The sequence below is a fragment of the Anabas testudineus genome, chromosome 8 (assembly GCF_900324465.2).
Source record: "Anabas testudineus chromosome 8, fAnaTes1.2, whole genome shotgun sequence".
NCBI classification, from domain to species: Eukaryota; Metazoa; Chordata; class Actinopteri; order Anabantiformes; family Anabantidae; genus Anabas; species Anabas testudineus.
The window spans coordinates 2,207,953-2,280,041 of NC_046617.1; the positions used below are offsets into that span (position 1 = coordinate 2,207,953).

Genomic DNA, 72,089 nt, shown 5'->3' on the forward strand with positions numbered 1-72,089 from the left:
GTGTAGCACGAACACAGAAGGAGCATTTTACTCAGCCCACCTTTGAGGAAAACATTAAGAGAAAAAGATTACTGCATTTCATCAGGACAGTTTTGAAACTGTGCAATACAAAGTTATGTTTTAGAGTATGTCATTTGGAGTTCAAACTGAATGTATTAAAATCTGTCGTCCATACACTGCAAACTGAAAAATGTCTTTGGTAGTGTGTCTATTTATCCACATCTAGCCGAAAAATCTGCAACTGCGTGGACTGTCTGCACTGCAACTGCACTGACTGTGCATATGACAAATGAAGAAAATTAGCCCCTTGTTTCATCTATGGAAGTCTGTGTTAATTTCCACATCCTTTGTTTTGTCACATTTTAATGTTGTTGAGTTGAATGCAACAACAAAGCTCTTCTTCTTATTCCTGTAACACGTGTGTTAATGTGTCCATGCACACAAACCCAATTGTAGCATGAATAGAAGTCATAGAGATAGAAATATATATATATATTTTTAAAGCACGTGAGTTAAGAGTGAACCATAAATTCAGAAATGGGTGTTATAATGACCCAGAATATACTAGTAGATTTTGCTCAAGTTATAGTATTTCAAACTTGAACAAAATTATGTTTCTACACAACTAAAATGCAAACACAAATATGTTTTTGTGGGGAACATAATTGCAACTGGATATCATTTCTATAAACACAATTAGGATGTACAATATATTCACTATTATTATGAATAGAAATTCACAAATACAATAATATTAAACATATCAATTACATTTACACAACTTTTTTTTTTTCACCGAAAGATTCAATCTACAAAATCCTGTTTTCTTTTCTGCAAAAATGTTCAAGGTTGCAGCACAATATTCAGTTTTTTGATTACAGTCTTTTAAGGTTGGGTTCAGGCACTCACAGCACTGGCTTAAAGTTAGAAAAAATTACAATCACTTCACTTGCAGCATCTTTATTGAACAAAACCACAACATTTCTCTAACCCTAACCAAAATGCTTTTGTTGATGTAATACCACATCAGATTTAAACTTAGGTATGAGGGTTAGAGGTTTTGGATTTTCACCTGAACCACTTCTTTGCATCTAGCCTTCTGTTAATAACTGTCACAGATCATTCATTAAAACTACATTGCACTAAATGATCATAATATGATTATATTTGTAGTTCATTTGCATTGGAAGATAATTTTTATAAAACAGAGTTGCAAACTACACCTACTCTCGACTTCACATTGACATTAATGCTGCGATGCTACAGGTAGAATGAACTTTTATTCTATCGGGACACACAGTAAGGCTATGAAATCTGCATGCAGGGTACTGTGTAATGTTTATTGTAATTGTATTGATTATGATTTTACAGAGCAGTTTAGCACAAACTCTTCATAGAGTTATTTAATCTGTTTCACCTTTTGCCCAAAAACTCTACAGCTACTCTCTCTGTGCTGTGCTCTTTGTAGACTGTTTTTTATCCAGTTCACATTTTTGGCATGAAATCAAAACATCATTTTTTTTTAAATGACTGTTTTATACATGCCAAGAGTCATTTGAAAGACAAATGTAGATCCCTGTTAACTGAATTATAGTTTTAACTGTCACGCGAGTACAAAACCTCACTCATAAACTCAAGATTTTTAGGAAGGCAGCGTTGCCTTCCTCTGGTTATAATCAAACGATTAGAGTGCATGTGAGTGAATCCAGCAGCAGGAGGTCAGACTGCTGCCGTAAATCATATCTAACAAGTAAAATCCCTTCAGCAGTAGGTTTCTTCTTGGCTTAATGAATATCCAACTGTGTGACCCCGATGCAAAAAGAAAGTTTGGAAAGCTTTCAAGCTTTTTATCTCAAGCAGCGAGGTGATGACATATGATGAACTTTGTGAGGAAGCAAAGATGACTTGAGGTCAGCTGGCATGTGGGTTAAACTGAAGAATTTAATTTAGCGCTGATGTCAGGGGATGGTTTCATACACCAGGATGCCTGTGAAAAAAGAAAAAAACATAACGTCATATCTGATCACTTTCGGAAAATCGTCCATGTGCATTTGAAAGACAAAGGTGATCATCGAAAAAGAGTGAGGCAGACAGGAAGGAGGACAAAGAAGACAGACTTTCTTTGGGGCATCTTTTGTTGACCACCATTAGGTAATAAGGGGCAATAAGGCTGCCATAAAACCACATTGCAGTAATATACACTGCTGGTACAACCGCCTCCACTTCCTCCAACCACCAATAAACTAGTTGGTCAATTACCCCTGTGGTAACAAGTGAAGGTGGGAAAGAGAGACAGACAGAAGAAGAAAGAGGCGTGCAGACAAACAAGAGAGGCAGACAGGACAGATATGAAGCAGGAGACAGTGTGGCGCTGCACAAATGTTGCTGTCTCAACATGGCGCCTGCAAACCTGCAGCCCGGGAACTGGGACTCCCTCCTTCTTTTATTACTGCTCTCCCCATCTTTCTTCTCTTCCTCCATTTCCTCTCCTTGTTTGTTTCCCTCTGTCTTGTCCTGCCCCTGTCCCACTCTCCTCTTTGTATTAGCTGTTTTCTCTCCACTGCTGTCCTGTACTCCAGCGTCTTTTCTTTTCCTTCTCCCTTTCCCCTAACAAACGGGGAGCAGCTGGCTATTGGCGGCAGCAGAGGAAGCTGAGCCATGTGTTCCTGATCAAAGCTCCACATTGAAGCCTCATGGGTCGCCTCTCTCATGCGACATAATGACTCAGAGTGTCGCGTTTAGCCTGTGATCAAACGGGGTGATGGTCAGGAGGATCACGGCTCTATTGCTGACTCACTATCTTGTCACAACTTGTTGAAATTTCCAAATGCAGCATGGTTTTAAAACCTTACCCTATTGTTTGCACATGTAGTACCTCTAACAACTCATCTCAGCTTGGTGAGCTAATTATATATGTACTGTAAGATGACACTCTCCAGCATCTGTTTGAACCAGTACTCTACATCAGTCAGGAAACAGTGTGTCTATAAAGAGAAACACAGAGACTACAGGAGCCATTTGTTGTTGCTCTATCAGTGCATGTGATACTGATAATCCTGCTAGAGCCGGATGTCATGGTGAATTTGCACTACACAGATTTGTGTGATGCTTTCTAAATTGCTGTGCCCCGATCTATACTATGTGTGTAACAAATGTGTTTGTGTATTATTTCCGCCTCTCTATCTCTTTTAAGCAAACAGGAAGTGGAACTCACCAAAATTCTGAAATAGAAATCAGAAACCTCTTCCAGGAATTGTTACATCAGAAGAACCACTAACGTGTTTCCCACTGACTGAAGTAATCTAGAACACAAACACAAAGAAACACAAGTACAATTTAGAAGAATTTGCATAGTACTGCTGCCAATGCCAATGTTACCACCAGTATAACTACTAGTATCAGTACCACTGTGACTATTAATACCACTGTTGGTGTCGCTATCACAGCAGCAGCTGCAGCAGCAGCAGCAGCAGCAGCAGCAGTAGGCTACTCACGTGGGTCTGTGCACTGCAATGTCATTTCTGTTTGTTGAGTTTTCATTGATGCATTCAGCACAGAGAGTCAACACCACTGTGTTCAATGTGTTATCGATATATTTTCATTTGAAATAAGGATGCAATATAAAATTGCAATTGTAATGTTTTGTCTGGTTGTATACAGTTCAACCATCTCTGACATGCACTCTGGTTTATTTTAAGGAAAATTACAGCTGTCGATTTTGAAAGAGAGGAGACGACAACCACAAAGGCAAGCCAAAGACATAATTAGAATATGTCATAATTATGGTATTTTAGTGCATTTTAAAACAAGAAACACCTAGCATTGTTGTGAATATGACATTAGCATAGTACTACATTCTTCTTCTTCTTCTTCTTCAAAAAAAAAAAAAGAAGTTAGAAAAACATATGCAGTAATTCTAACAGATGGTGGAACTTAAAACACTTTGTTAAAACAAGGAGCAGTAGTTTGAACACTAAAGACACTGAGCTAATATCATCTGCTTTTATTTTTGTAAGTTTCAGCGACCTGAGGAGATGGAAACATTCAGTAATCAACCATGCAGACTTAAGATGAGAAAAATAATATTAGTTTGGTGTTTGGTTGAAGATTGAATCATAACTAGTTACATCCAACTATTTACATGTAATTAAATTATAAACTAACTGTAAGTCATTACAGTTACTGAGGAAATATAATTAAATTACACTTACTAATCATAATGTCTAGCATTTTAAAGGGGTTACATCTGGATAAGTTTTTTTTTATATTGTTATTTGTTATTTTTAGTGAAATAATGTATTTAGAGATAGAATGACTTTTATTTCAAATGTTGAAATCTAAATACTTACTGAATACATTTAAATATGGTAACTAGTAATCTGTAGCCTGTTGAAAAGTAACCTTCTTTTAACTGATCATTTCCTCATGTAACTGAATGATAGAACCAGGAACCACCGTTTGTGTGCGTTTTTAATATGTGCTTCAAGTGTTTCATCATTTAAAGTGGATTGTGAATTGCTTTGTGAGCTGGCTAGAATATACATGACTGAAATGCTATTTTAAATACAGTTGTAGTTTTTAAGGGGAGTATTTACAATTTTCTTAAAGAGCAAATGTGATTTCTGCCTTCAGACCTGTAATGTGAGTAGCTTTGCCCCATTTAAAACTCCAAACCACGGATAACATTTGTTGAGATTATTAAAATGTGCAGTGTCACTTCCTATTTCGAAAACCTCGACTACAACTCTGGTTCCTAAAACCTTTCAGACGTCAATGAAAAATTAATGAAGTGATGATTACAAATAGGCTTCCTACTTAACATCCTCTTTGTCATTACGCACAGAAAAAACGGCGCACACTCACCATCAGATGAAGGCAGGCAGACTGAGTCCAACATGTTTGGAAATGAAAGGAGACTGTAATGAAATGTAAACAGCTTCAGGTTTGATTATAAAAAGGAAACAGGAACGTGTTCCTCCCTCGACCATATCCAGGCTTTACTTTCTTCTGAAGCCGTCTCCTCGTCCTTTAACATCACGGAGGTCTTTAAAACACGTAGCTTCAGTCTGAATTCACCCGGATTGTATCACCCTATAGGTCGGGTGCTTCCTTTTCCATCTTCAGTTTCAAGAGTAACGTGAAAAATCATCCAGAGCCCCGGAATCAACACAGTTCATCTGTAGGGCTGTGAGCAGACAGTGACGTCCCGTCACTCTGCCCTCTAATACAGATTTATGTGGTAAATGAGTCTTTGACCAAGTGACTGATCTCATGCCAGCCAACCAGCGATGCACGTCGACAACTGTGTGGAAACCGTGCGTGTGCATCTCAACTGTGAAAGGTTTGTCTGACTACGTCCACACATTGCACGTTCAGCCTCCTCTTCGTCATCCTATGTGTCTTTTCCAACTGTACATGATCTGAAGTCCCACCAGGCCAGCAGTCGGACACAAGCTGCGGCGACGCTGCGCCGTCTCGTAGCTCCGGGTCTCGCTCCTTCATCCTCACCGTCCGGTTCTGGATCCAGATGTTTACCTGCGGGTAGTGGTGCTGTCGGCTGAGGTACGCGTCGAAGAGCCCTGGGGTCTGCTGCTTGTTCTTAAGGACAGCGCTTCTTTCTGTCGTCTATCGGACAGGGCCGCGCTCCTCTGTCGGGCCTCGTCTGGAGAGGATCGAAGGGAGACAGACAGCGGCCACAGTTTAATACTTTAAATGTCTGTTACGACAGTAGATGGAAGCGAAAGCTTTAAATAAAGAAAGAAAAACCATAAAACAATTAAGACAAATTATAATAATCCTGCAGTTCAAAACGGCCGGAAGCTGGTGACAGATTACACTGTTTTTTATGTTATTGTTTTGGTTATTGGTTTGGTATTATGGTTATTTGATTTTACCACAACATTTAAAATATTTAACAACTTGGCTTAGTTGCGTTAGAATGTATGAAACTGTCCCGTCCCCATACACTCACAGTAAAAAAAAGAAATGTGTAACAATAATAACAACAACAACAACAACAACAACAACAACAACAATAATAATAATAATAATAATAATAATAATAATAATAATAATAATAATTAGTAACATGTATTTCATTCATTGAAACTGTTTGTTCTGTTTTAATTCTGAAATCAGAATCATTATTGTTTCTCACATGCAGTCTGAAGTCCCTGCACAGCACCGACAGCATTGTTCTTGAGCATTATTTTACCGGGGAAGCCTTTCTGTGTACGAATCTACGAGTCACACTCTTTTTAAACTGACAAATTAATGCAAGAGGAAGAATTTGTATTAATTTTTCTGCGTGTAAAAATATATATAAACAATTTCAAAATAATTTCCTTTGTGTTTTAGGACGTGTGTCGTCTGTTTGAAACAGCAAAAGAACAGTGTGAAGAGGAAGCAGAGTGCGTAAACATGAACCGCTACAGACAGGGCATACATTTTAGTTTTATGCCAATTAAAGGCACCGTTTGTTAAAATGTTTTAAGATTTGGATAATTATGGATAATAGGTGTAATAAGATTACAATTGTATCTCACGGCTCACGCCGGATGTTTATGACGTCATCCATTCAGATTGTTGTGCAGATCTTACATACAGTACTGACTTGTGGCTGGGTTGTTCTTCTACTACACATCTTTTATCTGCACATCGTCCTGTCGCTTTGTCTTTCTAATAAAGCTCCCAGGCTGCAGCTTGTATTATAACTCCGTCTACGTTTTATTTTTGCATATTTTTAATTAATCCAGTCGCTTTAGACCGTTTTAACAAAGCATGTCGTGTAGTGGGTTGAATCAAAGAGAACATTTAACTCTGTAGGCAACAATATGACCAGAATGACCAGATGCACTTGTATTAAACTCTCGTAATATACTGGGTTTCCAGTTTATTTAGCCCGGACAAAAAAAAAAAACATTTCTGATCACAGTCATGGTCAAGAAGAGGGAAATGCTACAGTTAACGAAATAATGGAAAATATATTATTATTTTATATTATTCTAAGTTTCATTAAAATTTTTAAAGAATTTAATTAAACTAACTGGCACTTTAAACAGATAATTAACATGATTCCTAATAAGAATACTTTCTGACAGTCACATAATTAAAAAGTTAAACATCCAAAAGGAAAATCTGATTATTGATTTCATGTTTTTTGTAGTGTGTGTGTGTATGTGCGATGTGGGAGTGTGTGAGACCGGACACAGAGTGTGTTCATTTATTTGTCTGCACTCTACAGGCCCCAGCTCTTCCTGTCCTGCCGGGATTCAGGACACGGAAAGAGGGCAATTCAGCCCTGATAGGGTAATAAATTCATTTGCTGGAGAGGTGTGTGTGTGTGTGTGTGTGTGTGTGTGTGTGTGTGTGTGTGTGTGTGTGTGTGTGTGTGTGTGTGTGTGTGAGAGAGAGAGAGAGAGAGAGAGAGAGACTTTCTTTGTCTTTTAGAGCCTGCCATAAAACCAAATCCAGTCAGGACTGAAAGAGCAACACGTTCAGTGTGAGGTAGACAGGAAAGCATCACCTCGTCTCGCCTTTAGACGCGGCAGCTCCCCCACCCACTCACCCATGGCCACATTACTGCCCTCTGTTCATGCCTTCTCCTGCTGCTTCTTTCCTGTCCGCGCCTGCCCCCTGTTTTCTTTCTTTTCACAGTCAGCCTCCATCTGTTGTTTTGAAGCCTCCCTTTTCCTTCTCCTCTTTATGTTTTACATCTTCCTTCATTCTTCTCCCTCCTCTTCTTAGAACCTTATATTTCTTTCATGTTTCTTAGTCATACCTTGTGGCGGTCCTCGCTCTGCTCTCCCCGGAACAGACCGTGCTCCCCCGAGCTGCCTCAGTTGCCCTACCTCGGTTTCGGACTGGAACCGAATGACGTCGTGCGTCTTTATTCTTTGCCATGATCCCTTCCTGCCGTCCACCAGGGAGGATCAACACCGCACTCCTCTTCCGCGTCCTGCCGTCATCCTGAGTCTTGTCATCCGCCAGGAAGATCAGAGTCAGCGAGCTGTCCACCGGGAGAAGGTGCGCAGACGTAGAGAGAAAACTTGTGGTGCGCTTTGTGTTTGGTAACGACGCCTTGGTGGAGGGTCTGCAGGTAATCTCACCTGGCAGCAGCTGCCACTGAAATAACATGTGGCACGAATGGAGCTCGTGCTTCACTCGCACGCGCACGCTGTGAGCTGTTATTCGCCGCGTTATGGAGCAGCAGCAGGTTGCAGGGGCGCCAGTGTTTTGGCCACATTGGAGTTTCCAGGTTGTAAGGCGGATGCGGAAGGGCGGGGTATTAAAGAGGTGATGGAGACGCACCGTGTTGCGCTCTGACACTGCTGGGGAAACATTAGGTTTCCTTTAGAAAAGGAGGGGGGCATAAACTGGGTTGACATGGGGAAAGACCAAGTTTGACTGAAAGCTCTCACTGGTAGGCGGCCAATGGCGATGAGAGGTTCACGGACAGGCCACGCCCCCGACCTCTGACGACGTATTTCTTTCTTTCTCATTAATACAGGCTCCATTAAAGAGCTCTCTATCCATATTTCATTGCTGCTTTAAATGTGAACCGGGTTAGAGGCCGAGACAGAAGCGGCCTGATTCACAAGCTGCATCCAATTACAGAGCAGCAGGAATTTCCCTCCGATTAGAAGACTACCATCTTTCTCAGATAGCGGATTTAGTTTGAATGTTCCCTTTGGCATGCACAGAGAAAAGTTGAACATGTAATGTTCTTTACGGGGCTGGTGTTATGTTTCAATCAGAAGAAGGAAAAAAATATCTGTTAAGTGAGACAAGATGGAAAAAGGTTGTGACGCGTCAACAGACGCACAGAAGCATGGAAACAAGCAAAAAAGCAAAATGTTACTAGTGAACAAATGTTCGGACTAGTTCCTGTTAACAGAGCTGGAGAATATAACTTTAATCTGACGAGTGAAATGTCTCACCAATAAAAAATAACAACAATAAAAAAGAAAATAAAACATAAAGGCTGTTTCAGATGCTGCTGGATCGATGTATCAACTTGTAATAAGGTTCCAGAAAAGGAAAAGAACACATGAAGTCTTCCGTGAGGACACACATGGCGCCACAAACCACAGCAGACCGAAATGTGACGGGCCGGGTGCAGTGCACGTTTTATACCTGTAGGTGTCGCTATAGTCCCGGATACAACTTCTCAGCTACATTAAAAGCATCTTTAGAGCTATAGAGTCTTTTCTTTGGAAAGTAGTCAGATAGAGCAATTTATTTAAACATACACTCATTTGTAATAAAATAAAATATGGACTATATTTGACTATGGTACGATACAGAAGCAGACAGGAGGCGTTGCCTAAAGGTAGGAGGTAGGAGGTAGGACAGGTAGCTGGCATGTGGACCCCAGTCTCCTGCATGGAGCACTACATCATCCAGCTGTTCCATAACAGAGAGGGTATGATATGTTAGATCAATTTGATTGGAAACAAGCGCATATTTTCATCTTAATTTAGTTTAAGATCTGAGATTATCACAGCGAGGTTGGAACATTGTTGTGGCATAGCTTACAATGAAACAAGTGTGAGTTAGAATTCATTCAATCATTAATCACTTAAACTCACAATGGCATGATCAGCTTCTGATGGTGATCAACAATAATTCTCAGTATATACACAATGCATGAGGATGAGTGCAAAACCCGTTACTTAGCAAAAACGTTTTAAAAAATAGCTTAGTAGGCCTAATATGTTTTATTAACCCTTGCCTGCCCATGCATGAATTATGACCGCCTTAGTCATAGAGTTACAGATTAAAATGTACATGTGTTTAACTTTTTAAGAAAAAAACAAACAACAAACTTTTCATTTAGCAAACTAATAGAAAATAATACTGCGTGAAAGCTAAGAAATAAAAATAATAATAATGCTAATCTAATGTTTTCTCACATTTTAACATATTCTAATACGTTTCAAAAATGTTGAATCTAGCCGCTGATCGATGAACAGCAGAGTTACTGGGAAGAAATATTGTCCCTGGCTACTAACCCTAACCCTAACCCATGCATATAACATAAACAAAACAGCTTTTGAATAGCTGTCCACTGTAGTGACCACTATGCATGAAAGGGCCACAAATAGCAATAATCCCTATTATAATATGTCCCTGGAACAGAAAATGAAATATATGTGAGATGTGAGAGCACAATCAGCCTGTAGGCTACTGTGCACAACGCAGTGTCAGCATTTAACTAGAGCCACAGTGAAGTTGTTCTCTGGATCCGATTTCTATCTCTCAGTATAATTAAAACCGTAATTGATTATCACGTTAACACCAGTTCTGCATCAAACCGTGTGTTATTTGCTGTTTTTGGACGTGCAAAACTCAGCTGCATCTGCTGAGTCCCAGATGGACTCTGAGTAAAAGAAAAAGTCTGCAGGGTTTGTGGGTGAGTGCGCATATGGTGTCCAGATAGACCTTAAGGCTAATCTCGTGCCACTTTACGCGCTGATCGCTGAGATAATGAATGAAATCTGTCTGGAAACGGACACTTTTTACTGCTTCTCTGAAAAGTTAGTTCGTCAGTCAGAAGGCTAAACCAGAGCTCCCCCGCAGCCTGCGCTCAGCAGAGACTCGCCATGTTTGGACGCTGCTGGTTGGATGACAAAGGACGCATGGCGTGGTGTGTGTGAGCTGTACCCCGCGCTACTCACCGCCGTGCCTGTGACATAACGCCTACATCTCCCCTTGCCGCTGCCTGGTGTTGAGTTTGGAGTTTGAGGGGTTTTGGGCCCTGCAGTAAAACAGGAGAATGTGTGTGCGTGCGCGCGCGCGCACGTGTATGTATTGCAGAGATAGGACCCCTCTGCTTTCAAAAAAATTCCAACGATTCCCATCGCGCGCACCCCATCCTACACCCCATCCTACACCCCCGGTCAAGCTATAACCGGTTACCATGACGACTGGGCCCCAGATTGCTATAAAGTGTCTTTTTACAGCACTGAAGAGGCCCGAAACTCCTACTCTGGTCAGGAGGAATGGCGAGGAAGAAACGGAAGTAGATTGCGCTCTTTCTCTGTAATGTCTTCAAAGGTTGTTTCCAATATAACGAGTCACTGGGGCATTGAGGCTTTTTTCATTAATTCGAGCCAGCGAGCGCATTATGAGAATTAAACCATATTTATGGAGCTGAATTTGCATTTGTGCACACGGGCTGCGGTAACCTTGTGCGTCTGAAGGTCGAGGTCGGTTTGGATTAAATGCAATTTCTCTCTAAGCAGATCAATAGTGCGACCTGCCCCTGCTGCAGGGTCTGCACAGCCACAGCCATTAACCGTTGAACATTCAACGCTCTCTTTGTATCACACCTGGGGGAGAGTTTAATAAAACGAGTGAAGGACAAGAACTATTAATAATTTCTTTTTAGACTGAGCACTGACACTCCAAGAAGAGTTGGTCAAATCCCTCTACTGAAGACCCTATAAGGGTGAAAGGTAGTTTATTGAACTGAAACTTTAATAATAAAGTAAAAAAATAATAATCAGGAAATCAATAAACTTATCAGCAAGTAAAGTAACACCAGTGACGAGTTAGTGTAAAATAGAAGTGGACAGAATATATTAAAGAAAGTAAAATAACATTTACACTGTTTATTGTTGCACCACATGTTGGTGTGACGCTGCATGTTGAAATCCAGATGTCCTCTTTGTCTTCTGGACATATGGCCTGTCTGAAATAGCACAGTCACAATGGTAGGGAAGATTCTATTTTATGCCAAATATCTCTCCTCTTCAATTATTTCAACATTTTCCGAAATGTGTGTATGTATGTGTGGGGGGGTTGGAGGGGGGAGATCATCTGGATCAGTCAACACATGTGTGAAGGCATCCCCCACACAGTGAGTTCATTTGTGAGGTTTGTTGTTGATTTTCTCCAGCCTGGAGCCACATGCTGCTCTGATTCATGTTTAAGTGCAGCTGTGCAGAAGACATGAACGTGTTACTGATCTGAATCTCATTTTCTTGATAGTAGTCATCCAGTGCACAGTTCAGTTGTCCTGTGGTACACTGTAGCCTGCAGGAACATAAGGTTATACTGACTGGTAGTATGTGGTGAGGCTGACTGAATTAACCTAGCAGACCATTCTTAAATGATAAGGATTTAAGGAACCTGGTCCTTGGTGCATCATAAAAAGTCGTCATCCTTATATCCTCTGAGATAAATTGAAATTCAGTCATTCACATGGATTTTCTGATTCTCTCAGGTTGGCCACTCTAACACTATAGTCTTGCATTAAAGATTTTGTAATGCAGTCTGATCAAGGTTAAATGTGTAATTTGCTTCTGCAGTTTCCATACATGACCAGAAGATGACACTGTGGTGCAAGTAAAGAAAGAAAGCAGTATAACTTCACTATCAGTGCAATATAACTAATGCTATAGTACTACTGTGTGAGACTGCAGTATTAATCAACATTTCATATTATTATGTATAACTGTATAAGATCATGTTTCATGAGCATTTAATTAAAATCAGTAGGTAAATTAAAAATATGTCAGCGTGTTAGATTTCATTCCCTTTCTGTTCTATGATCTGGAAATTACACCATCAGCAGCTGTGTGTAAAGTCACCTATTACTGAAAAACCTGATTGACTGGTTTCATGCAGAGTCTTTTAGGCTGAAATGCATCCAGTAATTTCAATTTTAAGGTGAAAGGCTCTTTGTGTGATCTCTTCGCCATCCACCTCTAACCCAGTGTTTTATTCATTTCTGTCTCCCAGGATGCACCAGGCTCCAGGCTGCAGCTCTTTTTACAGTTGCGTATTTCACCGGCTCTTTTATTGCAACCGACAGACAATTAAAGTCTGCAGAACACACGCTCGCTGCCCGTCAGCAGGCAGCAGCTCCATAAAAAGCGGCTTTCTGTGAAAAATGAGCAGCCGTGCCATGACGGGGAAGAAGAGTAGAAGCAGATAGAAAACCCACAGTGATCAGAGTTTTATTCTGTGGCCCATAAAACCAGGGACCCTGCAGTGCCCCACCCCAAACAGGCTTCATTTGACCTTGGGATTGAGCCAAAGTGCAGCTCCTTTCTTTGCTGTGTTCTCCTGCATCACACCTGAGTTGAGACTACATGACTGACAGTGCTGGGCTTGAGCCAAACTATGTCCTGCACTTAAACAATGTCACCAGGGAAGAACATTTCCAAATAAAGCCTGAGAAGATGGCTTCCAGTCTGAGGTGAACAATGACACAATGACATTCACCCCTTTTTATCAAGTGTTAACATGCTGATCTGGAAACATGACCATCAGCAGAATCCTGCTTAGTGGGATATGCAGTAGTTGTTTCCAATTATTTCAGTCTGGCGGTGGAATAACACTGTCATCCCTAGCGTGGTTAAACTAAATAGTGCTGGACTGGAACTCATTTGTTCCTTGGTATGCTACAGTTTAGCACACCAGCATTACAGCACAGCATTGCTGTTGATAAATGTACACTATAAAATACAATTTGTTTTATCTTAACAATAGGAATCAAAGGGCTGCAAGTCTGCAGTTCATTGTACAAACACAACTAAATGTTATCTTTATGAAATATTGCAACACTGCAGATGTTAGGTAGCTGTTAGAACTTGCAGATATATGTTAATGGTCTGTTGTGCAGACCCCAGTCTTAGTTACACATATTTAATTTGTTTAATTAACATTTTTGGTAGGTGCAGTACATTTGCTCCTTGACCTGTCAGTTTTAAGAGCAACACTGCAGCTAACACAATGAACTGGCTCCTGCTAGAGCCACATTACACGTGCCAGTACACAGCTATCGGGTTAAGCTTCTTCTAGTAGTGGACACATTTTAGGTGTACAGACAGGAGGTCTAGAGGATGAAGATTAGACGGTTTGGGACGAGTTCTTACTGAATTTAGAAAGTATTTTCAGGTTTGAGTTTAGACGTAATTTGACTTGAAGTCTAATATTTCCCTTGAAAAAGATGACAGGAACTCACATTTCTTATTTAGTCTCATTTTAAAAACTTCTGAGGTGAAAACACCACATTCTTAGATCAAGTTGGGTTCAGACAGCAATGTGTGACCTGATTCATGGTCAAGTAGGTACTGAATTAATTCAATTCAACACCAACCAGCTTTATGGTTCACATTGTTTTCATTATTGTGAATTCAACCAACTGTGACCAGTATTAGAGATAAACAGTGCTTGAATGCTTCCTTTAAACTACAACAAAGAACAATTTTGAAGAGCTCACAAATAATGCATGTTGGGTGTTCGACTTACACAGTAGGTTTTTTTTTTTTTTTTTAAGAGATATATGTATATATATACACATATACATTCCTAGATAGAAATTCAAAATTTCTACATAAGTATTAGAGTGTTCATTAGAAAAAACGCTGCCTCTTAACATAATTAAACCAACCATTATGTTACCACCACAACTGGACCCTCGAAAGTTTATGAGCATAATTGTGTCATGTAATGTAAAATATAAAATCATTAGGATTAGGATAACCTGTGAGTAAGTCCTAACAGGCATCAGACTGCCGACTGTTAGGATATTTCACTCTCAAGCAAAGTGGTGGACTTTCATTGCTTCACTTTAATTCACCGACTGAAGGTAAGAGCCCTGCAGTTGTTTCCTTGAGATGCAGTTCATTATAACGGACACTAGATGGAGAGAGAGAACCACACACTGAACACTCAAGTCCTCTTTTCCCCTTGTGTCACCACTAGCCCCTTTCAGTTCATTGTAGAAATATTTTTTGGTTGATATTAATACTACTGTAGCTAAAAAATGATGTTATTAACAGAACTAATCACATGTGGATGACAAAGTCCTCTGACAAGGTAAAATATAATCAACTGTAGGAGACAGAAATAGTGCTGTTGACTGACTGGTGCCAAATGTATTCCTACATTTATTTTAGTTTCTAAAAGCCACATTTACCTGTTATTCCTGTAAGGTTTATTCCATCAGTACTTCTTACCCATTGTGTGTAGTTACTGTAGCAATGCTGTTAGTCATTGTGGTGGGATACTGACAGGTAGTTCATATTTAGTTTGTTGATGCACAAACTTGGTTGCACATACTACAGAAGCAGCTGCATATTTTTCAGTAAAGTTAAATGTTTTGTTGGCATTTAAATAAAAACTAAATAAATAGTGCATTCAGTGTCTGTGCTACTGCAATTCTATCAAATCAAATTAATGTGTTTACATAAAATATAATAACTAAGTAACATAACGTAAATCAAATGAAATGTAAAATGAGAAGAGTCACAAAAATTAAAGCACAGACAATGTAGGAGCGACATCAAACCATAATAAAAAGACGATATCAGACTCATAATATGCATTAAAAGCTAAAGAGGATAAACAGGTTTTAAGGGTTGATTTAAAACTGCTGCTCTGACATCAAGAGGTAAACTATTCCACCATAGCTAACACAGGGAAAGTACGATCACTCCAACATTAGCATTTGGCCTTACTGTTTGGGGTCACTTAGAAATGTCTTCGTTTGACAGAAAAACAAACCTTATAATTTCAAATTGATCAGAAATACAGTGTACACATTGTCAATGTTGTAAATGACTAGTGCAGCTGGAAACTGCTGTTTTTTATTTGGACATAGTGGAACAGAGGCCCATCATTAGCAAACATCAGTGGGTCCCGACGGCACTACTAGTCTACTAGTATACAAATTTAAACTACCCATAGAAAGCTTTTCTCCAATTATGTCAGTGCAGCTAAAATGTTTGACCAGTAATGTACACATTATAAAAATATATTAATAATAATAATATTAACAATAGAAATGGAAGCAGAGTAAGAAACATTAGTGTAAGTAACAAGAAAAAAGGATGGAAAGGAAATATAATATAACGTAGTGCAAAGTGGCACCATAGTACAACACAGTACAAATTCACAGAGGTGATATTAGTATTTGTAATGTGGACACTGTACATCACAAATAACATTGTAGTTTGAGGAACACAAGGTGAGCGAGGAAGCTGTTATGCAGCCTGGTGGCACAGAGAACAGTTCTCTATCTGAGCAGGTTGTGCCGTGGTGTCCTTCAGCTTTATCATAAATGGCACTGATGCTGGTTTGATGAGCATTCGTGACGTTACAAGAGCATCAGAGCCTTTAAATCCTGTGCTGTGCACACGCTATGACCAGTTGTGACCAGTTGTGACCAGTCAGCTCTGTAAAGTTTTGAAAGTTTATGGCCACGCAGAGGAAGTCGCTTTGTCTGTTGGTAGAATGAACACCAGTAACAACATCCTGCTATCTCTGTGTACTACGTGATTTAAGTGCTGTTTAGTTGTACAGATGAAAAATAAGGAAGAAAAGAAATATATAACATAAACATATAGTAGTTATTTTAGGTTTCTGTTTATTAACCATAATGTGAAAATTCACAAAGAAAAATCCTAACACAAAAACAAAATGAACCTTGAATCACATTGGTCTTTGGCTGTTTTAAAATGTTTCTTTATCATGTATAATAGCAGCATGTATAATAATAGTAATAGCAGACGTGTTAAAGCTGAAAGTTAAAAACTGAACTCATCCACTTTTATTAAATAACAGTGAAAGTGAATCTGGTCACGTTCAACTGTACAGTCATGTTCACCAGTACAACCAGCCTCAGTGTGACACAACTGACTAGTGTATTCTCAACAAAACCAACAGGACATGATGTGTTTACAGGAAGCAGTGCCAGTGTCAGTTAATTTTACAAAAATGTTAGTTAACAACAAGTTAACAAGTTGGAAGTATAATCTTTATTTGCTGCTTGTCAATTCAAAACAAATGAAAAAAAGAAACTGTTATAAATAAATTGAAAACCACAAAACTGTTTCTGATTTCAGTAGATGATCATAATTGTCTCCTTCTAATTTCTCTGAATGAGCAGCACTGTGTTTTCAAATGCTCCAGATGGATATAGAAAGAGACGCGCAGCCGTGCAAGGCTGTCGATAAACCACCCAGGTGGAAATTTTCTCTTCTTTTACACAGTTTTATGGGAGCAACAACATGGCGATCAGAGCAGGAAGTGACTGAGAGGTCAGCTGATCCTGCACCCATCTGCTTCCTATCACCATGCCGACGCTGCCCAGACTGTTGGACGTGACATAGCGTGAGTGTGACAGAGAGCTTCTCCAAATGTTACCTGCTGAACACGTCTTTATTACATATTTACAGTACATCATATAATTCCTATGACAGTCTTTTCTATTGTAAGGCCTCCTATACTATATGCAATGAGTCAACTATATAGCAGATTAGCTAGTATTGACTGAGCTAATCTGGGCTGGGTAACTATGTACAAATAATCCAAGTATATGTACACAAACTTTATACACTTGCTGTGCACGAGACCGTGGAAAGACTACAAGCTAGAGAGGTGATAAATGTGTATTAAAACTGTGCCATTGTTCAACATTAACCACCATCAAACCAAGTGCTTTCACTTTATTTGTTTTATTGTACTGTATATTGTTCTATTTTTAGGAATAGATGACCTATTCCTAAAATAAAATCTTTTCACTCACTTTAAAAAAAAGAACAACATTGCTGCCCAGCACAATGTTTCTATAAATGCTGTGTAAATCTTGATTGCCCAGATGGAAATAAATAATTAAAAACACAACAGAAGGTTAGTAGAAAAACACAAGTCAGGATGCGGTGGGCCATTTTGCACAAGTTCTTTTTAAAACTTGGGTACACTGCCGTTTAATCCATGTGATTCTAATGTTTAGCAAGTTCCTTTGGCATGTTGACATGCACCTTTGAGATGATCAGCTGTTACTGCAAAAATGCATGTATTTTTGATATATTTATTATTATCCGTGCATGTCTGGATAATGTTTGTTTCCACGCTTACAGCACACATGCTTTCTAATTTGCTATTTGGCTTTTAGTGCCCTCACCGCTGCTTTGTGTCTTTGCTTGTATGTTGCACTGTTTCTGTGCAAATGAACAAAATAAAGAAAGTATACTAATTTAGACTTGCTAAGTGATAATAAAGACCAGCTCACTGGTTTCATGACAGTAAATAATCATATCCAACATATCTCAATGAGCCAGATGGAGGTGAAAGCAGCAGCCTCAGAGTGCAACACCTCACACAAGAACATGCCTTCACCTCTCTGCTAAACAATCAAGCTACACGCTCACATTTATAAGGTCAACATCATTGTATGTGGCTGTAAAATTTCTCAGATTACTAGTGTGTTGGTTGCCAGTACATTTGCTTGTTTAACAGTGACACACTGTCTTAAACTTACCTGGCTTTGTTTGTGGACACAGAGCTCCGTTTCTCTCGCCTGCTGCATGTCGCTCCTCATAGCCTGGACCGAGTGTGTGTGTGTTTGTGTGTAGGTGTGTGTGTGTCCTAGAATGTTGTACATTCAACACTTATTAAAAGGGTTTTTTTCATATCAGCCCAGGAATAAAGAAAACCTTTCCTATTAAAACCCTAAAGGATATGTAGCGTCTTCCAAAAGAATCAAAATGGCAAATGATTTGTTTTTGCTGTACACTCGAGGCATTTGGGTTTGAGATGACAATGAGATAAGCGTTCAGCATTCAGCTTTTATTTGATGTTGGTGACACCTAGTTCCATAGATAAACAACAGAGAACATGACACCTTTTGGATCAGATAACCCACATTTTAAGTGAGCAGAAATACTGAATCATTGACTGAGGGTGTTTCTTGTTACTCAGGTGTGTCATGTGAGATTCATTGTTCATACAGTAAATAGTTCTAAGTGACTACTCTTGGTTTTAGACTTGGCTTTTACTTGTGGGGACTATTTGTTGTTAGTAAAAGAATAAATTACCACAAAAGCCAGAGAGCCCTCCATAGTAGAAAAGCAAGTCATTTCAAAACAAAGAAAAGAGGGAAAGTTAATAAAACACTGCACAAACAGTGGGTACAGCTGAGCTGTGACAACTCTGACATGTTGAAAACCAGTCAGAATGGAGAATTTATTATAATTCTCTATCCACGATAACAGAGAAGAAGAAGAACAGAGGAACATCAAATCAAGCAGGATTCAGTATTTGGTCTCTGAGAAAACGAACTGAGATCTAAAGAGAACTGACTGATCAGCAGGTCGATGCTTCTGATATTCCCTTTCTGAGGCGCAACATAAATTACAATGACTACTAAAGCTTTGAGTAAGAAGTTACTCAAACAAATCAAATATAATAATAGAATAAAAGAATAATAATAATGAAAAGTGCAGGTTTGCAGTTCAGATCGAGTAATATGGTTGTATATATTATATATATATATATATATATATATATATATATATATTCACCATATAGTGTTGTTTGTGAGGGTATAATACAAAGTATTGAAAATGAAATATATACATAAATATGAGTATAATAGCTATTTATGCCCCCTTTTCAATATATACAATATAATGTAAAAATATGTATAATCATTTCCAACATTAAATGTCTTCTTCTTCTGAAAATGGACAGAGGAACTTCGACATTTGTCCCCACGATGAGAAATAGTCATATTGTTCCCTACTGATTGGTTCTAGCAGTGTGTAGCTGGCAACACTGTGTCCCAGCTTCCTGGTCTGTGGTGATGTAACCCACAGTAGTAGAATTATGTCTGATTTCAATCTGCATCAATAAATGGTAAAGAAATAAATAGTTAAAAAAGAAACAGTACAGTCCAGGTACCGCTGTATTTATTACACTACATGATGTCACATCCCCTCCCCCAGCTTTGTTGTAGGGCTGGTCGGCGATGATGTGTGTTTACCGTCATTTCCTTTTCTTCCTCAGCTGTTAAAACACACACACAGACAGAGAGAGAGAGTCATGGTCACATACAGAGAAACTGCTTACAATTGTCTCTTTCTGTGTGTTCTGAGCAGCATATTCTGATTTTTGGTTAAGTGACACCTGAGTTATTAACTAAATCAGTTGAAGAAAATTTTCAACGGGAGAAAGAAAGAAAAGGGAGACGTTAGGATATGTAGTGCCTGCAGATTAAACTCTAACCATGTGTTTAGATATTTGAAATTACATAAATAGTTTAAAAAAATCCTGGAGTTTGAAAAATGTTTGATTGTGGCATTACAACACAATCTGAAACTGAATCTGCAACATTTTAAGAGCTTAGTGTAGCAGCAATGGGAGGCAACATTTAATTCTCTCTTAAAGTAAAGAGTAGAGTTTTGGTGTATAAGTACGAAATGACTCAAGAATCAGCTTCGGTCCACTGTTTAATTCACATGTATTGGGTTTCACTTATATTTGCACGTTTTCAACTTGAAGAAAATCCTTCCATTTGTTTCTAAGATTGTTTTTTACTTTACATCATCACTAAAACTGCATTCATTCATTTGAAGGTGTAAAAACAGGATTGTTGAGTCCAGTGTCCATTTCTCCACCCGTTTACCCCCCACAACCCTCTTCCCCCAGGCCATTCCAGGCCATTCCAGACCAGACAGGGGGGCCGACTACTAACTGTTTACAAGCTGTCTGTCTGTCTCAAGTTCAACTGCAAAGTCCAACCTGGGAAACAAAAAGCGAGTCCGCAATGCAGACAAAGAAGGAGGAGTGAAGCGGGAAGGTGGTAAAAAACGGGAGGGTATGTGTGTGTTGCATGTGTGTGTGTATGTGTGTGTGTGTGTGGTGGAGGTGGTTGGGTGTGTGTGTGGGAGGGGGGGGGGGGGGTGTCTGTTGGACATGAACTTGAGACAGAAAAACGAGCCTCCGTCCTGCATTCCTGGTTTGAAGCATAAAGTGTACTCTGGGGAGCTGTATGTGTGTGTGTGTGTGTGTGTGTGTGTGTGTGTGTGTGTGTGTGTGTGTGTGTGTGTGTGTGTGTGTGTGTGTGTGTGTAGGGGTGGGTCCTCTCCTGCTGTTCCATACACCAAATAGAATAGAATGGTGTAAAGCATAAAATGTCAAATATGACTTGTACTAGAGCACATTCAGGGTTCGGTTCTCTTCTGTCGAGATGAACAGAACACAGTGAGAACCCCCTATTGGTTCCACACACAGCGAGGACGCAGGCGTTCTGCTCTAATACAGTTTGCAGCAGCAGCAGGAGTCATGCAGAGCCAAAAGAATAAAACTTTCCTCTGTTTATTATCACCTGGAAATGATCTGTTGGGCCTTTGAAAAAAAGGAAAAATGAATATATGAACATTTTAAAATTTGACACAGCAAATGTTTTTTTGTATGTTTATTTAATATTTAATTATAAATTAATAATAGCATTTTTCTCTATTATGTAAATATGTAATACCCTGAATCATCAATGAATTTATGATTTAGTACATAAGTACAGTAATTAGTAGGGGAGCAACCTTTGTCACATGACAAACTAGTCCTGAGTATTTTAGGCAGTGGTGTAATGTCACTAAGTGCATTTAAATACTTTTGTTAGAGAGATAATAAGATAAATGAATGTACTGTTTTACTGATTTTAAGCATGTTCGTTTAACAAATAGAAATATTAATCTGATTAAAATATAATGGGAAGAATCAAATGCAAAGTCAGTACATAGTTGCTTAGTGAAATGCCATGCTTTTATTTTGTTAATATTTTATACATGAGCTTTTATTTCTGAAGACAGGTCCTGTTCACAGATTACTCTGTGCGGGATGGGTTTTATTGCTGTTTATTTTGCTTTAACATACAAACAATAGTAATAAAGACTTTCTACTGGATTCTCAGGTCACAGTTTTCATGTTTGTCTACTTTGAATTGTTATTACGCGTACACACACACATTTTTGTATGGCAGTGAGTGTGAGGACACTTATTGACATAATTAATTCCTTAGCCCCTTACTGTCCTTTAGGCCATGTTGATCTACTCTGTTTCAATTTCTAATTAATCCCATGTACTGTCCTACCCTAACCCTAACCTAAACCTTATTCTAACCCTAAAACCTAGTCTTAACCAGGAGATTGCTCTTTAAACACCCTTCTCATTGTGAGGAACTGCTAAAATGTCCTCAGTCCTATGGTTAAAAATTCATGCTGGTCCTCACAATGATAGCCATACAAACATGCTGGTTCACACAGTGACATAATTACAGCTTGTGCTCTTGTGAAGCTCCACATCAGCTCACTCCAACCTCCATGTCAGACGCTTAGCACCATGCGGCCTCTGTGGTAGTCAAGGACAGGGTCCATGCCAAACATGCTGGACATAGCTATATCTATATCTATATCTATATCTATATCTATATCTATATCTATATCCATATCAATCTAATTAATTACTTTAATTAATTACTCGTCCGTGCCACAGAGCGTCATCTTCATCTCCACTGGTCACTGAAACCCCTGTTTTCAGAGATAATGCTTGTGCAGAGTCATGACTGCTTACCCTTCTGCTTTTTTAATGTGAGGTTGTGTAAACAGTGCACTGTGTGTGCTCTTTATAAAACCCGTCATTGCCTGTACTCCCTCAGATATTATAGTGGACAGGCCAAAATGACATATCTCTGTAAGCTTCTCATCTTTGGAGGGTTTTAAAAAGAAGTTGTCATCACATCTGGTTCATGGCGTTTAGTTGGTTTTTGCTTATATAAACTTCCAGAGCTCTTGCTGCAGTGGTGTCTCAGTCGTTCGGACAGTTTCTTGGCACGTGGAGTCTTGCATTAGGCACAAGTCAGGTCCAAACTGCTGGCGATCACAACTTTATTTGTGCAGTTACTGGGAATCACGTTTGTTTGTTTGTTTGTTTGTTTGTTTGTTTGTTTGTTTGTTTGTTTGTTTGTTTGTTTGTTGACTTCTGTTGCATGTTTTTGTGATTTTTGTTGCACTGAGGGTACGCAACCCTGGCTACTGTTTCTGTTTATGTGTACTTTGAATCTTGACACTATGAGAACATTTACATAAAGGTACATCAGTGCAAGAATTTTAGTAAAAGAAGAAATAAATAAATAATGCATCAGTACATATGTGGGATGGGATCTCGCTCTGTCCGCTGCACTGATTCTCCACCTCAGGAGTGGAACACTGTGTATCTATTCCCTTTAGTTTTGACCATCATACGTGCACCTATTCTGTTTCTCTTTGTTTTATTTCACTCATTTAAAACAAGAAGCAAATCAGACTTTTATTACATCTGCATAAAATCAAACCTTCTCTGTGGTCAGACTGATAGAAACACAAAGATTTACACTGACTGAATTCTAGGAGCTGCCTTTAGGTGCATGTGGGAAAAAAAGAAAATAAAAAACAGTGGCAGAATTTTTTTTTTTTAAATCTTATATTCAGTCACATAAATAAATAAGTACATAAGTAAATATTTATGCACCCTGAACTGAGCTGTTTCATCAACACCAATGTAACTCTAATAGAGCCCCACTGAACCCTTGAATAAAGAAGTACTAAGATTTCTTTTTTTTTACCTTATTTACCTTACAATCAGTTTTACACCAAAGTTAAGGAATCTGTTATCAGTCATATCTACTGAAGTTACCAACAGTAACAGTCATTATACAGAATGACCTCTTACAAACATTATTACAACACTTTGATTCACTGCAATGCGTTGTTATTGAGATACATTTAATTTTGATATTACACATGTTTCAGCTGAGTAAAACATCAGTCTGTAAAGTAACTATTATACTGTAGGTAAAATAATGCAGTAGAATTATAAAATGAAATGAAAAAATGCTCAAACCTTAAGGTTAAAAGTCTTTTTTACATCTGATTTGTTTTTTTTTTTAATGATAATAACGGATATTTCCGGGTATATTTCAGAATAAAGCTGGTGAAATAGTTAGCAGGCGTAATGCTGGAGGAAAATCCGCTTCACTGTGAAACTAACTGATATGAAGCCAGAATAAAAAATAACATCCGTCAATATCAGACTCTTTGGATTCTCGTGTGATTTTCTGTCTTGCGTGAGACTAAAGTGAGACCACATGAGTTGGGTGGTGCGGCTGGGCTGGCAGGCCTCCACCTCCTCCTCTCTCTGGTATTTGGACTAAAGGGGAGAATGAACTTTATGAGCTTCAGGGCTTCCGTCAGTATTGTTGGTTTTAAAGGACAGAGACGGAGCAGTAAAAGGGAGTCAACAGGCCCGCGGAGCGCTCCGCCGTTTGTCAAGTTCAATGTTAATGTGTAACGGTCCGACACACACACACACACACACACACACACACACACATGAAATTCACTTTCACAATCATTAGAATCCAGATTCTTTTTAAATAAGGTTCTCAACACGGTGAATTAGCCTGACCTTACAGCAGCTCCTGTATTTTGAACCATCTATTCGTGACTGTTCCTGCTGCTTCAGATCAGTTCCACCCAGAGAATATTAAAGTTTATATAAATCACAGTTTATTATAGTATTTATTATTAATGTTTACTACAAATCTTAATATTCTGTATTCTCTGTCATATCAATTGAGAGCTGATTATTATTAAATCTACTGTAACTCTGTCTCACTCCATTTCTACTATGTGAATACACAACGAGCAAATCCTAGTTTTAATCCGTCGCACACGCGCGTTTTATCTTTTATTGCTGCATCTAAAAGACATTTTGCAGTTTGCAAAAAAGTTTGCACACCTTACGTGGGATATTTACAAAGTATATTTTAAACCATAATTTACTGTGGTAACATGTAGGCCTATTGAAAGTTTGTTCTGTTTTTGTTATTTATGTATTTCTAACATATATATTTTTGTGTACATGTGAAATGTAGAGTTTAAATGCTCACTAACAAAAAATCTAAATAAAAAAGAAAAATCGAAACAGCTCTCAGCCCTAAAGCGAACACCGTGAAGCACTTTTTATGTTTAGTTTGGACCGTTACGGTCAGGCGGGATTAAGTCTCAGCTTGTAGAGCAAAACTTTAAATTATATTTAGATTACGCTCCTTTAAAAATTCACCACTATTATTCAAGAAAGGTTTTTCCGCCACTGGTTCTTCTGTGCAGAGCAGGACGTGCAGAACGCACCATGTCTCGGGCTTCAGTGTGCGCAATTTCAGGGCCTCGTCGTCCATGTTGGAGGCTCCGTCAACGGTCAAAAAACTATTTCTACTGCTCCAAAAACCTCTCCCTGCACCGCGCGCACCTAATAGACCTCATCTTTAACATTTGAAACGTCAAGCCTTTTAGAAAGAATTAAATAAAACTGGTAAGGACACATTAGAAATCATTGATCTCGGTGCACAACATTTATGTTTCCGTCGAAGCTCAGGTTGCTTGTAGGCGGCATCACTGGTGGATACACTTCCACAGAACTCTAGCGTGAGCGCGCTTCGTCACTTAGCTGATGTTTCGTACATGTGGGAGCTTTTTCTGTTTTTCACTCAGCTCTGTCTGAATGTTTATCTGCTGCTGTTGAAACTGACCGCGGAGCTGGGCGGACACATGTTTTGTACAGCAGCCGTGATCCAGTCTTCTCGGTCAGACCTCATAACACAATTATGATGTGCAGTGAGGCTTGGGCATCATCCACACTATGCAGAGAATTACAATTACTGAGTAGCTCCATACAAGGATTCTGCTGTCTGACTACGATGGTAAACTGATGCCGCCTACAAGCAAACTAAGATTCGACAAAAACATTATGAGACATTACGCACTACTTTTTAGGCATCACAGTCTATTTTAGAAACAAGGTGAACCTGGCTGCAGCACGGTGATGATGACCCTCCAACCCTGTGCAAAGCTTAGGCAGCGTGTGCAAGCAGCTAGCTGCCACTCACAGGGGCAGGGGAGGGAAGCTGCTGATGACAGCAGCCGCAGTGTGTGTGTGTGTGTGTGTGTGTGTGTGTGTGTGTGTGTGTGTGTGTGTGTGTGTGTGTGGGAGAGTGGTGGTGGGTGGGGGTCTCAATCAGACCAGTCAAGACAAGGCTCTGCTGTCGTAAAATGACGGGAGAGAGAGAGAGAGAGAGAGAGGAGCTATAGATGGTGAAGTCTCAAGGTCAAGGGCTGTCACACACACACACACACACACACACACACAATGGAGGCTACAAAGATATTGAGAGCAATTAAACATATCTATTCATATCTGTTCTGTTCAAATCATTTGCACGAAAAAGATATTTGAATTCAGTCTTTAACTTCTAAAGAATTTCACAATTGTATTATTTTCTGTGTTGTTGTTTCTATAACATTTTTGCGTATTATTGTATTAGTGTAATAATAATAATAATATTAATAATAACAATAATAATATTGTCTGTTGCTCTTCATATCTGACTGAATAAGACATGCCATCATTTGTTTGGAGACATTATGTAAGCAGCTTCTCAAATGAAACCTTTCTCACTAAACCAGCGACGCAAAAACATCCTGACTTTCGTGCGTAAAATGGTGATTGAACTAAAGACTTCGAGCTGAATGTGTGGAGCGGTTTGTTCACACGGGTCCATACAGGCCCGTGAAAATGATAGTGGGAAATAGATAGCGCTGTTGTGGTGATGTTCCAGACGGAGGCCAGATTCAACTATGAATCCGCGGTCTCATAAACTCTTTGAAACTGCATGAGAAATGTACATTAATCTGCTGTTTGGCCATTTCGCAGCCCACGATATGAACATCACGCACATTTTACGCACAACACAGAATTCAAAGTTGTCATATTGTCTTAGTTCTAGTCTTCATATTGATTCATTTAAAGATATAAGATCTACAGACTACATCAGGATTAAAAGAATTTATTAAGTGTTGCAGTATACTTTGATTACTGGTTTACATGAGATATAAACAATGTTGACAGAGTAATAGAGTGTTTTCAGCTATTAGCTACTGGGCACGGACATCACTGACAAACAGTAAAACACAGACAGTAGACAGACACTTACATCAAAGCAGGCAGGAAGGTGCTGTATTAACAAGATGCCTCTGATAGAAAGCTGCTTTATCAAAGGGCTTTGGTTCTTTTCTGTAATCTTAGTTTGTCCTTTATGTCTTTTTTTTAGGTTTCTTTCGTGGTCTGACGCGCTGTCCCAGTCCTCCAGCGAGCAGTACCACGTCGAGTTTCTTATTTTCTCTACTTTTTGTCTCAGTTTGTTTTTAATGTGTTACACTCAAATGCACAGTCCCTTCACTCAATCGTCCGCACAGCACAGGGTCCGCATGCTATGGCGCGCTGCTCTTCACTTTGGCCACGAACTTCTTCTCCTTCACCCTCCTGTTCTGGAACCAGATGGTGATCTGCCGCTCCGACAGGTTGGTCACAGCTGAGATCTTCCTCCTCTTGTCCTTGGTGATGAATTTGTTGGCGGCGTACTCTTTCTCCAGTTCTTTGAGCTGGATCTTGGTGTACGGTATCCGCTTCTTTCTGCCTCGGCGGAAAGGCGAGCCGTCGTGCTGGTGCGCCACCACATCTGTTTGAAAGCGGACAAAGAGAAGAGGGCATACAGGCGGTCTGAGGACGAGGCTGCACACACCGGGACACATCCATCCATCCATTCATTCATTCATTCATTCATTCATTCATTCATACACGTTGATGTTGCATTCATGTGTGGTGTATGTGGCTTAGAGGACAAGCAGGGCAGCGGCTTTATGGTTGGAGCTGCCTGCCATCCATCCTGCAACACAGACAAGCAACATGGTGGACGTCTGCTGTCTGCACGCGGCGTGGCCATAAACCTGACCTGCACTTTGTGTTTCTCATATTGTCTACTCAGCTGTTAGAACAGACACAGTGAATCTCCCCTTTAGATTGTTTCATTTTAATAAGGTTAATATTAATTTCATTCAGATGCCCTCTGTGAATAATACATTCAGACCTCTTAATGAGGACTGACTGTTATTTAAAACCACAAATTAATAAGCCTTTCAGCTGGACCATTAATTTCATTATTATTATTCTGTTAGCGTTTATATCTTAATGCTAACATAGTAATAAGAGCATGTTTATTATAAAATGAATGTGTCAGAAACAAAGAACCGTTTAGGTCATGTTGGTTTTGCCTTATTGAGCATGTGCTAACTTCTCCAATGTGTCTTATACTGTGATAAACTGATGGTTTGCTTCTGAACAGCTTGTCTTGTTTTGCGTATCAGCTGCATACACCTCGCTCAGAGCAGATGGTACTGTTTGAGAGGTGATTAATATCAAGTCTCTGCTAAAAGCAGAAAGAACTTGTTAAATTAAGAGTGCAGCTTCCCTCCAAATAAATAGAGACTGTGTTTGATGTCGTTAATTCATTTAAAGGTTGAAATAACTGTTCTGAATCAGATATGAAGCCGTTAACTAGGCCTCGGTGTTGTCTAGCTCTAGTTTCTATACATGCCTCCAATGTGCACATTGACACAGGACACAGGAGAGTTAATTCATGCCTACCCGCCAGCGCGGACTTCCAGAGGTGCCCGGCTTGTCCCTGGTCCTTGGAGCAATACATCTGTCCGCCCCAGCCGTTGGTCAGAGCCCAGGGTTGGTAGGTGTCCATAGGGAGCAGGGTGTCATGGCGCGGCTCTCCAGCTCCCAGCGTCTGGACCACCGACACGTCCAGATAGCTGGCCATGGACTGGTATGGGCTCGGGTAGCCGTGATAAAAGGCAAACTCTTTGGCCCGGTGGTTTGGGTATTCATCAGTGCTCACTGTTGTGTCCATATACTGCGAGCTGAGCGCGGCTCCAGTCGCCTGAGTGCACGACTTGAGAGAACTCCGCCCCATCCTGCACGGGTAGTAGCCGTTACCAAAGTAGCTGTACGGTAACGCGGTGGCGGTGGAGGAGCTCTGGTGAGGCACAGCGGCTGCTGGGCATGGTCCAGCTGCGCACTGCTTCCCCGATGACGCGCCTGTCTCACTGGAGCCTGAAGCAGACACGTCCACTGTGGAGTACCCAGCCGAAGAATGCACCAGGCCGGACGGGTGGCCGCCCAGAGCAGCGGCGGCCGCTGAGTGCGCCATAATGTTGCGGCACTGACTCGCTGCAGTTGCTGCGGCGAAGTTTCCGCTGCCCACCAACCCCTCCATGTTCTTGTTCAAGTCGTCCAGGTTGTTATCATACACAAACATTACCGTTTCCGCTGGCCAGCGAGGGTTTAAGACCAGGGAGGCTGTCATAGGCGCTCCTTTCCCGGTCTGCTCTCCGTGTCCTCTCAGGTCCGGTCCTGTGCGCTAATCTGCTACATTGGCTGAAAAAAGCAAACTGGTGCGCATTTATTCTTCTGTGACCGCTGGCTGTCTTGCGCAAACACACTCACACACACACACTCACACACACACAGAGAGCTCAGGTAATTCAGATGTACCGTCACGCGCCCTGTAGTAGTCGTAACACGCGTGCGCTGCCTTGCTGCGCCGTTAAGTGTCGGCGCTCGCTCGGAGGCAAAGACTCCCGGTAACCGGCCGGACCTTCGGTTACATCCCAGCCGCAGCTTTGACGCAACAAGCTGCCAGGACCAGAAGAGGAGGGGGAGGACGCGAGTCCATTGGCTGAGACCTGATGAACACGTGACGGGACAAGAAGGGGGGGCAAACGAGAAGAAGAGACTTGTTGGGGATTGTCAATCAAAGACAAATATTTTTATGAGGCTCGAGCTGTGGCACGAGAAACGCAGATTGGTCTCAGCTTCCTGAATGTGCTGCTTCACTTTTGGCAGCTGCATCAAGTCAAACTTTCGACTTTGGTCTCTAACACCCAATGTCTCAGTGTCTCAGTGACACTCAACAAAGACATCATCTGAACATTTGAACAAGGACAAACGCTATAAACAAGGTCTAAAAGAGCCAGACTATCGATCAGGTTAAATTAACTTAATACACATGACCTGCGCTGAAAAAAAATATAAATTAAAAAAAATAAAAAATAAAAAAAAAAATATATATATATATATATATATATATATATGGTACAAATGTGTTAAACCAGTGATACTGGAGGACATCTCAGATTAAATACGTACCCTCGTATACGTGTCCCTCTCCTGTCGTCTAAGTGAGGGAAGAGTAAAGATAATTTATTTTATTTGGACTATTATAGATTTAAGGCGCATCTGTGCGTGATGACTTGTCCGCCTGAATGTAATTATGAATTTAGGTGAGATTATGTTTGCGGTCCATTCTTTAAGTATGTGACACACTGCGCAAACCTAAATGTCTGTATTTATACATGAAAATGATGGTGCTTGTCCTCAGTAATCCTTTCTGTAGGCCAGATGAAGGTAAACCTCTTTAACTGAGGTTTCTACAATGCGCATAAGACGCCATGTTTTTGCACATTACTTTAGTTGGAGACATGATTGAACTTTATCCTGGCAACATAATTAAACATGATGTAAATCATTTTATACAAATGTGATCTACGCGGAAACCATGAGATTTGGAGTCATCTCTGCGGTTGGACATGTTTGCCAAGACGGGAGTTAGTAAACTTCGAGTGCTGGGAGCTGGGTAAAGGGTGATAGAGCTGATTGTTAGGTATTAGGTATAATTATTGTATTTGTTTCACCTTTATTTTTCGGTTTCCTCATCATTGATTATTGTGTTTTCTTATTAATCTTAATACTACTAGCCCGTAGGCTGAGAAGGTCCATATTTCTTTACATGCATCTAGTATTAATTACGCACAGCGCACCGATTGTTGCCTGACATCTCAATAAAATAAAATAAATGTAAAATACAATTCAGAAGTCATATCTATTCAGGTCAGGCTCATGTGTGATTCTTCTCCAAGTGGTGGATGAAGGTGGCAGCGTGCAGGAGAGCGGGACATGAAGCGTGGAGATGAGGCTGGGGTTTTCTCCGCTGCCCGTTTATCTGGAACGGAGTCGGAAGCCGGAGATTTGACTCTTGGAGACAGATATATTAATAATACAGGACCAAATTTCAACACATAGATGAAACAAAACGACAAATTAAAGCTCGCTCATGAAACGCATTTTTCAGCAAAGTAATCTAAAAGCAGCAGAAGCAGAATCTTTAAGGTGTTACGACATTTTCTCTGAGATGAAAGTAGAACTGAGGCACTTATTCAAAGTTATTTCAAATATATGAAAACATTTGTTCTCAAGGACAAGAAGGAAAAGTCAGGTTCAAGTGAAATAAAGAAAAATAACGAAGTGACTTTTTGGATACAAATAAATGTCCTGGTAAAATAACACCTGAACATGAACGGCCACAGCTGAAGGGCAGATTCGCACCAACTGGTTGCTGGCGTAAAAGCTTTTGCACTGAACAGACGCTGAAGTGTCCAAACAGCGTCGGTCCCGCAGGAGACAAACACACAAACCACCCAGACAGTGCGTCTGTGTCCCATAGTGCGGACTGCCGGGGGAAAGGTGTGTGCGGGGGTCAGACTACCCCCCCTAAGGGTCAAGGTCAAGTTTAACACGGAAAGACGGTGTGTGTGTGTGTGTGTGTGTGCGAGGGGTGGGGGGTGGGGGGGGGGGTGGGTGGGGGGGGGGGGGGGGGTTGCAGAGAAAAAGATAGACAGATGTAATGAGCTCAAGTTCAAGGCTACCACACACCTTGAAGCTTCCTCAGTTTATTTGTGTGTCTTTGTGTGTGTGTGTGTGTGTGTGTGTGTGTGTGTGTGTGTGTGTGTGTGTGTGTGTGTGTGTGTGTCTGTGTGTGTGTGCAGGCGACACAGAAGACGCCACGGTGTCTCAGTGATGGGTCCTATATAACCAGTATAACTGGTATAAAGACAAACACCCAGGCTGCAGCTCACTTAAACAATCATTAACTAAAGTGAAATCCTCAGAAACCCGCGCGTTTAAAGGAATCCTGATCACAGAGTTTAACATCCTCTGAGAACATCTTCTACATCGCGCTTCTCCATTGAACAGCAACATTTGGGATTTTCAGCCTCAGTTAGTAACATATGAATCCGCCATGACTGTGTCTTTTTAACATGTTCCAGTATTTCAAACAGAGGAATAAACGGTATTTAATATTTGCAGAGAAATCCAAAACTTTCAAAAGGAAAACTATGATTTGGATTAAAGGGTTAATTCATCTGACAGCCGGGATTGAACTGAGTAATAAATTGTACTTACATTTCTGTATTTCTCATATTCTATGGACGGAGTTCGTCTTTATTTGATACACGTCTGGATTTCTGGAATAAATATTACCTTACTGCAGAAATGTACATGAACAAACGATATTAACACAATAACAATTTTATGCAAACGTTAAAGGGCATGTATAGCGCGTTGGTGGTTGACATGTCTGTCCCTAAATATGTGAGTAATTATAACTGAAAAGAATTGAAGAAGTGTTATGCGTAAAACCAAATCATTTAAATGCTCGGGTAACATCTTCCGTTAATAACTCACTAATTTAATAACTCCAGTGTTCAAGATCATATTTTAACACCTCATTTAAAGACAGTTTTTACTTCGCATATGTAGCATACAGTAACTGAACAACCATAGATTTTATTTTCAAAGGCCTATATAGGCCTTATAGTCATAACCTACACAACGTTTGCACACATAATTTTAAGTGTCTGATAGATTTTTATTTGAATGTATCAGTCATGTTTCAGTTCAGTTCAGTTGAAGATAACTGGAAAACGCGCACATTTTATTTATTCTATCGAAAAACTGGTCATACACGTAAAAGAGGAGCTGAAGGAAACACGACTCAGTGGCTTAGCCAACCAAATAATGTGTCGTTAGGGTTTCCGAGAACCCGGCGCTAAAAGTGCGATTTTTAAAACCCTTTATGTTGAGAAACTTGGATGGATTAGACCAACGCATGGGCTTAGTGACGTCCTACAAGTAGAAACACTTTCTGAAATTAGTTTTCTTGTTTTTATTCATATAATACAGCAGCACAATATACACTAAACAATTAGGACACTGTTAGAGAAGACAACCAACAGGAATATCTCAAGTATAACATAACATTATATTTGATATTTTATTATTTATTTTATTAAAAAAAAAAAAAAACAGTGTCCTGTGAGTAGAGGAGCAGTGGATCCCTTTCTGTGCAACAGTTTAGCTTTCTCAAGTGAGCTATGTGTTTTTATCCAGGTGTAATTAGGCTTTGACTCCTCTTGATTGGGTGTTGCCAACACTTTAAGAAATGTGTTCCACATTGGTCCATTTGGTTTGTTTCATATCCAACATCAGTTTCCTTAACGTAGAAATGGGCCTGGGTTCCTATGGGTTCAACTAACATCAGAGCAAATGTAGTCTATATAAACCAGCCATATAACAGAGGGGGGGGTTCACATGACAATTTAAGGAAATTACAAACCAAAAAGTGCTGAGTCAAAATCTGTTTCTCCACTTAACATGTGGTGGACATATGACTCAACATGATCCACACGGTTTCAGCACCGGATATAAAGACAGTTACAGTGGGGGCTCGGAAACATTGGTTCATGCAAACGGCACCAGGAGGACACTTTTTATTCCTCCATGTTGTCAGTGCTGCTTCCACTTCTACAGCCAATCACATACATATATAATAGAATGATGAAGTTTTTTAATTTAATTTATTTTTTATTAGGTTTTATTCATTTAACAATAAAAGTGCATCTTTATTTCTGTGGCAGACTTTTAAGCAAAACATTTTGTGACTTGTAAATATGAAAGACTATAACCCACAGGTTTTTAGGTCTATCTTTACCTGGACTGACTTAACTTTAACAAAAGGCAACTTTACTTCAAGCTTTGCCTGATGCTTCACCTGAGGCCTGGAGCTGTACGTGTGAAGGCAGTAGCTATTCTCACACAGTTTTAGGAAACTGACCAAATGTTGAGACATTCAGTTTCACGTTTCCTCTTCATTCTTTGTCTTAGAATGAGATCACTAACTTTGAAGCACCTTACAGTAGTCAATGTAAACAAATATGTACAATAAACACAAATGGCTAATATTACAGAAGGGCACTTTTGATTAAGAGTGGGGGCCTGAGCCCCCAGAGCCACCCCCTCTGCACATGCCTGTTCTTCACAATCCTGAGCCACATATTTTTTAGAAAAGCTGAAAATTGATCTTTCAGTCTAATGATATAGTTTACCCAATCACTCTGTATACTATTTCAATCTGCTTTTCTCAGTTGTAGGTAAGAACGACATCATCTGTGCTGTGTTCCAGCAGCACTGGCAGCCTCTCATTTAGCTCCATACTTCATTATTACTGTGGCCCATTAAACTGCCTGCAGCCAACCGTATCTGACTTCTGTGTGAAATCCAGGTCATGAAACTGAAGAAATTGAAGTTAGGTGCAGATGGTGGCTTATTTGTTTCCTACATCAGTCTCCTCTTTGTCCTCCATTGAAAACAAGGACAGTTGCGTGGGTTAGTTAATAGTTTCCTGCTGTCATGTGCATCTATTCTCTGATGTGCTACATCTTTTTGATCTAATAGGAACTAGAACTCTGCCATGATTTTCTATATTCAGAAGTATTCAGGAAGAAAAACGATTGTTGCAACACTGTGTGTCTCTCCTGTAAATCTGTGTCAATAATTAAATGATTTTACATTCAATCAATCAAAATCTATCCATACACATCAAAGTGTTAAAATGTAAGATAATGTTGTCACATCCGCTCCGTGAAGTACTGGACATACTGTTGCTGCATGCATGATAGGCTCAATCCAACATCACATCACCAACATTGACATGTGTTTGTCATTATGGAAAAGTTAGCATAAACTGTGTGATTTGGTGAGAAACAATAAATGTAAATACTTTCACTTTCTGAAAATCTGCCTTATACCTCAGTGAACGAATCTAGTGTCCAGTCAAGATATTAAGAGAATTTGCAGAAATATGCTTGTCATTTCTCACATGCATGGTTTCCTATGTAAATGTTTTTGTCAGACCATTCTGTAATTTAACATTTAACCCCATGTGACAGATGTGGTTCCAGAGGTAACAGGCACACTGGTTTTCCTGTGTTTGTCAAAATATGTATTTATCTTAGTAAAACTAGGTTCAACTATGAGACAGGTCCTCAGGATGTGTAATATACAAGATTTACCATGAAGCGATTACCAACAAATCTGTAATTAATTGCAAATCCACAGGTCAAATGGTGACCAAGTTAGGGAGATGGACCCTGGGCTACTGGGGTCTTGGAGCGTGTGTCTGCTCTGACCTTGTATCCTGGTTGTATGATACAGTATTATACAAGGTCACCACCACTTCCACCTTTACAACCATGCAACACTTATTTTAACTGAACAAAAACTAAATAAAGTTCACTTTTGTTTTAGATTGACATACTGTAAATATGATTTATATGGTCTGTGCTTTTTGACCATATATTACCTGTACACACAACTCTACTGTCAGTGCAGCAGATAAACAACTGATTTGTAGGAGGTTGTTGTTCCTGGCGATGATGACTGCTGATGACCATTTTTTACCACTGTACACTCAGCAAGCTGCCATTCGGTGTAAATCAAGTCTGCTTTCTCTGAAGTCACTCAATACACAACCCCCAGTAAAGGCAGGAACAGCACTGATTAGAAACACATTTGTTAAAGCAGCCTGTTAAAACTTCCACAAAATATTAAGTTTTCTAAAACAATATTAAGAAAATATTGGCAGCTTTCCTATAATTGTAATAAAATTTTATCATAGATAAACCAATGTTAATGTGTTAATAAACAAATTATTTTATATTGAAAAACAAATACATAATTAATTTTAAAAGATTGTGGTGAACAGTGTAAATATTCATAAATATAAATTAAATATAAATTTTAGGCATATCACACAACATTTCACTTAAATATTGTACAACAGGCACCAGTTGGCATAGCTTGATATGATTACACAGCAGTGTGTTCCACTGCATCCATTGTGCCTTGTGTCCTTGATCTTGACCTTGTTGAGCACTTAACAAGAGGAGAATGTCTGTGCATGTGTGTAAACAGGGAATGGGGTGCGGTGGGGTGGTAGGGATTGACTGTGGTGACACAACAAAAGTAAAAACAGATGTACTTCATTAATTACCACTGTCAAACACTGAAAACTCAATTTAACCAGGAGAAATCATTTCTGCCTTATCTTGAGGAAAACCTACATTTTTAATTTTTTATCACAGATGAAGTTTCCTTGTGTGCAAACCTACAAATCAGTTTCTGTGCTTTCTCTACAGTGATGCATAGTCTATTGTTTAAATAAGTGTAGCTAACTTAAAATAATAAAGTACAGCAGCAACAAAGGAAGCAATTACATTTCTAGACCAATGGGAGGCAGTAACTTGCAAAAGCCGAAAACTTGTAAGCTAGTACTAGTGGTATCTAAGCACCCCGGCACATTATGGACCCAGTTCCTCAATGACGCATTGCAGTTGAAAAGCAAAGAACACTGACCTCGGCATATCTGTTTTAACAATTAACCCCAAATACTGCTCAAGTAAACAGATCATCTAAATGTCTAGAAGTGGCCAATTGAATTAAATATGTTACATTGTTATGTTATAGAATCATTTTATATTTGACTTTCAGTAACTTAGTTGATTGAAATAGTAATTCTTTGTTGTGTATAATATATCAACAGTATATATAAAGTATATGTACAAGTCAAAATCAAAGGTACTACAAGTGTATTACACTAAATAGATTTTGGCTAGTACAGAATACATTTCTTAGTTCACCTTTTAAGGCAATCTGTTAGTATGCTTGTAAGTAAGTAGGGTTAACTAATTTTGTAAACTAGAATTGACAGTGTATTTTAATTCTAGTTGTTGGACTTTATTTCAAAATTTAGCATTAGCCTGAAAACACATTAATGCCAAAGTGTCAGAAAATTAACATAAATCATAGTAAATAAAATATTATATTCTAGATAAAAACCAATTGTGGTTATACAGGTTTTCTTGACTGCTATAAGACACACCTAATGAAACTATGCACAATTTCCTCACAAATTCAAACTTCCAGGTCAAAACCAAACTTTTCACTCAGAACCATGTAATTTTACATCTAAACCAAAACAATTAAATAAAGCTTACACCAGTAGTCTTATTCATGCAGTCAGATGGATGTTGGAAACTTGACATCATTACATTTGAAGCTGTTTATTAGAGCTGAGAAAGAATTCTTATTATTATTGTTATTACTATTTTACAGTTTTTATTATTTTACATGCATTGGTCAGATCTGAAGTCACACTGTCGAAACCCTTCACACTGTCAGTGAAACTAGTCTACTCTATGTAAACTGTAAACTTTATCTTTTTCATACTCCACTGACACAGTATATTTGCAGCATACTTTTCAAATACAAACAAATTGTTGTCAAAACTATTAAAAACACATTCAAAACATAACAATGGCAATTTCTTCCATTTTTGTAGAGGAAATTGGTTTTCTTTAAAATTTATCTTAACTAATAATAATTAATAAAGTTTATCTTATCTTCTTATCTTTCCAGTGAAATGAAATAATAATCAAATTGCGTTTTGCAGATATTGGAATATTGTGAATATTTATATAAAAATAAGAAGAATCTTATAATCTCTATTTTTTGTTTGCTTTTATTTCAGTAAAATTGCCCCATGCAAATATTAAGAAATAAGGGATCCTGAAGTAAACTTTTATATTTCTGATTCATTCATTGTTACAGATACTATAGTACAGTTTACAGAGTAAAAAGATCGGAACACAACAACTGGTCAAACAAAATTATTTTTAAAGTGTTTTGGTGGCTTGAATGAGTGTTTGATGATTAACTGTTTGCCCAAGATGCGTGTTGGTGATGCAGACTGTATGAAGGGTTTTGAAAAAGTTACTTTGGAGAAATACCATGTGAAGGATTCAGACATGACGACTGGTGGTAGATCTGTCACATTATATATATTATATATATAAAATATATTTTTGTAATGTAAATATAATGCCCTATCTGCAGAATAAAAACTTAAAAATCTTTAAGTTCACCGGCATAATATAGTTTGACAACAAGGCATCACACTTGATGACTGATTTGCCACCTTTTCTACAGAATAACCCAAATCCTTCATGTGGGGCCATTTTGTAGGCCTCCACTGACATCATTTAAAATGAGCAGCTGCTGCTGCCAGCCCATCAGGGTCCAGTATTGTAAGAACACAGACTTGTAATTCAAAGGATATAGCTTTTTCTCTGTTAACAGTCAGAATGTGAAGGCAGGTCTCCCTGTGTGGTGGTCTGTTCCCTCAGTGGCCAACAGGAGGGAGCCTTGTACCTCAGTGTAAAGCTCAGGTGATACATCACCTATGGCTCACACAGCCAAAGTAAACAGCTCTGATAAAGAAAGACAGACAGCAGACAGGTAATGTTATCAAAATCAGTGTCAGTAGGTGCAAAGCTAAGCAAGAGATAATAATTGCCTTTCTCACAACGTCTAAAAATCTCTGTCTGTCGTTTTCTGATCTTCAGTCAATAGTATTAACTAATGCAATGTGCTTAAAGTAATAACACAAAAAAATTCAGATCTTTTATGTCTTTATTGAAAACAACTATAAAAACCTCCTAGTGCGAGTGGAAAAAGTATGTGAGTATTGACTTCAAAAAAGCTAATTGGAGTCAGGTGTTAGCATAAGTTAAGAAATTTAGTTTGGAGATGTGGACTAGAGCTACTACCACTGACAAAAAACCCTCTTTGAGTTTGATCCCCACAAGAAGAATAAGCTTATGTGAGCCATGCCTCGCCAACAGGAGCTTTCAGAGGATCTATGATCAAGAATTGATGATTTACATAAAGCTGGAAAGGGTTATAAAGTGATGTCAAAGACTTTAGAAATTTACCAGTCTACAGTTAGACTACTACAAACAACCTACAAATGGAGACACTTTAGAACTGTGGCTACTCTACCAAGAAGTGGGCAGCCAGTCAAAATGACCCCAAAAGCACGTTAAACACTCATCAAGGAGGCAAAGAAACAACCCCAAGTGACAGTCAAACATTTGAAGACATCACTGGAACTGGCTAACATCTGTGTTCATGAGTCCACAGTGCATAAAACATTGAACAAGCATGGTGTCTATGGCAGGACACCACGAAGTAAGCTGCTGTCTATTAAAAAGAACATTGCTGCACGCCTGAAGTTTGCCTGAAGAAGTGCACAATGACACTCCACAGCGGTAAAATGTTTTGTGAAACTGTATTGAACTATTTGGAAAGGACACACCACACTACAAGTGGCATAAAAAGGGCACAGCATATCATCACGAAAACATCATCCCAACCAAGTGATACTACAGCTGAAACTCTGCAGAAGTTTGGTAATGCAACAGGACAATGACCCAAAACACACAACAGAATGGCTCAGAAAATCTAAATCCATCTTTTGGAGTGGCCAAGTCAGAGCCCAGACCTCAACCCAATAGAGATGCTATGGAACGACTTTAAGAGAGCCAAACACACACATGAGAAGTCCAAAGAATATGACAGAGCTAGAAAGTAGTTCTGCAGGAAAAATAGACTAAAATTCCTCCTGAACAATGTGCAGGTCTGATCCACAGCTACAGGAAGCGCCTGATTGAGGTTATTGCTGCCAAGGGGGTGTCAACCACTTAATAATTTCAAGGGTTTACACACTTTTTCCACAATCACTATGATAGTTGTTCTCAATAAATATTATCATCATTATCATTATTTTAGGCACATTATATTTGTTAATACTCTTGACTGAGATGAAGATCAGATCTTGTTTTATGACAAATTACTGCAGAAAACCACAGAATTCCAAAGAATTCTGAATTCACATGCTTTTTCTTGCCACCGTATGATAAAAAGGTAGCATTAGTGAAGATACATCTACAGATGGACAGCAATTCAACTGCAGAGTGGGTCTACTTATTGCAAAAAAACCCTTCTCCAAAACCCCCAGTAGTGTTGTGCAGTGTCAAGCTGCAAGTGTTTTTTTTTTTTGGAAAAAAAAACACGCAGCACTACAGTGTATATGGCCTAAATTAGGAACTGCTTAATAACACCAACATCATCCCAGCACTGAACTATGGCTATCCAGTATTCCTACAGGATAAACTAGGTGAATCCTAGAGCCGGTCCTGATCAATGTGGTGTCTAATATGTGTCTTGATCTCAATTCAAATATTTAATACCAGATTTTTTCACAAACACACACAGTGTTTCAGGTCATTTTTGGAGAGACCTCGGTCTACAGTGGCCAGGAAGTCGGTTCATGTAAATACAGGCTAATGACAGCCGTCCCATTGTTTCAAATGAGTAATCACAGGAATGGTTAGTCTACAGAAGCTTGTCTTCTTAACTCTATCACCACACAGCCCTATCTGCAGTAAAACTGAAATATACACAAGACAACTAAAATAACAGTTAGCTTGATGCTAAAATACAGGGGGATTTCCCATCGCTAACATGCTAATGGAAATTATGGCAATACAGTGGCAAGCTGACAGGTCTCACCTCTGTGCATGTGCAGATTGCCTCCTGTCATCAGGCAGTTTCTGCACCTCACAGTCTGATCAAAATGAATAATAAACAATAAGGTAATATGAAAGTCATTTCTGGTCTAATCCTTGACTATAAGGAATCTGAATTCTGCGCTCATGGGACAACACCACCATCAGCCTCATGGTTCCAGTCAATAAAACAGATCAGGTCAAAGTGGAAAATAACTGAGCTACCACAAAACTACAAACTACAGCAGAGCTGGTGACAATATAATTATTTCCAACATCTTGTAAAATGCTGCTACGTGATAGTCCCACATATTTGAAATATAATGAGCTGAGCTGTCCCTGCTGTTGCTCATGGCAGCAGCTGCTTTCACTGGTTCTTAACACAAAGCCCACAGATTTATTGAGAAAACACTACATCACATGTGGGCAGCACCATAATCTGCAGCAGAGTCAGCTGAAACAGAGGAAAACTGAACAGCTGTACATTTTAAAAACTTCATTTCAGCATAAAGATCATTCCTTTCAAGTCAGTTTGAACAGGTCACCAGTAACTTTGTATATATAATCAGTGTGACATGTGAGTTAACTGATCTAATTAGCATCAGTCACTTTATCTGTTCTTACTCGAGTGGATCAGTGAGTATGAATTAAAGGGAATCGTCTCAGTGACAATATTCTTAATGAATTACAATGATTACAACATTTGAAAACATGTGTTTCTCCCAGTTTTAGCCTGCATTTAAAAGTGCAAACAACAAACACAGAGCATTACCCAGCTTGGACAACTGCCCCTTACTTAGAAATGTCCTTATTTGTGTCATAATGGCATATTTTATCACAGCAAGCTGATCAGGAACTTTTTTTAATTTACACTCCTCTCCAGAAATATTGGAGAAGTGAGGCCAATTCCCCTTTTCTTGCTGCAGACTGAAAACATTTGGGTCTAACATCAAAAGATGAATATGAGACATAAGATCAACATTTCCTCTTTTATTTCCAGACTGTTGGTGTGACTGTTTCAAATAATAATAACACTAATGTTGCTGAATGTGTTATTTCAAGTTCACTTAACTAATTTTACCTTTTCTCTAAACTTGTAACACTATTAACTATTTATTCAACCTACAGTTTGTCCACTGGCTGTCTGGCCACCTCATAGCGACCACAGCACTACAGGAAGTTACTGCCAAGAAATATTGTGTGTCTCAGTTCAAATTCTAAACCTCCATACACTAGACTGTTTGGTTCAGCCTTTCCAGGTCACAGGCTTCATACAACACATTAAAGCCTGTAGTAGTGCCATTAGATACTGCAGTATATATACATATATATATATATATATATATATATATATATATATATATATATATATATATATATATATATATATATATATATATATATATACTCGTATATATTTGTAATTGACACTATTGGATATATTTGTGGACAGGCTGCCCCCTTGCGTTGCCAAGGGGTCAGGGTTTAGTGTTTTATCCAGGGACACTTCGACATATGGCCAGGAATCAGGGGGACACCAGGAATCAAACCACAAGGGATTCGTAGAAAACTGTCCTACCTATTGGGACACAGTCGCCCACAGCTTGATCCCAAGAAAAACCACAGCAAAATCATGTAATCTTATACCTACAACAGCAAAATCATGAACACAATCTGAAATGCTAAGTAAGTAGTCACTGCAAGTATGGATGCTGAAGAGCGTGGTGATAAATCAGATTCAACAACCATGTGTTTTACAGATACAAGTGTGTGATCAAAACTACCACTCCTCTGGGATAACAGGGTTTGGCAGGATGCGACAGCAACCAATGGAAAGCATTACATCTCTAAAAAGTCCTGGTGCTGAGACTGAAATCAAAGGCAACAAGAGGGCTCATTGGTATGCAGGGTCACAAATGAAGCTGTTTATCCTCCTGAGAGAAATATGTGCTCAATAGGTGTCTGCATGGGAAGTTATTCTTTCTTCTGCAATAAATGTGTTTCTAATAATGCCCACATCACTTAGCAGTCACAGTGGGAGCGATCTGCTTCTCTGAGACATATGTGCAACAAAGCACTTGCCACTGTTGTCAGTTAATTACAGACCATCCAAACTTTATCAATAATTGGCGAGCATATGACTGCTGAAAAAGGAGAATCTGCTCTGGATAAAATCTGGATGATCAAAGTCTATGAAAAACACAGTGTTGTCCTTAACTGTCCCAGGCAATGCAAATTTCCACCTACCATTTCAAACACAGTTTAAACCCATTAAAACATCCAGTTCAGTCCTGTACATTGCATATAGTACTGATGTTAGCCAAAATCTAACAGGGCATTGGTAAAACCTATTGCCTGTTAAAGAAGTATTTTACATTAAAAAATCTTTATTATGCAATTATTGCCAGGACTGTCCTCACAGTCAGGGAAACAACAGCAGTTTACAGTACATGTATGTGACAAGAACCTCTAGTGCCTGTGTGAATTATGATTCATATGACTGCATGAGACAAAAAAAGATTTGGGGTCACCCAGAAAAAATGTCTGACTCAGCCACACTACAATGAGAGCTAGGATAGGTACATGCTGGCAAACGTTCCTTGGCTGATTACTTAGTAACATGAAGTCAGTGTTTCTACCGATTACCTGCTGATTATCAAAAAGGAGGGAAAAACTAAATGTCCCACAGTCATAAACCTTCCTCACAGTATTATAAACCCATGTGCAGTATTTTCATAAATCTTTACCTGAATCAGACTTTCACAGGTACATTGATAACACATCCTAAGTAAGCTACTTTTTAGGCACAGCTAACCATGTCAGTTTCTTGTCCAACACTCATGTATTGTCTAAATAGCTTGAGACAAGGATTTTGCTAAATGTGTGTGTCCAACATGACCAGGCCCCTGTTGGGAAAAATAAAAAGGTTTAACAAACACCTTTGATGGAAAAGGCATAAATGCCGCACACTTAGGCAATTATTAGGTGCACTTAACGACAAGATAAAAGAAAATATCTGGATATGTATATGATTAGCAGGCATCAGAGACACTATTAGTTTATGAGCATCTCCCTTTCAGCCAGTCAAACTCCGGCATGCCTCAGTTGGGTATCTTGTAGGCATAGCCTCTGGAAAGGCACATTAGAATGACCTAATAAGACTTAAATATGTCTTTTAATCAGCAAACAAGCACGTTAGGATGTTCACAAAATCTGGCACACATGTTCCCCTTGTAATATGTGTGTATTTTGCCATCTAGAGCTGAACTTATCCACATGTCTACAGTACTTAGAACATTAGAAAAACTATTCTCATCAGCATCAGCTTCCTAACTCACTCAACTAAGATGGTAAACCTGAAAAATATCATATGTGCTCACCATCAGAAGGTTACCATTATTACACACATGCTGATGTACAACAGCTTCACTGAGTCCATCAACAAACAGTGTGGCACTACATGGCGCTATAACAGTGTATTAATGTTCATTCTACCTTTATCCCTAGGTTGTGTATACCTCTATTATTTTTTCAACATTTAATCTTTTGAATTAATAAAGTACCCATCTATCTATCCACCCATTTCCATTCATTCACTGTAGACTGTTAGTCTAATTTGTCCAGTATCAGCAGCCTCTCTGGTGACAGAACCAATCAAGAATTTAACAAGTTTAACAAGACCGGACAAGAACATACATAACTGTGTAACCTCAACAAAAGATGGAAATCACAATTTTTCTTGGGTTTTACAAAACCACACTGACCACTTGGCTAAAGTATTTCAAGCCTCAAGGACATCCTAAATGTTTTTAATCAGTCTTCTTGTCAGGATAAAAGCAGTGGAAGCCCAAAAACATGGCTGAAATTTTAAATCAGACTGCTAGCAGCTTTGGAACAGGCACTGGAAAGCAACTACCATATAGAATGCTACCCGTCACCTCAAAGAAGTACAAATGTCAGCAAGGCTTTAAGGCATCCCAGCCCAATGAAGAATTACTAATATAACCCAACACCACAAAAAACAAAATAGAAAAAAACAAAACATGGACCCTTTAGAATTTTAAATGAAGACATTAGCATATGTTGCAGGAACCCTGCTAGGTTGTTTCATTTGTAACAGATTCCGCGTGGGTGTACTTGGGGACGACACACATTTTCTGTAAGTTCTCAAAACATTATAACAACATGTGCAGCTGAGATACATATGTTTAACACATGTTGCATCAAGAAGTAATGCAACATGTGCATTGTTCCTAAAATACAAATATGCTGAAGAAGATTGTGAGGGTTTGATCAATGACAAAGAACAGGATACTTCTTCCCATAACCTCAAACTGAGGTCAGAGCATTCCTGTAACCACCAATAACCAAAAGATATCTGAAAATAATTTTTACATTGTTGCAATGTTAACAAATAACACTCTTTGTAAAATAAAATTAACTAGTCAACACTATCTATAAGTGTCAATATATTACCCAAAAGTAGGACACTCACAAGACAACAGCAGACAATTAAAGGTGGGGAAAAAACAATACACAGGTTCAGTCCAGTAGGTATTTATGAGGCAAATAGAGAAAACAGGCCAGGGTCCTATACTAAGTCCAAATAGACAACAAAGTCCAAAAGGGAGCAGGTAAGAGCAGAATCCAAGTCTAACAGGCTGGACTTTAAGGATCTAACCCTAACCCTAACCATGCAAGTATTAACAGGTTTACATGGAAGAACTGGCAGAAAAGCTGCTGAGAAGAAACAGGTGAACAGGCCAGTGGCTCTGACCGCACATATTATGAAAGAGACTGATCCTGGAGTCCCTCCGACCTCTGGTCAAACCCTCACTTGACCCCCTCCAACCTCAACTTGGAGTGGACGATGTCATCATACAACTGCTCCATCACACCTACAACCACCTGGACAAACCTGGGGATTTAGTGAGGATTGTATTTTTGATTTCTCCAGTGCATTTACTACCATCCAATCTGCAGAATTTAAAAACATGCAGGCTGACTGCCTGATTTTGTGGATCATGGACTACTTTGCCAAATGCCCCCAGTATGTCAGCCTGCAAAACTGTGTCTGACACTGTGGTTCTGTAGCACAGAGGACATGTCACTTCTTCTAGAACCTGTATACTTCAGACTTCAGGTACAACTCAGACTCCTGTCATCTTCAGAAGTTCTCTGATTACTCTGCAGTTGTAGGATGTATTCAGGGTGGGTACGTCACAGAGTACCTGGTGTAAACTAGTGTGGACTAAACCATCTTCAAGGGAGTCCTGTCACTCCTTTCTCTATACAGGGGGAGGAGGTGGAGGTCGTATCTGAGTACAAATAACAGGGAGTGTACTTGGACAATAAACTTAACTGGACTTAGAACTCATCAGCACTGTACAAAGGCTCAGAGCCGGATGTACTTTCTGAGGAGACTCAGGTCCTTCAACGTCTGCAGCACTATGCTGCTGATGTTCAATGAATCTGTGGTGGCCAGTGTTATCTTTTATGCTGTGGTCTGCTGGGGCTGTAATATGAAGGTGGCAGACACTAACAGGCTAACAAAAAATGATCAGAAGGACTGGCTCAGTTCTGGGGGTGAAGCTGGACCCTTTACATGCTGTAGCTGAGAGAACATGCTGTCCAAACTTGTCTCGATCCTTGACAATCTCTCCAACCCACTACACAGTGTGCTCATGGAGAGAGGAGTGAATAGCAGTGTAACAATTTCCCTCTGGGATTAAAAAAAGGGGATGAAGGCTGAGGGCATCTGGGGGGCAATGCAGGGATTGTGAAGAATCTGCCAGAAGGACAACCATCTCAGCAGCAGTGCATTAATCTGGCCTTTAAGATACACTGATAAGATGGATCCACTGACTTTACATTTGCATTTAGTCATTTAGCAGATGCTTTTATCCAAAGCAACTTACAAGTAGGATACAATGGTAGGCAGGGTAAGCGTGAGGCCACAGCTTGGATTTGAACCCCAGTCTCCCACATGGGAGGCGGTGATGTTACTACACTACACTAACCTGCCACACAGCGGGCCTTACATGACTACTACAACCCCATTTTGATGAGAGAGAGCAAGCAGCCGGTACGCTACTGCATTACTACACATAAAATACAGTACATAGGACTCAGAGAGCATAAGGAAAATCATTCACATGGTGTGGTGAATACCAAGCATTGCTCATTACCATCATTCTGGAGAAGCATGGTTGTGGCAGCATACTGTATAAGAGCCACCTTGTCTCTTAAAAGGTGTGTTTCCATACAACTAAACTGCAAACCCAGACTTAAACCACGTAGAGAACCAATAGAACATCTGTGGAGACACCAGACACCAGGCAATTCACAGACTCTTTCCATCCAGTCTGGAGGCGCTTGAGGGGATCAGTCAGGAAACATCCAGATGTGCAAAGGTTAAAGATAGATTAAATAATGGAAGATGGAATAATGGAAGCTGCTGCAAATGTGGCTTCTATGCAGTACTTAATTAAAAGTTCTGCAATATCTTAAAGAGTTCTGTTTTTTAATTTTAAATGGGACACATGCCCCTTAACAAAAAAGCCGGAACGGAGGATGTTCTTCCTGGGGCAACTGAAGAAACTCAACTTGAGAGTGATGATCCAATTCTACACTGCCATTGTACTGTTCATCCTTACATCATCCATCACTGTCTGTTGCAGTACAGCAGCAAACAGAACAGTCAGAGACTGCAGAATATCATCCACTAAGTTGAGAAGATCACTGACTGTAAACTTCCCCCCACTGATCAGCTGCGCTGCTCCTGGACCAAAATCGTCTTGATTCCATCTAACCCCAGACACTCCAGGGTCTTTGAACTGCTTCCCTCAGGAAAAAAGCTGACATCAATAAGGACCTCCACCAGTAGACATGAGAACAGCTTCTTCCCTGAAGTAATTTCCCTGATAAACAGCTGAACTGTACTGATCCAAACCAGACCTCACACTGTTCACTGGATCTCATCTCCCCTATTACATCATCAGCTGCCACTTCACTGTCCTACACCTTCAGTTTTTTTGACATAATCAATGGTTGTTGTCACAGGTCCAGATCCTTCATATACCAAATTCTCTGCATTGCTAAGTACTGTACATAATTCATTTCAGTGTTTGTTATTTGATGTTTATAACTGTGTGTAAATAGTTGAAGTTTAAATTCTGATCCCAATGTAATTTGATTAATATAGTCTATAGTCCGTTTATTGTGCTTCATGTCTGTGATGAAGTCACTTTTTGCACAGCTCCACTTGCATTTGTGAGATAATGTTAATATGCTCAATGAAAATGATTTTTTGTGCATATTGCATATACAAAATTAAACAAAATTTTAAAAAAGCTTTATTAATTTTGTGTAATAACATTATTTTATAAGATAAGATAAAGCTTAGATAAGATAAAGCTTTATTGTCATTGTACAGTCACACTTGGTACAACAGTACAACGAAATTGCATGTATTGCATTTGTATTGACAAAAAAGACCCAAACAAAACAAAATGAATAAATAAAAAGACAATATCAAATGGAACAAATGAAACATTCTGTTATTGTAATTTGTTTTCCTAAACACAGCTTTAAAACTACAATACCCCATAGCTGTTGAGTAAATATACTTCAATTAATTTAAGGTACTTGTACTTTAATTCATTCAATTCAGACACATTGCAGCTACACTTCTATTTCACTGCATAAAAAGGGAAATTGGACTTTTGTACTCCACAGCATTACATTGACAGCTAATGTTATAGATAATAAAATACAAAATACTATGAATTATTATAGGTATAAGTATAAGCCTACATCATTGTGAAATAATAATAATAACAATTTTTAATTAATGAATGATATTGAGTATTCCTACAGCGTCCTACTTCATTCACCTCTCCAGTTGCAGTAGGAAAAAAACAGAGGAGCCGCCCTTTAGAAATCAGAGCTGTCATATGTGATTCTAATACCCTGCAACTACTCACAAATGGATGTGAATGTGATACCTCCACAGCACCTGAGTGTTTTTTTTATAATGATAAATTTCCTCCTTGTCCCAGTGGCTCCACCCTACCTGGCGTCTGTCTGGCTCTGTCCTCTGCCTGTCCTCTTTATCATCATCTGGCCGCTGGATTAACAATCAACGCAGATTATAGCCATAATAAGCTCCAAAACACAGGTTCAAGGGTCAGTTTCTACACTCGAGGCGAGGCTATGCACTTACAGGATCGCGTTTTGATTTGCTACTGCTGCTATTATGCTGTATAAAGCTGCATTAATGTGCCCCGTCTAGTCGGAACCTGTTATTATTCGAAGAACCTCATCAGAGGGAATATTTCTTCAAATGTAAAATCAGGAGCACAAGCCAGGTTGGTTTTTTAAACTAGAAAAGTAATAAAAAAAAATGTATTTCAAATTAAAATCCTTACCTATTACCCGGAAAGTTAAAAAAAAACAAACGGAAAAGTGTGTTTTAAAATGATAATATAATGAAATACTATTTCTCATAGTATCACCATGGGACAGATCATCGTTATTAAAACTTAAAATGAAAAATGATTATTGAACTTAACGTACAAGAAGAAATTATTTTTAGAAATTCTGATATAAGACCGAATTGAATGATGATGAAATACATGTTGGTTTTGATGTCGACATCTTCTTCATTAATAATTCCTCCCCACCTGGGTCAATTTGGAGCCATTAGCCCTGTAATGATTTACTTCCAAACCTGCAAACATCAAACGACGAGGAACAATGAGGGTCTGGCTGCTGTCTCTGCCTGCGCGTCTTTAATTCTCCATAACAAAAGTACAAAGGCCGAGACCGAGACCAAAGGCTTTACCCTTAAACACCTTTAACACCTCTCTGGGCCGCGGCGCCGCGCCGGGCCGACGCGCCCACCACGGTGCGTCTGGAGAGCCCGTGTGATAAGGGCAGAGGAGTAGAGGAGGGCAGAGGAGCCCCGGGGGAACACAGACAGGAGAGGTGGAGGAGGAGGCGGAGTGGAGGGGGTAGGTGTTGGGACAAAAATAGGCTACCGCATCTTCTCCTGGAGTGTCTGAACAAACCTGGGTGAAGAGTGTGTGTGTGTGTGTGTGTGTGTGTGTGTAAAAGAGAGAGAGAGAGCGTCAAGGAGATAAGTTTTTGTGACACTGCAGCATCTTCACCGGCCTTTTAGCAGCGGAAGGGAGCAGAGCACGCTGCAGAGGAGAGGAGGACCTATAAACAGAAGAAGGAAGACAACTGAGACAAACAAGGAGACTTTTTTTTAATTATTATTTTTTATAACTATTACTATTTCTACACTGGTGACACAGAAACAGCCTGATGTGTAAGTAAATGTACAAGCTGAGCAAAGTTTGTTCAGCAAACATCAATTAAGTCAGAAGTTCTTATTTCTGTGTGAAGTAACAACTGGCAACTAACATTTTAAGGACAATTCTGACATTATTATAATAGTTATTATTAATTACTAACAAATGAATCTTCTAAACAGGCTCATTGTAATTATTCCATGTCGTTATCTCATGACCTGTGATGCAGTGTTACGGTGGGAACCCAAATAAAACTTATCACTCAGAATTAGGAAATAAGCACACATTAGATACGTATACTACATTCTGACATCAACACGAAACGCATGCTGCTCTGCTCCTAGGACACGTACTAGACTCAGTGGGGATTTTGGGAATGGGGGTGGGGGCGTGCAGAGTGAGAGAAGCTTCTGCCACCACCACAGATAAAGGCTGTAGAGTGTGTAAAATTATGAAACCAGTGATTTGAGCATGTTCTACAGCTCGGATTTGTGAGGTAATGTGATATTTTCTGAAACTTGCCATCAACTCAAAACCACGTTCCAATGAATTCTTACAAAATCCAGAAATATTATGAACCTGCTGATGAAACTGTGTATTTTAGCTTTTAAAGAGCGCGTAAAGAGATCCTGAAGGCTTGATGGCACCTTATTGCCTCAACTTTCGGACCTAGTGTATAAAATGTTAATCATACAGCAGTGTAACTATATTCATTCATTGAAATAAAAATGAGATATCTGCCTGTTGAACACAATAAGGCAGCTCCACCATCAGAGAGCCTCTAATAACATGAAGTCTTAGTTGAGGTGTCCCACGTACCCACTGTAAACTCCTCTATTTAAATGCCCCATTTCTATCTATCTACAGTGGCGGAGGGCAGACAGACGCCGGCCACCGCCGCCACCGTGGTGCACGGTCCCGGCGGAGAGGAGCAGCAGGAGTCGTGCCCGCGCAGCACCCTGCTCGACCAGAGCCGGCGGCACCGGACTGCGTTCACGCGCGAGCAGCTGTCCCGACTGGAGCAGGAGTACGGCAAGGAGAGCTACGTCTCCAGACCCCGGCGGTGCGAGCTGGCCACTGCGCTCAACCTACCAGAGACAACGATCAAGGTACCGTGGTTGAGGCAGTGGGGTTAAAGGGCCATGCCAACGTTTTTACATACTTTTCCCCTCTACCCTAAAACTAATATGCTTGCTGCTAATTCTGCTGTACTGTGCACTGCATGCATCAGTTGGAAACGTGCATGAACTCATGCACAGGCTACTTGATGGAAAGGTTCAGCAGTAGCCTCTGTCTTTTGTTCCATTCATATTTGTTATATGATTTAAAGTAACAGTAGTTGTAAGTAAAACGGTTCAGATGTCATGTGTCATGTGCCAGAAGTAGATTTAACTGACTGTACTTTTATAAATAATCATCACTCAAGGTCCACTTACATCCTCTGTGGTATATTATCATATACCACATGTCTTCAGCAGATAAAATTAGTTTTGATTGGCTTAAAGGTTGAGAAATGTATTTTATCAACTGAGATCAACTAACCTATAGTTGATATAATAATCTAAGGCCAGTCAGTATGTGGGTATTGAGTGAACTGCTTTGGCCTTTTCCATTGATTCTCAAAGTGAACAATAAAATTAGAATTTTCTAAATTGTCCTTTTTCACCGCAGATGTTTTGAACGGGCATTGCAGTAAATAGCCCAGTTTTGAGTAACAGTGACGTTTATGTTGTAGTGCTCCTGTGACCTTTAGGTCTAGAGTTACAGTTATGCAGATAGTAAGAATAGTTTTGCTAAGATAACAAACCACTGGCTTGAATCTTCCAATCGTGGTAGAAGGTGTGATGGATTCATTTGAGATATGACTCTTCATGCATCCACACAGATCTGTTTTGGTCAGCCCTTATTTTCACCTCTTCACATCAGCCAAGCATAAAAAGCCTTTTTGTGATAGTCCAACATTTCTAGTAACACTAACAGTAACAAGGAAAATGCACTGATCAGATTTCTTTCCTTTTCTTTCTTCAGTTGTCTGAAATACAGGCTTAAAGTTGACAGGTGATTTAGTGTAGGTTATACTGTGGATGAAGGAAGGGGGAAAGACCTAGCCTGACCTGCCACAATAGGTTGCCTGGCTCTGTTCAAAGGTGGCTGCACAAGCACCGCTGTCTGGCAGATGCTCATAGCCAAGACACAGTGCAGCACATCCTTTAAAGTAGAAGGTTGTTGTTCCGATGCTGTGTTTTTATATAAAGATCATCAGAAGTGAGTTTTGAAGAGGTGGTCATTTGTTTTTTAATTTTAAACAGAGCCAGACTGGCTTTTGTTCCCTGCTGCCAATTGTGTAAAGTTAAGCAAACTATCCACTGGGTCAACGCTGTCTTTCAAAACTGGTGTTTCTGTATATTATGTTGTTGTAGCAAATGTAATCACATTGTGATGTTAATGGAGAGTGAGACACAAGGAGCTGGTTTGATTTGGATGGAGAACGTGGTTCCAGAGTCCTGCGTGAAGTTGGGTTCAGGCAACAAAATCACTTTGGTTAGGGTTAGAGAAAGATTGGAGTTTTGTTCAATGAACACGCTGTTTTACCAACCAAATCCTTCAACTTTAACACCCATGTCCTACCTAAGATTTTTAAATAAACTGAAGGGGGACAAATTGGTTACTCATTTAAATGTCAACACTTCTTTTGACATTTGACTGTGTATGAACGTGAGATGTTCATCCTCTTAGTTGTAATTTCAATCGGGTTGGTCGATTGAGTAGTGACAGGTCTAGCAGTATCTAACAATTTCCCGCTGAGAGGCCCACTGGCCCAATGCAGCAGCTTTAATATGCAGTAAACACCCACCTTTCTGGCAACTACTGGAGGGTCTTTTATGAAAGAGCAGGAATGCGAGGCAAGGCCTTGTAAATGCTGCCACCTGACGCTTTAGAACCACAGCCTTCCGGGAGATTGTGTGAGCTGGTAAAATAGTTGAATCTTAGACAGACAGAAACACAAGCGCGCACACACACACACCACAGACAACTTGCAGATTTCTGCCTTATAGTTTTAAGAAGATGGACATGTTGGTGCTGCAAGAAAAGCAGCGTTACTATGAGACAATGTAGTATAGGATGTAATCTGGTCGTTTTGTGCTCACAGTCGACACAAAACTTTCATCTAATGCCTGTAGTTTGACATGTTTGCACATGTTTTGACATGTTTGGTTAGACTACATAGATTAGATTAGAAGTATTGTTTTGAAACTTGTCCACGTAGAACATCGTGAACATCTTGACATTACCAGTATGTTAGCATTCTCATTAGCCCTTGGTAGACAGAGATGGCATAATGTGGACATGAAACAAAACATTTCTCATTTCTGGTACTGAAGTCAAATAACGTATACATCCATATATCCTCCCTAATGGTGCACTACACCAACCCTACACTGTCATTGCTTCCTGTATGTACTTCCTGCACAACGAATTACTACTACTGTGAACTTTATTGAACAACATCACTGATTGTACTATAAGTTATAGTAATATTCTCATGCTCTACTACTAAAAGCTTGACACCGCTTATCCAAAGACACAATCATTGATATGTGAGACCTTGTCTGCTTGTCTGTGTTGTTTTACCTAAATTGGATTCTCTCCATTTTTGTCTCTCTAATAACTTTATCTTCACCTCCCTTTTCTGTGTTCCTTTCACAATTGTTGCACCTCCTTCCTTAGCATCTCCTTATTTTCTTTCTTCTTTTGTCCTCTCTCTAGGTGTGGTTTCAGAACAGAAGGATGAAGGATAAACGTCAGAGACACTCCTTGCCTTGGCCTCACCCTTTAGTTGACCCTCTGGGTGCACTCTTGATAGGCCGCGCGTCTCCATCTTCCGCCTTGCCATACTCTTTCATCCCGCCTCACCTCCCTCACCTCTCCCTCCACCACTACTCCCCCCTGGCTCTTTCCTCACCAGTGTCCTCAGCTCACAGTCCCTACAGCACATCCATGGGACCTCTGGATACACTTCGCCTCTCCCAGTACCACAGCAGACCAGGGGGCCTACCTTCAGCAACAACAGCCCTCTACCCTTCCCCCAGCATTATGCACCACCCGGCCTCGTGCCCCTGTCCCCTTTGCCTGCACTGGGGACCAGAACAACTTCTTAAAGCCAGAGGGGAGGCACTGGGACTGAGCCAGCCTCATAGTCCCAAGGTCAACATCCAACCTGCCAGTCTGGAGCGGAGAGAAGAGATAGTGTAAATCCAGACAGAAACTAAGTCATGCTTGTAGATGTAGTTCACAAGCACCTCAAAGCAGGAAGTGGAAACATACAAGGCAAAGGTCTTATCAAATCCCATGACACTACTAACTGGAGGCTTTATGAGATGCTTTTATGAGGTGCAGTTATTTCAGTTCAGTTTGCTGGCCTGAACATAATTTTTCTTTTAGTAACAAGCCAACTGTTTTTTCAGTGCTAAAACACTAAATCTGATTTCACTTGCATAGCACTGCCAAAACAAAAATGCCTATAGATTGAATGCTAAGCATTTGTCTGAATTTATTCTTGTTTGTACGGTATAGGTTTATTTGTCCTGCAAATCCAAACTCGAAGAGAATGCACAGCAAAATCTAGGTGATGTTCAAGTCAACGTGCTGCAAAAATATGATAAGGATGGCTACACACCAAGATTTTACAGCCAGGCTACCAACTGTACAAATGAGCACGTCTTAGACTCTTTACTGAAACTTCCAGTTCCCCTGCTGTTTTCTCTTGTATCTGTCCTTTGTGAGAGCCTTATATAACTATTTAAGCAGAAACATTGTTGCAAAGATAGGATTTATTTCATTTACATTTGTCATGTTGTTTGCAGCTTCTAAATGCTTTAGCTTCAACCTGAACATATACCACAAAATCTTCAGGCCACAGTACAGTTAATGGAAGTTTATTTCCACTGAGCTTTGTGGACATTCTAACAATCACCTGCAATTCAAGGTGCTAGTTTTGTATTAAAAGAAAGAAGAAAAAAGGGTCCACAAATTATAACTAGTTTGAACACTGTCGCTTAAATCCAAAACCTTGATATTACCTTAAAACCCTTGTTCAAAACTCTTGCTTTTAATTACAATGTTTAAAAGATGACCAAGGATAAGAAAAGACTGCTGAAAATGTAAAAACTAGAAACAAATAGTAAGATTATCAATGATTAATATTTCTTCCTTACCTTTCTTTTTCTCTAAGATACTGATTATTAAAACATGATATCCTTTCTTTAATTCTAGTTAAGTTCCACTGGGTCCTATGTTTTTAATAATACAATCTGACAGTCTTTTTAATAAGATCATCACTGTCTTGGAAATGACAAATTCTTTTAAACTTTATGTAGCCATTTTGTAACACAGATGTTCAATGATAAACCCCTGTGGAGCTGCAGAAGATGTTACAAAGCTATCTATGTGAACTCTGCTCTTCAAAGTATGATGCATGTTCAGCTACTAACCCCCACAGTTTTACTTTCCACTCCTCTTAATACACCACACTGCTTCCTTCAGTGGCACTAAATGTTGGCAGTGGATGTAAACTGAGATCTGCAATCCAATATAAATATTGGATGGCATACTTCAGCAGACCTGTAACAGCTGTGGTAGTATTGGCTGCAGTTTGAGGAAGGTGTCTTTGTTTTCATGCATGTAGTAGTCTTCAGCACATAAGCACATTGTAGCAGTAATTTATTTAAAAAAAGATGTCAGGAAATCATGATAAATACCAGGACCTCAACTAATTTTCAGCCATTTGTTAGAATGTCCCCATTTGGTCATGTTTCATTATAGGAAAACTATCATTGTCTCTCTTTCAGATTCACCGCCTTTGATTCCATTTCCATACTAACATCTGGTGGTAAGCTCCTCAGAATGAAAGCTATTGGAGCATTTCCGCACTTTAATATAAACCAAGCGCCTTCTAAGTCCTCAGATTCTCTTTGTATAGTTGGATGTCATTTTCACTTGTTCTTAGAACCTTATATGTGGACCTTCACATTAGCATTGGCAAGAGTCTGCAATGGCATGGAATGGCAAGACACCAACTATTTCTTAAAGGGTTTAACCAAGAAAAATCAACACAAAGCTATTTTTTTAAGTGGCTACACAAGCAAATCAAGTGAAGACTTTAATGTCTATGTCTCGGTTCTAGGCCCGACTTAAATTGTTATCTGTCGTTACACTACTGACAACTACCACTTTTATTTATTCTTAGCTTCATTGACACTCAGGGGAAGGAGAGTAGAGTTCTTAGTTGTTTACATTACATTCAATTACACATTCATAGGAAAGAAAGAGTTTAAGTTTTTGTATGATTCTATTAAAATTAATTTACTGATTATGAAGAATTAAAGCACAAAATTAGTTTAAAGGTTATGGGGGATAAATTCTCAACCAATCTCGTAGAAATGCTAGCCTTACCAGTCTCTATGTTTGGCTGTCCAACCCTGTCTCTTTAAAATTATATTTTTATGCAACTAAACTTAGAATGCAATTGCATTTTTATTGTAAAGTCAGTGGTTGGCACTCGTGCCTCAAATCTAGTTTCTAAGTTCATGCTTTTAGTTTGCAGATTCTCTATGTGCCTCATGGGTTATGGTCAAGTACCCAAGATTCTCCCACATTACAAAACATACAGTAAGGTTAAGCTGTGACTCTATAGTGCCTTTAGATGTGAACATGAGTGTGAATGGATAAACAAACTGGGAATCTGTCCAGTGTGTGCTCAGCCCCAATACCTCCATGACTCTTAACAGGATAAGGGGTAGAGATAAGGGATTAACGGATCACTGGATTAATAATTGTGTGGATAGTGAGCATAACAAGTGCTTGACTGTCACACCACAGGTCTGACTTTTGGATTAAGCTACAAAAGCACTTTGGTTAAGCTTAAAGAAAGACTGTAGTTTTGTTAAAATTTAAATTAATTGGACATAACACACCTGAGTTAAACTACAGACTCACATGTATAGTAACACTTTAAGGTAAACACATTGTGTTTGAAGTCACTGTTACACGTTTCACTGTTAAGTCAGGCCACAATCCTTCTCTAAATCTAATCAAGTGCTGTAAATAAAAAATTTGACCATACATTTTGTTGCAATACAATGTTGCAGTAGCAAAAATGGGACGCTTTAAACCCCACTGGAAGATCTGATATTTTGGGCAAAAGAGACATAATCTTGCTGCAATTGCATTCATCAGACATGCAATTGCATGTATTTTCATTTGCAGTTTAGTAGAAAAGAATAAGTGATTTTTATGACACAGGGTTTTATTAGAATGATGAGATTGTGTATAAGTACAAATGTAGAACTGGGGTGATGATGTGACTAGCCTAGTTTAGCATAGAGACTGTAAACACTGGACTCCACTAGTTGCCTGGGAACTTGTAGGAAACAGATCTAACAGATAACCCACCATAAAGTAACACATTATTATTATTATGCCTTGCTTTTATAAGTCATTTGGTCATTAGGCTAAGCTATGCTAACAAGATCCCAGCTCCAGCTCTGCACTATAAACCTACAGACTAATAGTCATTTTCTCATGCTATATTACAAGAGAGTAAATGAGCCAAAGAGCTAAAATATTGGACTATATTGGTTGTTAACTTGAAATAAGAAACCTTGTTGTTGTTATGTTGATATGTGTATCACAGGCCAAATGTCCCTTTATAAGTGCATTTATTTCATTGTGAACTGTACTGATATATGACTGATTTGTGAAATTTCTAAGAAGAGTTACTTGAAAATTTTAAAACTGTGTGTCTGTACTGTATGATGTTCACTTTCTTCAATTGGTTTTGACCTTTGCCCTGACATCAGGTCAGTTGTTAAGTAATCCTCTATTTAGTTACACAACTATAAAACACGACAAGACAGAGACAGTCATTGTCTTGCCAGCTAACACCACACCCGGCAACAGCAAATACCATGCTGCAACCTAGAGAGCCAAAAAGGCACACAGTTATTCAGAACTGATTTTAACTAATTTATTCATATTCCACATTTGAAAGTTTGGATTTAAAAAAACTGAATACCATTTTATATTTCTGTCCATACAGTGAAAGTTTATGGGTTTATTAATCCCAAGTGGCTGGAACTGACACTATTTGCACTCTGAATACCAGAAGAAGGAAGATAATATTTTACTGTGTTAGGACATGTGAAGGAATGATTTGTACATAGTCTGTCACTTTTTGATAACAGATGATATGAACTAATAAAGATCTGACACAGTTCATGTTTGTCTCCATTGTTTTATACAGCATATAACACACATAAAAGAGCATACACATACCAATATAAAGAGATTTTAATTGTGGGATACTACAAATACAAAAAATAATACATTAAGCTTTGATTATATGTGTTTCCATTATTTGTAGAAAGGTTCAAAGTGGTGTCCTTTTCAATGTAATTAGTAATTATATTCAGAAGTTGACAACATTATCACATTTTGTCTGTATACACACATGAATAAAACAATATGAAAGATTTTGGATGGATTTGTTATTGTTTTTTTACTTTAAAGAAAGAAGAAACTTTCTTTCTGCAATATTAAAGCTTTTATCATGGTTAGAGCCACTTCAGAATGTATTCACTGGAATACTTGGAATTTTGTCAAATCATCTAATATTTTTAAACCAATTTAACATAAATATATAAGTTTAATATTATTGATATTTTTAAACAAATTAGTTCTAGTTTTTATTGTCAGAACTGAGAAACATACATTAATCTAACTTGAAGTCAATGATGAGTTGAATTAATTAATTTCTGAGAGTTAGTGGACTTTTCCAGCTCTATTTAAGAGTTAAAGTTGTTCCACTAGTAAAAACTATGTGAACCAATATGAATGCCAGCAGTATGTGGCATAATTCTTAACTTAATAATAATACCTAACCATAGCCTAATAATCCACCATTTTAAAAAGATTCCATAAGCAAAAATACTGATGTCTTACCGCAAGATGCAAACACCTGACCAGCAGTAAGAATTAGGCTGGAATTTGCCAAAAAGTACAGAAATGAACAACAAAAGTTTTGGTTTTATGGGCTGATGAGACAAAATGTAATTCTACAAAAGTTGAAAGGAAAAAAGGAAAAATGACATGCTGTCCTGATCCAGGCCCAAATTCCTGGCTTCCATCATCATTGTCTTAGCAGATTCCCAAGGCAGTGTGTTAGTACCTTCCACCCATTCAGAGCTCACCTGTGCTGCCCTAATTAACTGGTCTGTCTGCTCAGCTTTCCTGCCAGACTATTTGTGTCTCTCAGAAAGGCTCAAGCCTGTTACCTGGTGCATGATTTTGACTGCCTCCACTCCATTGAATGATATCGCTAACAGTCAGGAACCACGCAGCAGACACCAATAGTATAATAGTAGTATTTATGTAAATTGGATTTAGACCATCACATTTAACAGAGATAGTTAAAGGTAAAGGTAAAGATCAATAAATGGCAACTGGACTTCATTCTTGTTAGGTTGAAACCTTTTACTACACATCCACGTAGCTTCTTTAGTCTGAAGATAGTTCTCACAAATTCACAAATGTATGCTCCAGGTTTGGTTTCACTCCACACCTTGGCCTGAATAGGCTCGTTAGGTGAAACAAGGAAAGGGGGAGGATGTGAAGGATGTAATAGTCACACCTCCCCTCCTCTCTTATCACCTAAAATGGGTCATTAGGTGTGTCTACCTAGTGCAGGTGTGAATTGGGCCTGATCTTTCTGGGGATGGATGAAAGGGCAGTATGATAAATAGAAGACAGGTTGTGTCCAAGTCCTCCACCACCGTTTACAGAGGGGGTGTTGATTTGCACACACACAGCTTCCCTCACCCCTCTCTCAAACCACTTGCCTTCCCTGTCCAATATGTGAACGTCATTGTCCTTGAATGAGTGTCCTTTCGATGAAGGTACACAGCTGAGTCAGGTCCAGAGGTGTTACTCCTCCTGTGTAGCGGCTGTTTGATTTCTCCAATGTACAGCTCAGAGCATTCTTCACTGCACTGGACCCTGTACACTATATTGCTCATTTTGTGTTTTGTAGTCCAGTCTTTGGGGTGGACAAGTCTCTACCTGAGTTAGTTGGTGGGTTTGAAATAGACAGGTATGCTGTGCTTTCTAAAAATCTTTTTCAGCTTCTCTGAAACCGCAGCCATGTAAGGGATGACAAGGATGCTGCCTTGTTAAAGGCCTACTTGGGGTATCCACAGGTCTTGAGAGCTGTCTTGAGATGCCTGTCTTCCTTCAAATAGACTTCTGTGAAGGTGGGGATGTTTTGCACTCTATAGTTTAGGGTCCTGATGACTCCTAGTTTGTGTTATAGTGGATGATGGGAGTCAGTGTAAGCTAATATATTTGGTAGATTCTTGACTTGCCAGTAAATTGATAGGAGACAGGGTAATTATTGCACTGCCAAAGGTTTACACTACATTACTGAAAAAAATGTTTTTGTAATAAAATATGCAGCTAAACTAAATAAAAAGACACACTAAATATTGTTCCAGTGGTATTTCTAAATTCTTTCCTCAGCACTAATCAATATGGTTGCTCAACTGGAAAACTGCAAAGTTGAAACTAATTTACTAAATGATAATTTTTCAAGTTGTTCTTGGCGAGTTGTTCATATGTAGCTCAAATTTCTCGGCTTTTATATAACTAAACCATAACCAATATGGAATGCTTTAACTGCCATGTTTTTCCTTGCATTTACGTAAATGTATCACAAAAAATGCACTCTCAACCACACATAGAGAATAAAATGCACCTTTTATAGTATAGTATAGTATAGTATAGTATATAGTATATAATGTCACTTTTATAGTACATCTGCCATGTTTGCTTAGTAGAATAAAATATCCTCTCTGGCCTGATTCATATTAGTGCTGATACTGCTGATTAGTTGCCGTCATTCTCAGGAGTCGGACAGAGTTTTATAATCAAGACCCAAACCGCTGCTGAAGCAATAAACTGACTGAAAGATTGAAATTGAAATAAGTGTGTGTGTTTAAAAGAGAGAGACAAGAAGAGAGAGGGAGAATTTCAAGAGACGATTGTGTTTTAGTGTCTATATATACATAAATATTGTTATTTTGAGAATTTAGAAGTGTGTGAAACTGTGTCATATGTGTGAATTTGCATGTACTGTTCCAGTTTGCTCATGCCTTGTGATTGATATTGGGTCTCACAGACTGAAGCAAACCTCGTCTTGTAAATAGCGCAGAGGCTTTAAAAAAGGTTTTGGACAGAAAGTCAATCAGTCTGGCTGGTGGTTCACATAAAACAAGAAAGCAACATAGATTTTGTGCACATTGCTAATTAAACTACCAACTCTGATGTTCCTGCTCTGCTTTTAACCAGATATGATATCCTAAATCAGATCTCTTTCTGAACTGACTGCTACTGCCATTTACAGATAACATGCAACAGATAGAGAGGGGGGTGTAAATGTAGTATGTGACTGACGCTAAAGTTCATCTGAATAGTCTGGATAAAGAATCAGTGACAAATTTAAAGAAGTAAACGTCTCCCCTGAGCAAAACTGTAATGACAATGCATGATGGAATTCAATAGACCTCAATAGATTTGTGCAAAGGCAGAGAAAAGAAAATCTGGAACAAACCAAAATACCTATAGATAGATAGATAGATAGATAGATAGATAGATAGATAGATAGATAGATAGATAGATAGATAGATAGATAGATAGATAGATAGATAGATAGATAGATAGATATGGATTTATGTCCACTTGTTCAAGGGAAAAACTGGCTTTACCAAATAAACAACGTAATGCAAATATTTGTTTTTATGTTACACAACTGCCGACTAAACGGCAACTAAATACTTTACAACAGGCTTGATTAAAGAAAGAGGAAGATACAGCCCAAATCAAACAGTACAACACCATAATTCTCTAACAAACCAAATGCTTTACTGCTCTTCAGCAGCAGTAGACTTTGATATACCAGGCCTACTTTTTATTTTATAGTTCTAACAACTCATTCCACAAAATGTGCATGAGAACACCGATGCACATAAGACAGACCTTATAGTTTTATGGTAGTAAAACTTGGAGCATGAACAAATAAGAATGTGACTGATGAAACTGTGTGTGTGTGTGTGTGTGTGTGTGTGTGTGTGTGTGTGTGTGTGTGTGTGTGTGTGTGTGTGTGTGTGTGTGTGTGGGTGTGTGTGTGTGTGCGTGCGTTGTGAGGACTTTTACAATGCAACAGTTACGCATTACTGACAAATCAATATGAGCTTTACAGAATCAAAACTAAGCTGTAACTGAAGCATATGATTCCCTCTAAGGTTTTGTGAGGTAATTCATTTTATTTAGCAGAATGAATTCCAGAGCTGGTAGCGATAATGCTGTCATGAATACACTTCAGATAATATGAACCCAGTGAGGGACTGAAGCAAGGACCTGAAACAGACACAATGATACCGTCCTACTCCTGACCAACAGTTGTTCTTTTAAAGCACAGACACCCTGCACTGATTTCCAACTCACCTGGACAGGTGTTTACCATGATAGCCATACTTGTGCAGGCTGAAACCAGCAGCAGCAGCTCTACATGGTCTGTGTAATAATGTAGGACAATAAGCAGAAGGATTAATTACAGGTGAGCATGTCTGAACGGAGCTTAGCACGGCGGGACACACACAGGGTACCGCTTGGATAATAATGTGGTATAATCACGTGAGTTCATAAGTAGAGGGGGTAGAGCGCCTGGCCTGTCTGAACTCGCTCAGCTGGGATGTAAAGAGGTAAGTGGTGAATGAAGGCCTTTCATGTGACATAATTTGCTGTCTGGTGGCCATACTGCAGGTGCCGCGCTGTGAAGACCTGCTCGTGTCTGTGTCCATCCCGTCACTGTCGACTAAAAGGACTGTGTCTGTTTCTGGGGTCAAAAAGCGAGAGTGCAAGACAACAAACACTTGTTACGGCTAACACCACTTCCAAAAACTCCCGTCAGAGAAAAATTCCAACTCAGACCCAGAAACAAGATCAGCTGCCACCTGCACAGCTTTCACCATTCCTCTACCCGTATATGTTTTCATTTTTTTTCGTTTTGTATACCCTGGATATGTACTTGTACGTGTGTGTAGGTTTTTATTTACTGAAATTATTATTATTTTTTTTTTGTAGTTTTGTAACTTACACAGCTGTGTAAATGTCTGGACTCTCAAGCTCCATCAGATCGGATAAGAAGTGTCTGTAAACTGTTTTCTTCAGGCCTTTCCACAGATGTTCTATCTGGTTTGAATCTGGGCTTTGGTAGAAAAACTGAAGGACAAAACCATACTTGTCCTGAAGTCACTCCAGCGTTGTCTTGGCTGCTTGCTTCAGGTGATTTTATTTACTCCAGTCTCAGGTCTCATGCACGAAGGTTTTTCAGTGTCACATATATGTTGTTTGACAGACTGTGGCTTCCAACTAACTCCTGTAACATAAAGATGGAGGGTTACTGGGATGATATGTAGTGTGTACTGTAGTACCTTGTACACAGTCTGACATATGCCTTTCTAAACTACTATATGTCTAATTAATTTGAATGAATCGGAATAATGATCTGTATAATCCCATTAGTATTTTCCTATTTTTGTGTGTGCGCTTCCGTTGCTACTCCCCAGTCACTGATGACCAAAGCAGGCTCGCCTGGACGTATAAAAAGCAGGAAGAGCTGTCGGGCTCTCTCACCATCTGCACAGATCATGTCGTAACATGTAGGATGACTTTAAAATCGACTGTATGTTTTATTTGTAGAGAAATGCACTTCTTCCTTCTACTGGGGAGAACAATTTGACAATTTTACATTTCAAGTCGTTACAGAGTAAAAGCAGACGTTGGTTGATAAACCAATCGCTAAACCATGTGAACATAAAAGGAGTGAAACTGCAGCAGAAGAAAAGCTGCTGGTTTGTGTTCATCTGCAGGTGTACAAAGCTTCATGGAAGTACCTGTCAGCTGCTCTCAGCTTACAGAGCAATCCTCTAAATGGCTGCTGCAGGACTGTAAGTCCAGACCAGGGCCAGTTTCTAAACTGTACCAACAAATCAAAGCAGTAAAATTAAGGATGGTGTTATTGTCAGGGTATTTTTAAGATTAACATTAACATTAAAAGAAGGTTGCTAGGTTTACCTGAATTAACAGCTGATTTAAGGAGTCATTCGGCAATTAAGTTCAGACCCTAATCAAATGCAGATACATGTTGAAATGTTGCGACAAACTCACTTTGAAATGCTGTGTAAGAAAACCGAGTTTGAAGCAGTGCTGGAAAAGACTGGAGAAACTAATTTATTATGCACAAACAAAGGTGGACTAGTTAAAAATGATGGTGTGGATTCAATCAAAGACTTCTTCATTCTTCCTAAGCTTTGGATAAACTAGATATAATTGCATTAGGGGAACAAATTATGTGTTCCGTTTTACATTTTTATGATAACGACCCAGGCTGTGCCTTTTGTGGGTTTCCTCTGTGCGCTCTGATTTCCTCCCACAGTCCATAAATATTGTGGCTGATTAGAGACTGTGGTTCAGTTTGTTTGTTTGTTTGTTTGTTTGTTTGTGAATAAGAAATTATATTATTATAATTCACCCCAACAAAATGTTAGCATTGCTGCCTGCACAAGCCTAGTAGTGAGAAACTACTGTACACTACTGTTCATCATCTCCAATGCGTGTGATACTTTATGCGTGAGGGACAGTCCTCTTTGAAGCATGACAAAACCCACAGCCAAGCCGAGCCTCTCACAGACATCTCTCAAATGTCTTTACTGTCACCTGTTGTTGACTATGTTGTACTGCACCCAGTCGCCAGTGCACAGTAGCTGTGCCAGAGTTGTGGAAGCAGTTGTGAACACTCAATGAGTTATGGGTTTAATTAGAATGGTTAATAGTAATAGTAATTTAGAATGGTTATCTTTAACAGACTACACACTTTACAATTCACATATTTTCTGCCTGGTTTTACATTAAAAAGTAACATGTAAATGTACATTATATGATCATCCACACAATAATTCCTGTCCATGGTTGGTTACATCTAATAAAACTCAACCCTACGAAGAAACTCACTCTTTCAAATGCATTTCTGAAAAATTGTAGCACAATTTTTGCAGTAAGGACAAATAATATTCTTTAATTATTGCAGTAGTATATAGGTTAACGAAAAAAGACAATTATAATTCTGTAAAGCTAGTATATTTTTAATATGTGTTGCAATGGGGCTGGTTTTAGCATTTGTGTCATTGTTCTAATACAAGATGGTACAAGTGATGCAATTTTTTCCCCCTTTATAAATTCTATATACACACTACAATTTACTAGTTTAGGGATGCATAGAAATCCCCTTTTTTGAAAGATGATTGATTTTAGGACATCATATTGGTCAGATATAGAGTGTACACACTGCTATTGTGTAAATGAATTGTAGCTGGGAACTGTAGTTGTTATTTAATGTAGATGTAATATCTACATAGACATCATTAGCAAACAACAGGACTGTGCTGCAGTAGCATGTTGTGTATGTTAATGTAAATGTATCAATTTAATGGGGTAATTGATTATTAGATAAAATTTTTTATAAACTGGCACATGTTAAAATGATTGAAAATCATTGATTGAATCTCTACAAATGAATTATATTTTTAGCTCATTGTATATTTTATACACTTTAATCTATTGTAAAAATTAACAAAATTGAAAAAAATCATATTTGTTAAAAGTAACTAATAAAAAATAAGAAGTAAAGAGTACAATAATTCCCTCTGAAATGTAAAAGGATAAAAGGGCAGCAATGGAAATACTTGAGAAAATCCTAAATATAGGACCTAAAAGTGCATTTAGGGAGTGTAGTCAAATAAATCACATCTATACTTTATGTCACAAATCTTAAAGCTACACTATGTAACTTTTTTCAAAAATATTTTAATAGAAACATTTTCTAAAGCTTATCTTATTTAGTGGGGAGGTGCTGAGATACATATTGAGCTAGACTCACTCTTCTAAGTAAAAAGATAGTTAAAAGAATTTTAACTATAGATTTTTTTTTTAACAGTAAGTTTTGCTTCCTATTTATTGTAATTTGATAATGGCTATTACCTGAAGAGCTGCAGAGAGCCGCCAGTAGCACAGAAAGGGCTTGGCTGTCCAGAAGGAATTGCTTTAGTCTCTTAAGTTGCATATTTAAAGTTAGATTTGTACAGCCATTTCTCAAACTGATAGTAGCAACTAAATTAACAAAAACTGTATACAGAGTTCACATGTTCACATGCTCAGACTGATCAAACTGCATGTGACAGCTCACAGGTACAAGCGCAGCAGTAGTCAGTGTGCCCTGTTCATATGCCCTTAAGAATAACTCATAGTGTAGTACCTTCTCACTCACATGGTGTAGTGACAGTATTTGAAGGAGGAATGCAGAACCAGTACTAGTACCCTTTTGGTGCTAATTGCTGTGTGAAGTGAAGGTCAAATGATCCAAAGAACCAAGTTTTTATTGGGAGAACGGTAGTTTGCGCTGGAGAACCACAAACCACAAAGCCACATGAAGGAACTGTAAACACACACACACACACACAAATTAATCTCACATAAAGCTCACACACAGCCCTAACCAACACATATCACATGTGCATTTTAACTACTGAAGCTGCACCAATAAATGAGCTGCTTAACGAACAGATCAGACGGCTTAATAAACAACAGGAAATAGAAACAGTTTAACATCATAATGTACAGTAGTACAGTACAAGAGTGTTGGTGAAAGTGAGATATGGCCCTGGCTTTCCCAGACGGAGGGAAAAAAGCACTAAGCATGCAGTACGCATTATCTCTTTCACATCATCTCACTTCACTGGCTCTACAATGCATTCACTGATTGTCATGGTTCCTGTTTTACGGTTTTCGGCATGCATTACTGTAGCCAGCTGCATTAATGATGGTTGGGCAAACTCACAAGTACCGTGAAATTTGCAATGTTTCACTTCCAAAATAAAGGCAGAAAGCAAACTGACTGAAGGACATACAGTCATAACAAAACGTTTCTTGTAGGATGTAATGTGGTTTGGATGACATTTAAATAGTCTTTTTTAAACAAACAGTTTAGGTCATAGTAAAATTCCAACAGTGATTTTGATTCATTTTACAAAGGTGGACATTATTCAGAATTTTGCATGTGATTTGAACTGCAAATGAACAAACTGCAAAAACAACCCAAATGCTGGAGATTAGCACTTTGTTCTTTCAGCTTTAGTATATTTGAATAAATTGCATGCATTTATTTATTTCTATTTCTATAACGCTTCATTCATTTCAATCCTTTATTAATTATTTCCTTATTATCTGTCAAATGACTGGTCAGAAGGCACAGTCATGTGGACAGTTTGTCCTCACTCATGGTCAGTAGGAAGCTTTCAAGTGTTTCCAGGCTATGTTTTGTTGGCAGAACTACCGCTGCACAGCCTGCAAAATTAGATTTCAGCAAATACATGTGAATGTTGTTGATGTTGGTGTTTTGTACACAAACATTACTCAGTAATGGAGAGACTAAAATAGTTCAAACTGAAAACATGAGACTGGACCTCAATTTTATCTGTGGATCTTGAAAAACCACAGATCACAGTACCTAACTGCTCTGTGGAAGTTAACTTTTAACATCGAGGTCTAGGGTACGACTGCAGCAAATCACAGTGCTAAGATTCACCCAATGTGTGGTCAATACAGGACACAATAATGAGTTTATATTAATTATTAATTAATTATGTTAATATTATTATATTAAGTACTCATGGGTAAGGAGTTACATCTGCTACAGTACTAGAGAAAGTTAAACCAATATTGTGCCAATGATATTCTGACCCAAACCAAATTTTAACCCTGTCATCTTTGGTGTGTAGTTCTTATTTTCATTCATTTTAAATAAATTTGAACGGCGCCTGTTTTGTGGCAGCGAGTCACAGAAGCTCCTCTTTGTGTGTTTGTCTTTGTTCAGCTTGTGGTGGGCAGGAGGGAACTTACTGGGATCCAGTAAGATCTTGCATTTGTTAGAGGACCTATGGTGACCTTGTCAGGAGGCACACATTACCATGGATACAGCGTTGTTTGTATATGGCAACAGCTAGCCTGCTATTAGCTGCTACTATAGCTATTGTCACTGCAGAACACAGGTCTGTTGCCAAGAAGAAGACCTGAAATCCACCAGGAGCTGAGAAGTTGGAGGTGTGGAGCAGGAGAGAAGTGTCTGAGAAAAGCTGCTAGGACAGGCCATCCGCGCTGATCCAGACTGGACCAGATTGGACATGGCTACAGGATGTCAGTGTGGATGAACAGGCAAACAAGCCACTACTGCCATCTGACTTCTCGGTCTCCATCGCCTCCAGCAAAGTCAAGTAACTTGAATAAACTCAGACTGATCTGCTTAATTTCTCAACTTAAAGGCACCTGTCAATTTAGTGCCGCTGTTTCTCACATCTCTAATTGTTTGTTATTATTACGCTATTGATCTATTCTGTATCTTTTCTATATTTTAGACCTATTCTAGATTTGTCCTTTTTTTTTTTTTTTTTGCTTTTAACTCTGCTGCTGTGACGTGAATTTAAATAAAGTATTATCGAATCCAATCTAAGTCATGTTATAACTACAAAACAATCCCAATTTCTGAGAGAGCCCAACAAAAAGTGCAACAGTCCTGTGGTGTTCAGTTTGCAAATGTGTAAATAAAGAAAAGCAACAAATCCTCACAATTTTCAAGAAACCAAAAACAAATAGCATTTTGACATATTACATGATTTCAACGGTTAATGTTAACAATTGTGTAATACAGCTAATTTAATTATTGCTGTCCTATGCCCTTTTCAATGCTGTAAATACCACATATAAAATTCTAATCAACTGCTTTGTACAGAATTCTCAGAAAAGTTTTACATATGTCAACTGACGTGGACAAGTACAATGCAAGTAATCTGCATAACACATCAGTAAGAAACTCTACCGCAGAGAGCTTCCTCACTTTCAAGAAACATCTTTGATCATGACCTCTTACTTATAGTTGACTCTAATGTTAGTAATTAAAAAAAAAGAAAAGGTAATCTTACTCGCTGTACGTAGATAAGAAGCTCTGCGCTGTACATGAGTAAGACCCTGACTACAATTAAACTAATGTCTCTGTCCACCCCTCATTCCCCACCCCCCACCCCCTCCCTTCACTGCAGCTTCCTCATAAACTGAGCTGGAGAGAACTCAATACCAAACCAACCGGCCCATATCATTCATATGGCGCTTATTGGAACTGCCTGTGTGTGTGTGTGTGTGTGTGTGTGTGTGTCTGTGTGTGTGTGTCTGTGTTCTGCTCTTTCTTCTCTGTGGTAGGGTAGTAAAAGTAGGTGTGCACCACACAAAGCAGTAAAGAGATTGCTTGTAAAACTCCCTCACAGTCACCACACAAACACACGCTCACACACACACACACACACTCGCACACATACAGGGGAGGTTTAATAAGCACCACATGAACATACACATTGATGTACACAAACACAAGCAGGCAAAAGCAGCAGCGATGTTAATATACAAATATAGAAAGACAGTCAGGTTCATAAGTCCATAAGTAGCAGCGACACAATTTTCTCTATTATAGCTTTAATTTGAGTGATTTATCTTTTTACATTTCATGTTCATACAACCACAATATCACAAACTCAAAAGCATTTGGACAAATGAACATAACCATTACTTAAATCAGCAGTTTTTATTCTTCACTTCTGCCTAAGGTCTGGCTTCACCTTAAGTGTAGACTTCACCTAGTGCCTGTGCAGAGGTATTATGATTTTTGCCTTCAGTAAGTAGACAAACACTGAGCTGTCTTTAAAAGCTCTTTCTGTCCTACTATTTTCAGGTAGTACACAGTGAGGCACCATCTACATGTCACAGCAGTGATGAAACTGTTTCCAGGTCCAAACTTTGGTTCATTCATGTGTCGCCGTATAGTGTCCCCTTTTTTTCAGTTTATCTGAATCTCAAACCACACATCAGGTGTCATGCTGGGTTAGGGTTAGGGTTAGGGTTAGGGTTAGCTCTGATGCTGTGCTTTCTGATATCTGTCGATCGTGGCCAGTGTTACATTTTCTCATGCAAAGCCATGATCACAACAACATTAGAGTACACTATACTTTTACTACATCCCTATTTAAAGCTTGGCTCCTATGGGCACCAGTTAACACTTTTTCACTGGGAGTAGCATAATAATAAATCTCTTATTTAACAGGTGTAAAAACAGACAAACTTTTAACAACAGGCATTTTTTTCAATGGCAAAACAGCAGGGACATCACACTTTTTATCATTTTATCAGATGTCTGCTTATGTTAACATTGCAATATTTAGTTCTACCACTGGTACACACACTGTTTGGAGATTAGCACTTTGTTCTTTCATCTTTATTTATGTTTGGAGTTCAAACATAACAGTCCAGCACAGTTTAAAGGAAATGTCTAACATAATTATATGTTTACAGCTAGCTATGGTTTTCCAGCAAACCAGGCAAAGTGATTATACTAACTACTCAAGTCTAAAAGAATAGAGTCCTTCACTTGCTTACAACCCTGCCACACTAAAATAGGATGTGATTATATGTCTCTAAGGGGAGTTGATGTGTTGAAGTTCTCATCATACATACAGGGCAGAGGGTTACAGGTCTGAGAGAGGTGCATCCTACATGGCTTTTAACAAGCAGGACGTTTTCATAGACTGGTAACATGCATAAACACATGAATACCGACAATCTCCCAATCCAAGTCCTTTAAATGACAGTTTCTGTAGTTGAAGTTTGATCTGATACTTGACCTAAATACTCTTACCCTAAATTATTTAGAATGTGAAGTTTTATGAGTATTAACAGAAAGGTGTAATACCTTTAACATCATGAATGTCTAGAACGTTCTTTTCACAACTGCAAATGACAAATGCTCACAGTACAAAACAAACACGCCACAGCAAGAACACACAGTTAACCTTGTAGTTGGACCTTGAAATAATAACCTGGCTTTTGTTTAGTAAAGAAACTGCCTTACAGTGTTTTTAGCTGTTCACAGCACTTCACACAAACACAAAGTTTTCACAACGTATTTCCCTCAAAATTTCTACTTCGGTATCAGTAGGAGTAATGGCGGACTTGTTACATAGGGATTTATAGCATTCAGATGAGCAGGAGAGAGGTTGGTGATGTCATTAGTAAAGTAACATAAAGTAAAGAAGCTAAAATGAAGCGTTTCAGACAAGTATAAAGGCCCATTAGAAAAATTAGCTGTTTCTAGAATTGTAAATCATCCAAAACAATGTCAGTAGGCAAGAATGAAAATGTCAACCCAAAACTATGTCTAACATGGCCTCTTTAACTGGACACAGTCAAATTAAAATAACAGTTTCAGGGCTTGACTAATCCATGTCTACTGTGTGCTACGCTGACTGTGTTATATGAATGGGAATATTCCATGTCAGGCTGATAATTGGACTATTTGGGTGCGTCTTGATATCACAGTATATTAAACTCTCTGCTGATCACTGACCTCAACTGCTATTGGCGAAGAGTTTATTAAAAACATCCCACTGTTCCCTACCCACACACCCACAGTGTAGACGAAAGGTCCACATATAAACTGTATATATAGAAAAGGTTCAACAAACCTGCCATACTTGCCACTTAAATAGTCATATAATAATAACAGTGCTCGAATAAACATGGGTAAATATACAAAATATGTCCTGGCCTGCAAAGCAAATGGTGCTGCAATAAATTATATTACAAACACTCGTTATGAGTTAAAGTGAATTTCATTGTTTATCATGGGAAGCATAGTTAGGTGTGTGTGCCATTACAGCAGGTCTAGACAACAGAAGCAACGTGTCCAGATTACAACTTCCATCTTGCAAACTGCATGCTAGGATAGGCTACAGAAACCAGTCACCAGTCACAATGAACAGGAAAAGTAGTTCAGAAAATTGATGGATGGGTTTAAGAGAAGGAGGAATCTGTAGTATGCCACGTTTCCATCAGACTGTAGACCTCTCGTAGTCTTGTAAAACCTTTATTAATTGTGGTGTGAATGCAGCTTTCCATCTTTCCTGAGCGTGAACCAGGCAAGCATGCTGAAGATGTACAAGTGTGTGTGTGTGTGTGTGTGTGTGTGTGTGTGTGTGTGTGTGTGTGTGTGTGTGTGTGTGTGTGTGTGTGTGTGTGTGTGTGTGTGCATGTGTGTTTTAACCAGACTCATCTGTCTCTAGTCTATTGATCCCACTGAGGTTAGTCATTATTACTAAGCTGGTGGAGTGGAATGCAGAGGAGGTGTGTGTGTGTTTATGCATGTGTGTTTGTGTCTGTGTAGCTGTGTGTCTTTACCTGCTTTGCCTCT

General features: G+C 39.0%; 2 protein-coding genes and 1 long non-coding RNA gene across 3 annotated transcripts; 1 reads left to right on the forward strand and 2 right to left on the reverse strand.

Moving 5' to 3' along the window:
• Positions 1–1,351: 1,351 nt before the first annotated feature.
• Positions 1,352–5,396, reverse strand: LOC113160969. Its single transcript, XR_003298719.1, has 3 exons — positions 4,864–5,396; positions 3,215–3,302; positions 1,352–1,987 (listed from the first exon to the last, which is right to left on the reverse strand). It is a non-coding gene; the product is annotated as an uncharacterized LOC113160969 (long non-coding RNA).
• Positions 5,397–26,714: 21,318 nt separating this feature from the next.
• Positions 26,715–29,327, reverse strand: hoxb13a (homeobox B13a). Its single transcript, XM_026357037.1, has 2 exons — positions 28,315–29,327; positions 26,715–27,349 (listed from the first exon to the last, which is right to left on the reverse strand). Exons 1-2 carry the CDS (start codon positions 29,039–29,041, stop codon positions 27,102–27,104), a joined length of 975 nt encoding a protein of 324 aa, XP_026212822.1. The 5' UTR covers positions 29,042–29,327; the 3' UTR covers positions 26,715–27,101.
• A 20,685-nt stretch (positions 29,328–50,012) lies between these two features.
• Positions 50,013–53,890, forward strand: eve1 (even-skipped-like1). Its single transcript, XM_033326093.1, is given in 4 exon segments — positions 50,013–50,033; positions 50,504–50,525; positions 50,528–50,745; positions 53,405–53,890. Coding segments are annotated over 4 exon segments (747 nt in total).
• The last annotated feature ends 18,199 nt before the right edge of the window (positions 53,891–72,089 follow it).

What these genes read in the sequence shown, in the direction of transcription:
- hoxb13a (XM_026357037.1), bottom strand. Translation starts at nt 29,041, where the DNA reads ATGACAGCCTCCCTGGTCTTAAACCCTCGCTGGCCAGCGGAAACGGTA. An exon ending in CTGGAAGTCCGCGCTGGCGG is followed by an intron (nt 27,350 to 28,314) that starts GTAGGCATGAAT and finishes GCTTTCAAACAG; the next exon opens with ATGTGGTGGCGCACCAGCAC.